The sequence below is a fragment of the Girardinichthys multiradiatus genome, chromosome 7, assembly GCF_021462225.1.
Source record: "Girardinichthys multiradiatus isolate DD_20200921_A chromosome 7, DD_fGirMul_XY1, whole genome shotgun sequence".
In the NCBI taxonomy this organism is placed as follows: Eukaryota; Metazoa; Chordata; class Actinopteri; order Cyprinodontiformes; family Goodeidae; genus Girardinichthys; species Girardinichthys multiradiatus.
In genome coordinates, this window is record NC_061800.1 from 43,034,169 (window position 1) to 43,093,126 (window position 58,958).

The 58,958-nt window shown below is 41.0% G+C and overlaps 2 protein-coding genes across 2 annotated transcripts; both read right to left on the reverse strand.

Moving 5' to 3' along the window:
- Positions 1-458: 458 nt before the first annotated feature.
- Positions 459-14,552, reverse strand: LOC124870893 (heat shock 70 kDa protein 12A-like). The gene is made up of 5 exons (XM_047369717.1): positions 14,511-14,552; positions 12,392-12,604; positions 12,146-12,317; positions 1,746-1,859; positions 459-1,543 (listed from the first exon to the last, which is right to left on the reverse strand). The coding sequence occupies exons 1-5, from the start codon at positions 14,550-14,552 to the stop codon at positions 906-908; spliced, it is 1,179 nt and encodes a 392-aa protein (XP_047225673.1). The 3' UTR covers positions 459-905.
- Positions 14,553-20,639: 6,087 nt separating this feature from the next.
- On the reverse strand, positions 20,640-47,265 carry LOC124870894. The gene is made up of 5 exons (XM_047369718.1): positions 47,096-47,265; positions 43,530-43,862; positions 29,127-29,234; positions 28,204-28,512; positions 20,640-21,085 (listed from the first exon to the last, which is right to left on the reverse strand). Exons 1-5 carry the CDS (start codon positions 47,130-47,132, stop codon positions 20,718-20,720), a joined length of 1,155 nt encoding a protein of 384 aa, XP_047225674.1. The 5' UTR covers positions 47,133-47,265; the 3' UTR covers positions 20,640-20,717.
- Between the last annotated feature and the right edge of the window lie 11,693 nt (positions 47,266-58,958).

Below are 58,958 nucleotides of genomic sequence, written 5' to 3' on the forward strand. Positions count from 1 at the left end.
CCCAATGTTTTTAGACCCTAAAAACGTCCCTGAACAGAACCTTATTGGAGCTGAAAGCTTCATAATGACCTGAAGTGGTAAATATTTTATGTAGTCTTGATATGATTGTGTAAAAAGGTCATTTACATTTAAAATGTTGTAAATTTAATTCAAGTAAACTTTAGTACGCTATAGTCAGCTTTAATCATATGAATCATACATTCTCAACAACATTGCAGCTGGTGAACAAAAAGGTTAATATCAAGCCCTGCTGGTATTTATGGCCTAAATTATTCACCATATTAATTATCTTTTTAAAGTAAACTGTCATTCAAGGATGATTTCTGTCCTGATTAGGAGTTCAGTGTCTATAAATTATATAACTATATTTTATTTGTATTTCATGTGGGATTTCTAAATTAAAGCCTCATACACATCATATGTAACACATCACTGTATTAGAAATACTGGATCAGACGTTTGATGCTTTAATTTGTTTTTAATAATTAGACCAGCAGGTCTGTCAATAAAGTTATTTATACCCATAATCAGTTATTTATAAAAGAATAAACTGATTTACCACAGAGTGAATCAAAATATTTCATCTCCAGGACCATAAATCAGGAACTAAAACTACATGTTGACACATTTTAACCTCATTTACAGAGAAGATCTACAGTTTGGATCATTGTCAGAACCTTATTGTTAATTCATTAAGAATTTAAAGTTTCTTGTTTCTATCAGTTTGTTAAATTTAATGACAAATGACATATCTTAGAAATCACTATCATCATCACTATTATTAGTATTATTAGTAGTAGTTACTCTACTGGTACCAAAAAGCAAATAAAACCTTTACTCTCACCTCCTTTCCCAAATACTGCAATCAGAACCAGATCATAGTTACAAAAATAGAAAAAGAAATCTCATGAAAAACAATTCAAGCAAGCTGGACCTTTTTTCTGAGACGACACCAACTTTGGGTTTCTTCCCAGCTCTACAGCTCCTTTCAGGACGGCTTCCTGGGGTCTAAGAGGACACAGAACTTTATACTGAGGTCCAAACTGATCAGTGATGTGCTGACGTAGTATCTGGCTCTCAGCAAAGCCCCCCACTAACACAATAGACCCAATGTTGGGATCTTTCTGTAATTCTTCTCTGAGTCTCTTGGTGATGTCCTGCAGACTGTAATCAAAGAAAGATCTCAGTTTCTCTCTGGAGATTCTGATGACTCCTTCATCCCAGGAAGCTCCTTCCACCGAGTCAAAGAACGTTTTAATCTCTTTCTTTTTCTGAGCCTGTTCTCTCAGGTTATCTGAGCAGCTGATCTGAACATCTTCATCCACCTGTTTGAGACGGATAAAATCATACATCATTTTCTGAACCTCACTGGAGAAGTTTTCTTCATATTCTTTCCAGACTCCATCAGAGAAAATTTCTTCCAGGAACTGTTTGAACTTTCTGTCCACAGTTTGTCCTCCCAGACCAAAATAAAACTCCTGGTGCAGCTTCTTCAAGGTTCCTCCTTCCAGGACGTCAAGAACAGTGAAGTCAATAGTTTCATCTTTTGACAAACAGGAAGAGAATAAAACAGAATAAAAGATAAATGTCAGAAAACAACTTATTGCAGATTCAAACTCACATTCAGCAACATGAATCAAAAAGATGACATCAATCCACATTTATTGGTTCTCTTGGTGTTTGAACACAAAGATTTTAAAACTCGTATCTTGATAAACATTTGAATAACCGTGTGTAACAGTTACCTCCACAGTCCACAACAAGGTACCGTTTTCCGTCTCTGTTTTGGGTCTCCAGCAGGACTTTGGTTTCTTCTGGTTCCTTCTCAAAGTGTACTGCCACCTGACTTCCTGGTGGATCTGAACAAACACAGAAACCTCACTGAGTGATTCTATGAAAAACATTCAATGGTACAACCCCTGGTAGAAATGATGGAATCACCAGTCCTGCAGGAAGTTCATTCGGTTGTTTAATTTAGTCTAAAAACGTAGATCACAGACGTGACACAAAGTGGCAGCATTCTGGCTTTAAGAAACACTAAAAGAAATCAGGAAGAAAACTGGTCGTCAGTAAAAGTCACTATTTTAGCTCGAACACAGAGAAAAAATTATGGTTTCATTCCTAAAATCTAACACCAGGCGTGGCGCTGGTGGTTTAGGGGTTAATCGCACCTCCATATATATCGAGGCTATAGTCCTCGATTCGGACATCCTGGGTTTGAGATCCGGCGACCTCTGACGAATGTCTGCCTACTGTCAAAAAATTGAAAAATATCTTTAAAAACTAACTACTGCATCTAATCTGGTCAAAGTCGAGGCTCCAACCTGCAAAGCTGACCTGACAAAAGCAATCAGAGAAAGTTGGAGCCAGACTGATGAAGTTCAGTTTGTTGTTTAGGTATTTGAAACTGTCAACTGTCTCAATGTTTTTCTCTTGTACTGTAACTGGTGAATAAGATGGTGTTTTCCTACTGAGATCTATTATCATCTCCTTCGTCTTGCTGGTGTTTAAGCACAGATGGTTGTGCTCACATCAGTCCACAAAATCCCTGATAACCGATAACCGCTCTCTGCAGCAGGTAGGTGACTGCGTCCTCCACTCCTACGATGGATCTGTAGGCAAACTGCAGCGGGTCAAGGGTGGGATCACCACACTTTTGAGGTGAGTGAGGATAAGCCTCTTCACATGTGTTGATCTGGGAACCAGAACTAAGCAGGATGTTTTCCATAAAACAAGCACTTTTTCCAGTCTGAGACTCGGGTTGTAAATATAGCTGAGGATATTACAGAGCAGGTCAGAACATGACCTCAGCAATCTAGGGCTGGTTCTGTCCGGTCCAGCCGCCTTCCTCTGCTGTTGTCTTTTCAGCTCCATCCTCACTTGTGCCCCTTTTCCACTGGCTCGTTTCAGGCTGCTCCGCTCTACTGGGTATGGTACCAGTTGTGTTTCCATTGACCCACTGACAGCTGAAGCTCCACCTTCAGCTGTCAGTGTGGTGCTCTGTGCTGCTATTAACGTTACTCTATGACATTGTCACATTAATGTGATAAAAATTAATAAATAAATAGAAAATAAAACCGTAAAAGGCTGACAGCCTCCCCTCCCATCCTAACTCCTACATCCTCCAAATCAGGTGATGACAGACTTCACACACACACACACACACACTGCTAAGGCCCACCTTAATTATTTGAACTTCCAACCATGTGACTTCACACACCTGCTGGTTAAAAGCTTAATGACTGGTCCAGCTGGAAGTTTGCCTTCCCAATAAGAGAAACCAAGTACTACCATCTCACTCAGAAATCACATGATGATGATGTCATGAATTAAATCATCTCAAACCAGTGCATGGCTCAAGATTATGGCAATATAGAGTTCAATGAAAATCACCAAAGCAGAAAAAACAAAGTACAGCTGAAATGTGACTGAAGATATAACAACGCTATTACACAACACAGCTGAGTCCAGGTTTCATTCATTCACAGCAAAAACCAATTACTGCACTTAAACTAATTCTTAGCATCAAACCATAAAATATACATGTTATGCAAACAGCATATAAATAAGTTAAATATATTCATTTTCTGGTCACACATTTACAACAGCTTATATTACCAGCTCAGTTCATAGAAACCATATTTGACTCTTAGCTTTAGAAGTAATTTTTTCTTGCAAAGTTGTAAATCAAGTCCTGAAAGTCCAGCTTCCTCACCAGCTCGAACCGAACCGTGTAGAAAGCCTCTTCTGACCCATAATTGTCCTGAGTTCATTTTTTATTCTTCCTCACAGTCTCATCGTCAAAGGTCGGTGTTCTGTCGCTCTTCGTTGTCAGAAGCTAACATCTTCTAGGCCTCTTGTTATTTTAGCATCATTTAGCATAAAAAGGTTTCTTGTGGAGTCTCTTCGGCAGCTCCACCTTTTACAGGAGAGGATTTCAGCGTCTTTAAGATGTCAGCAGCTCCACCTTAATCCATCGGAGGGTGGAAGCAGAACAAGAGCGGAGATCCCAAAAGTTCATGACCTCCCCAGAAAGGAAGCCTCCTTTAAATCAGACATTTAATCACAGCAACCACACACCTCAATACATCCTTTCATTACTGACTTCCTGCTTCAATCTGTCTCCAAGAGAAACATCCACAGAGCCCCGATGTTTGCCGCCATGTCTAACCGTTCATGTCGTTTTCCGTTATTCTCTCTGGATGTTTCCAATCACTAAACCAGGCAACTAATGCGTTACAGTTTATTGATAAAACGTTGCAAACAAAGCAATAAATGTCTCTGGTGGACGGTGAATAAACAATCCATTCCCGTGGAATAGTTTCACCAATGTAAAGGCGTCGGGTCGGTGAATCATCGTCTTTCCTCTGGCCTTGTTTCCCCGCCGCGATGCTGGATATTTAGCCGCCCGATTCTGAAAGTCTGAAATCCCTTAGAGAAGAATTTCCTCCCGGATGGTTTCTGTAATTGATCCCCATAGTGCAGGGTCTTCAGAGATGATGGTACTTCAGGTGGCCTCAACTTGTTCTGTTTGCTCACCGGCGTCTCTGGCTTCTTCAGGTTCTTCCATAATGTTAGCTATCGTTAGCTCAGGTCAAGCTAACGTTGGCGAGCTCCAAATCCTCCTCCTCATTTCTAGCTTTTTTGAAAAAGCTACTTATTGGTGCAACATTTTTCTTTCTCTTCTTCTTTCTCTTTCTCTTCCTTTTCTCTTTGCAGCCCCGATGGGCTTTTTGTTGCTACCAAAACGATCACAATAAATTTCCCAACAGTTCCACTCAAAGATTCAACCTATCTGAACATGGATCAGCTACAAATTAAAAACACAGTTGTAATCTCAACTTGTTCTTAGAAAATCTGATCTTGGACCAGTACGGTATAAACACTTATAGTTCTCATTAGCCAATCATCACAGAGCATCGCCCCTGCTGTCAATCATTACCTGTCAGGTCTAAAAACTGACATAAAAGAGACAATCATAAGAGTTCAGTTTTATAAACAACTTTTATTTTGTTCTGATTGGATGATTACAAATTGAGGGCCAAGCCCTGTGTGGGCTGTTTTAATGCTGCCAGGGGAAAAAAATCTGCTGGCACAAAGGGCCCCTCTCTGCCCAAGGGCCCCTCTCTGCTCAAGGGCCCCTCTCTGCCCAAGGGCCCCTCTCTGTCCAAGGGCCCCTCTCTGCTCAAGGGCCCCTCTCTGTCCAAGGGCCTCTGGGCACCTGCCCAGTTGGCCCATATTGTAGATCCAGCTCTGAAACCGTCAATAAGTTTCTGAACCAAACACGCTGTTTCATGATGGTTTTGTGTGTTTTGGAGGAAATGTTTGTGCGTCTGAACAGCAGATTTTATGTGTGATCAGCTGGTTTAGGATGTTATTAAATACAGCGCTCTGCCTGCGTGTAATTCAGAAAGATGATGTGTTATTTTTCTTTTCTTTCAGCCTTCAGGCTGGTTTATGATTTGTAAATAATTAAATTATATTTCGATTTGATCCACTGCGGCCATTGTGGTCCCTTAATATTATTGTAGTCACTCTTGCATTTAATTAACTTTTCCTGCACTAAAACCTTCTCATTTCTCCTGGTCCCACAGCCAATCAGTGAGCAGCAGTCTGTTCACGTCACATGTAGACCCAACTCTGCCCCGGTCGGACCTGCTCAGGAGCAGGGACCAAAAAACTAGGTACCAGTACGGAAAAAACAGTAATGCAAAGCGAGCTGAATGAAGTTGAGTAGGTCCAAATCGAGCCAGTGGGAAAGGGGCCTTGGTTTGGTGTGAGGAAGAGGAGGTAGAGCTCAGAGGGCTGCGTATCCCATGTTGTTGGACCCGTTGGGGGGAGAACTGAAGCTATTAAAGTAGCAGTTTAATTTATTGGCCCAGTTCTGGTCACCGTCTGCTGTTCTACTTACATTCGGTCCAAAGCCAGTGATGTTTTTAAGTCCTCTCCATGCATCACAAGCCTTATTTTGTGTCAATTGTTCCTCTATTTTCTTTCTATATTTTTTGTTGCATTTCCTAATCTTCCATTGGAGTTCATGTTGTATTCTCCTTTCTTCATCTCTGTCTCCTGATTTAAAAGCCCACTTCTTCTGGTTCAGATGGGTTTTAAGCCCAGGGGTCAACCAAGGGTGGTTGTTGTAAAAACGCCTTATTTTCCGGGTCGGCACGGTACTGTCCACATAGAAATGAATATAATCTGTAATACAATCAGTCAGGCCATCAATATCATCCCCATAAGAGTCGCACAGCATATTTCAGTCAGTGGCTTGGAAGCAGTCCTGTAGTCTCTCATCAGCCTCCTCAGTCCACACCTTCACAGAGCTTTTAACAGCTTTCTCCCTTTTAACTATGGGTTTGTATTGTGGGGTCAGACGGGTTAGATTATGGTCCAATCTCCCAAGCGGGGGAGTGGGGCGGAGGTGTAAGCGTTTTTTACATTCTCATACATTAGATCCAGCGTCTTGTTGTTCCTAGTGTGACATTTCACCTACTGTGTGAATGTGGGAGAACATTTGAGGGGAGGCGTGGTTAAAGTCATAACTACATGTCCAAACTCTCTCTAGAGGTACGTCCTCATCCCAACTATAAGCAATTCTCAGTCCAGAGTTCATACTTGCTCCTGTTGGGACCCACAGCCATGGATTTCAACATTAAACTCTGGTACGGACTCTTCTGGAACTTTCAAAATAAATTGCATTAAACTGACTTCCAGCAACTTAGGAATTGGGGGTAACAGCGGACTTCCCATGATGCCACTGCGCGCATAAAACCCCCCACCTTCCCACAAGTCTCCCTCTTTCCACACGGCCTCTAGCGGGACCGGTCAGGAGAGGCCCAGCGCGCTATTGTCAGTTGCTGGCAAAAAGACATAAACTCTTCAAACTGGATCCAAGAGCGTCATAAGATCACGCGATCATACGCACAAGTTAAGTATGAGTGAAGCACTGTTTGTGAACCTGGTGATTTCATTCATAAAGAGGGGAAACTAAGGTCTAAGCATTGCTGACTTTCTCTCCGAGGCCTGCTGAAACTGTGTCGCAGAGAAATCCCCAGTAGAGAAACTGTTTCTACAAGCCGAGTCTGAAGGAAGGACAACGGCCTGCATCACCATGGTTACGGTAATGAACAGCTGGTTGACGAACAGAACGAACCTCTTTCAAGCCACAGCTCTGGAGGTCAGGTTAGCTGAAAGCTAACTGCTTGTTGACTGTGGACGTTTCTTCAAGCTTCGCCCCTTGGACAACATTCCTCACCACGGTTCATGAGGTTAGGTGTTTTGGGCAGAAAAATAATAGAAAGATTTAGATTGAAATGATCTAAATGTTTTTCATTTTATGAAGTTTTGTTTGTGTTGAACCCAGCTACCTTGGTGCTAGCAGAATATCTGCAGAACATGTGTTCAGGTTGTGTTCTGTGTTTGTGTTTTTAAAGTTAAGTCAAACTTTATTTAAAGGGTGATTTTAAACAGAATATTGATCATAACGCGCCGTCAGCACTTATGCATTTTAACCCTTTTATTAACCGAAGTATTTTCAAGGTATGTGTTTGATTCTGGTACTAAAGAGTATTTAACAGAAAGGTTGTTAGTTTCAAGCTAGTGAATAATAGTCCCTAAACATTATTTTCCTAAACTTGATAACTAAGTAAACACCATTAAGCCCCATTTCTCCAGAAAGATTTGGCTCTGTCCAAAATATTCCCTTAATAATATTTCTTCAAATATTATTTTAATAAATAAAGGCAGCTAATTAGACACCGTTGAGAATTAGTCATCCAGTAGGTTGGTTTTATTCAGAAGATCATTATTTAAAACATTATTTTATTAAAATAATATTTTATCTGATCTTGCATTGTGAATGGTTGTCTAGATGTTGCTGATTATTGTCTAAGTTGGTTCAAAGACTAACTTAACTTCATTTCCAGATTCTTCAAGATAATCCTTGGTTCTCAAACATAAACATTGCATGGTAATGTTGCATCACTCTTTTGGTCATAATTATCAATCATCTTTAATTAACTTGTTTATATTGTACATAACCTATTAGTCTTCATTATTCTTTAATTCTGCTTGGTAGTTTAGTTGGATTGTTTTAGCAAAGTAAAGAGTTTGTTGATTGAAATATGTTTGACTTTGAGTTGACTTATTTTTGTTAATAAATTCTTGTATTTTAAGAAATTGTGTGAATTTATTCCATATATGTGCAGAGTTTATGCTGTTCAATAATGTCAGAGCTCGTCTCACACCTTTCTATTCTGTCCTAATACCATCGCCTTACTGGGCTGGTATTCACAGGACAATCCTTAACAGACCCAAATATTATTTGATAAAATATTAAAATATTAATATTAAATAATATTCTCAGATTCATAATTCCAACACTGCTTCACATGTGTTTCTTTACACCACTTTTCATTCCCATGTTTTCATTCAGCCATGACTCTAAAGCATAAGATGCTACTCTCTTTATTGTCTCCGTATCGCATCAGTGCAGCCAGCTCAGCAGTTTTGTTGGAGGTGGAGCTGACATTTCCCATAATTATGGAGGGCAGGAGAAGTTTAACTTTAACTTTTCTCTGTTTTTGTCTGCTGGCTTTACCTCGTCTCCTTTTCCTTCTGATTTCGGCTGGGATCTCCGGTTTTTCTGCGTGCAGGAGGGATGGCCACGTAGTCCTAGGAGCTGGTCCTGTGTATAGGTAATGGGAGCCCGCTTGAAGTTGTGAGGGTTCTCCAGCGCATTTTCAAATAGTCCCAAAAACATGATAAATCTGAATATTACCATGGCGAGGGAAGGCCTTCCGTACGCCTGTTTGTACGGTCTTACGAATCCACTAAAGAAAAACAAGGATCTAAAACTAAAAACACATAAAAATAGGAAACATAAGAAGAAAGAAGACAGAGCTGCTGTAACTGGCGACCGTTCACACATCGCCATCTTGGAAGAAGGTTAAAAAAGTAAAACTCTTTTTGCAAATGGCATCATTCAATCCAAGTGAAGTGAAGCGCTTGGATTGAATGAAGCCATTTGCAAAAAGTAGGAGCATGTCGGCCGAGCGCAAATGGAGAAAAAGAGCAAAAACCATTTCTGAGAAAATAGTGATTTTCGTTTTATTCCAAAATGTGCAAGTTGAAGTTATGAAGTAACCACTCAGTGCTCTAAAGGCCAGTTTTAAAACGGTAAATCGTATGTTTATACTCCGCCTGTTTTCAGCATAAAACCCAGCCGGCTGTATCTGCAGGGTAAATCCCAGACCTCATTCCTATAGCGGATTAGTTTGCGTGTCGACCAATAACCAGCATGCCTGCAGGAAGCACATGGCTACTGAAAGCAGCTGCCATTTTAAAAAGAAATCCTAGTTTCCAGCTGACGTTAATCCAAGACGAGGATGATGATTTCAGAAGCTTTGACTGTAAATGCTACGACAGAAGAAAGGAGGATTTTTCACCAGGGACGCAGTAAGTATGGTGCAGCATCAGTGCCAAAATTAAGACTATTGTGAACCCAGCGGTGGCTGCTTCCTTGTTGCAGGAGGCCATACCCATTCTGAACCAGCTACTGATCTGATTAATGATGGGCTGGCGCTGGTAACGTAGCGGCTGGTGTTACGTCGGTTCGCGTTTCCCCATCAGATACGGTTTCCCCTGCATCTCCGCACCGCCCAGGCGGCAGAAAACGTGTGTCCTCGTTGCAGGCTCGGAACCGCCAAGTCCAGAGTCCATGTCGGGCAGATGGCATCCCATAATCCTGTGTGCTGTCCTCACCACCCGTGATACTTCCTTCCTCTCCTGTGCACTTCCCACACCACACTGTCCTGCTGAGACACAGGATGCTTTCCACCGTGGACCTGCAGACATCTGTAAGCAGCTGAGGAGAGAAAACGGTCCATTTTATTTCCTGAGGAAGAAGAGCTGTTGTTGTACCTTCTTCAACAGGTGGGAGGTGTTTCCAGTCCAGGAGACTTCAGAGGAGATGTGGATGTTCTTGAACTTTATGCTGTCCACAGCTCCAGCACCTACCACAGTATACATAGAGAAGAGCATGTTCAGTCTTCCTGGACCTCCTATAATCCACTGACCACCACTGTGTCAGATGTTGGACCTCAGAGACATCACCAAAAGGGAGTATTTAGGGTACTTTGTTTGGGTAGTTGTGTTTTTCTCCAGAAATCTACATTGAAATGATGAAATATTAATTCTGGTTATAGTACCGATGACCCTTTAACATAATCTGAAGAGAATGTTGTCACTTCTCATAATTTTGTAGAAATAAATGATTGAAAGTGACACAAAAGTATATACAGGATAAGCATTTTGAGGTTCTTTGACCTCTTATTTCTCTAAAACTCTGCAGTAAAATGATTATTATTTTTTTATATTAAACATGTATGTGAAGGTTGTAAATAAATAAGTCATTAATATAAATGTTCTGAAGGTTACTTTTTTGTTTTCCTCTTAATTTCTCAACCGTTGCCTGGATCGGCGTCTGGTTTGCTCTATTACCATAATGCACCTTGTTTCCACGAAGCTAATCTTTAAGACAGAGCTAACATCGGCTGGCGTGACCGCGTATTTCTGCCGGTTCACTTGACCCCCGTAGCTCCTGCGATGGCGCCTTCTCTTGTCGACTGTTTGAAAAAATGTTCTTTCTTTTAGTGTTTCTTAAAGCCAGAAAGTCGCCACTTAGAATGAATGTAGTTTTTAATCATCTCTGATCTGCTTTTGTTCGACAAAATGAAACAACTGAATGAACATCCTCAGAAACTGCTGATTCCATCATTCTTGTAGGGGTTGTAGCTTCAGGCTCAGCTGGAGGTTTTTAGGCCGGTTCATTTATCACCGTCTCTGCCTCCATAGTTTGTGATGCTGGAAATCTCTGGAGAAGTTTCCAGATCAGTGATGACCCTGTGTCAAAGCAGCTCCCTCAGACCATCTTAGAAGGTCACCAACAGCAATAAAAATGGACAGTGAGAGTCTTTTCTGTCTGAGAGACGCGTCTTTGACAGATATTAGAGTAGAACTGATGCTGAAGGTGTCATGATTCAGTGTTAGAGGTGGAGATGTTACGTCTGGTGATGAAGCCCTGAGGCCTGAGTCCAGCAAAGTGGACGTGTCCACATGAAGCCTGTTGAGGCCTGATCTTCAGGATCTTCAGGATCTTTCCAGTATCTGGAAATCATGTCTCTAAGACCTCAGTGATCCATCATCCTTCAACTGATCATCTTCTGGATGCCAAGTTTTCAGCTAATGGCTCTTTGGACCTAAAATAGGTTCTGTATCAAACTGTTATGTTTGGTATTTTATCAGAAGCAGGTTATTGATTATCACTGATGAACATTTCAAGTTTAGGGGCTTTTTCTGCTGGTCAGAGTTAAGCTTAAGAAACAAAGATAAATTCCTCTGAAATGGTCAGATAATGGAGTGAAGGAGAGTAAAAACCAGCAAAGTCTAAAACCTGGAGCAAACCTGGAGATCTACTGATCAAGACCACAGTTGGAGCTATTTGGTCTTTATAATTTTGAATATCGTTAAAGTTAGCGGTGGTTACTTTGGGTTTATTTTTTGGGTTATTTATGGGAGTTATTTGTAGGTTAATGATTATTGAAATACTTGTTTTGTTTTGTTAGCTGTTTTTGTTCGTCAGCTAGGAAGATCTCTGGGGCTATTTCCTATAAGTAAAGGAACTGGTATAGGACCAGAATGCACTGGGGTGGGCCTGTGGTTTTTTTACCAGAGCAGGAGACAAACAAAAATGGATCTTTGTTTATTGGTTGCCAAACAGGATAAATAAACCGTAAACGGCAACCTTTCAAAGTGTCGGACATCGACTTCTTTTGCCTGCGTGAAAAATGGACCCACAGTGAAGTCGAGGCTTGTTGATCTTTGATGTTGAATGTTTGGTTTAACAAACAATGGAAACGCCACTAAAACCACTTTAGTTTCTCCAATGTGAGATCAATAAAGTCAATCTTATCTTAAAATAAAGTCTGGCCTTGATGAGGAGGTTTAAATCCTTAGTTAAGGTCAGAGTTCATGATCCAACAATTAGAAAGAGAAACTGGACCAAAATGGGCTCTATGGTAGAATTTTAAGGTCAGAACCACTGCTGACCAAATTGTATGACAGACTTTATAGATCCACACAGTACCATTACAGCTGGTACCAGCATCTGTTGGTCCTGGAGATGGATCCTGTGAGTCTCTGCTGTGGTTCTGTGTGAAGAAACCATCAGATGGAAGCTTCAAACACCAGGTCAAAGCTGCTTCTGGTTCCAGAACCAACATCAGTTTGCCTTTAGTGTCTTCTGTTACAAGACCAGCCTGGAAGAGAAATGAAAAGTCTGAATCTTCTGAACATCTCAGAGCTGCTGTCCTCTTTAAAAACATGATGTTACCTGAATAGCAGCTTCTATCATGAACCCTTTAGCAAAATCATTCCAGTGGGCAGGAACAGTCAACACCCAGGTGAAGTCAGAGGCTGTGAACTTTCCACCTTCTGGATGAACGTTGATGGTTTTCAGAACATCGTCCTTCAGGAATCTCAGAACTTCTGTTAAAACCTTCAGGGCCCACAGATACTTGCCGTTGGCTGCTCTGATCCAGTCGTCCTGGAAACAGGTTTCAGTTTGTTAGTTTGTATCCAAACTCAGGTCAGTTTGTCAGGTTTACTGGTGGTAAACTACTGTCGTCTTAAAACCAGTCCAAACAGAAACTGGTATTTTTTCCTCTGAGCTTCTCTGTCTGAGTGACGGATTTAAAGATGAAGTAACAGATTTTACTGGTTTGAAAAACTAATCAGAGCTGGATTCTCTGTGTATTTTCTTTGATTTAAAATACTAAAGTCTTTAGTTGTAGATGTCTTTATGGTTCAGTTTTAGGTCAGAGGTCAAATTTATCTATGAAGCTCATTTGCAAAGGAAGTTCCTGCTTTTCCAAACTGTCGTCCACAGGGTGAAAGAAACACAGCAAAGAAGTGGGTCTTCAGCAAAGATTGAACATTTTCCAGGGTCTGAGCACCTCTGATATGGAGAGGCAGAACGTTCCATCATTTAGATGCAGCAACCAAGAATAATCCTAAAGGTTAAAGGTCATATAAACACCGGTTCCTAGTTCAGTGATGTGACCTGTCTGTTTTGATGCCAGATGCAGTCCTGATTTAATAAAATCAATTCAACAACTAAGATCCATCTCCAGGTCTCCTTTCTGTAGAGCAAATGTAGACAACCAGCTTCTTCATGCCTGAAATGCCAAGACAGGAAATAAATCCTAAAATATAGAAGCAGTGACCAAAACATTATGACCACCTCTTGTTTCTCATTTAGAGGCTGGGACTTCCAGCAGCAGCTGAGATGTTGACCTCAGAGCTCCGACCAGAACATGATGTTGCAATAAATCTTATTTCTTCATGCTTGTTTCTTGAAAACATTTATATCCCAACACCAACCAGAGGACATTGTCAGTTAGATGCTAGAGACGTGAAGGAAACGTGGAGGTTTGGTCATGTTTGACTTGATCTGGAGAGTTTATCAGCAGCCACACCTTACCAGCTGCACAGGTCCCCATCACCATGATGCTTCAATGAGATGATGAGGACATTATTTTCCTCCACAAAGTTATTACTGATGCCTGAGCTTTGCTCTTGGAGTTGTTCTCCAAACTACACTGAATGTGAAATGAGACAAACGAATGAAGATAGAAATCCTCCATGAGTTCTCATGTTCATGAAGATGTGGTCAGTAAGCAGAGATGAAACATCAACAACTAGAAGCTGTAAAAACTGCAGCAGCTCAACAGGATCAGTCCTGGTCCAGAAGCTCATATGGATAAAACCTGTTTAAAATCCTCATTTTGTCTCAGACCGTCGCTGCCTCACAATAAATAGATTAGATGGAGGTTTTTCTGATGGATCCATTGAACTGAATTGAATCTGATGAAGCAAAAAAAATAATAACCAACAGCTGAAAATAAAATGAACAGAACCAGAAACTGATTGAAATTACTAATTTTGTAAAGAACTAGGAGGAAATTAAGGATTATCTTGTCAAATCATTTTTACTTTGTATTAATTACACTAAGTTATATTTTTAGTTGATGGATTGCCATGAAATTAAACATAAAAATTAAAACAAATAAATGATAATCACCTTTCTTTTAAAGTAATTTTAAAGTGCACCTTATTGACAAACAGGTCTTTAAAGCCAGTCATACAAAAGCTGAATTTTACTGTATCTGTATTTATGTACATAATGTATCTGTACTGTTGATGTATGGAGGACCAATCCTGCTATAATTAAGAATATATACAGAAAATAATTAATGACTCAATAAAATAATCACTGGGAAAAAAAGAAGCCAGGGAGCGTTGTGGACTTGGTGGTAGATAGCACTGTTAGTCGGAATAGTTTACTGCAGCAGTCCCCAAAACCCAAACAGCGTTTTATCTGGACTGCAAAGCATTTTCTCATTTACTACGAAGACATAGACATTTTATTCCTGCCTGCTACTGCGTCTGACTTTTGAACCGGCGTGACGGGCAGCTATATGGGTCAGCGACATTCTGGTCCACACTCCAAGCCAGCTGGTGGCAGTAATGCACCACACTGCTGTATGCCAACCACCAGAAAACAACAAAGAAGAAGCAGCTATGGGGTCCTTGAACACTGGTTACTAATGACCCTTTTCCACTGGCTCTGTTTAGGTGGTGCTGCTCCGCTCCACTCGGTCTCTCTCTATTCGGTCCGGTACCAGTTGTTTCCACTGATGGCTGGAGCTATAGCGCCTGAAGCTCCGCATCCAGCTGTCAATGTACTGGTCTGTGGCGCTGTTAACATTTCTGTTAATAGCTGCTAAGTTACTAGTTGGGGAGTTTATGCTTGCTCACAGAAGAATGTGAAAAAAATCACATTTAAAGATGAATGGACAGAAGCACACATTTTCCTTTTAACTCCTGTCAGGTGTAAGGCCAGTCTGCCTTATATATTCTGAATCAATTGGACTTATAAAGAGACATTATGACACCAAACATAAGAACTTCAACCAAGCCTGGGTCTGATGGTAGGAAGGAGAAAAAATGAACTGAGGGGACAGTATGAGTGAGCTACATGGCTGCTAACAGTCTCTTACAACGCAGCAGCGAGCATACGAGAGTTCACTGGGTACAGTGGATTTTAGGAAAACACAAAAAGCCCCGACTAGGAAATGATCAATGAGGGCATGGAAGCTGTGGAGAGCAGGATAGTTATATTAAGATCTACAGACCCAGGTCGAGTTTACTGTTCAATTCAATTTAAAAATACTTTATTCATCCCAAAGGGAACTGTTGTTGTAGCTCATATTATACAGGTTTCTTCAAAGAGCTGTTTTACAACCCCTGGCAAAAATTATAAAATCACCAGTCTTGGAGGAAGTTCATTCAGTTGTTTAATTTTGTCTAAAAAAGCAGATCAACTACCATCATTCTAAGTGGCAACTATCTGGCTTTAAGAAACACTAAAAGAAATTAAGATAAAACATTGTAGTAGTCGTTAACAGTCCCTGTTTTATCTCAAACAGAGGGAAAAACTTGGGATCACTCAATTCTGAGGACAAAATTATGGAATAAACCTGGAAATTTTTATTCCTGAAACTAACAATTGCATCAGATTAGATCTGCTCATTAATCTGCAGTTAAAAGGAGTGACACACCTTGGAGAGCTGTTGCACCAAGTGGACTGACATGAATCATGGCACCAACACTAGAGATGTCAATTGAAACAAAGAGGATTATCAATCTTCTTAAAAGGAGGTAAATCATAATGCAATGTTGCAAAAATGTTGGTTGTTTACTGTCGGCTGTGTCCAAAATCTGGACCAAGTACAAACAACATGGGAAGGTTGTTAAAGGCAAGCTTACTGGTAGACATCAAAACGTCAAGACACAAAACTTAAAGAAATACGTCTTGAAAACAAAAAATGATCAACAAAACAAAAGAGGAACAAATGGGAGGAAACTGAAGTCAACGTTTGTGACCGAACTGTTAGAAACCGCCTAACGGAAATGGGATTTACATACATAAAGCTAAATGTAAGCCATCATTAACTCCTAAACAGAAGAAAACAGGGTTACAGCAGGCTAAGGAAAAGCAGTTATAGACTGTGGATAACTGGATGAAAGTCATAATCAGTGATGAATCATGAATCTGCATTGGGCAAGGTGATGATGCTGGAACCTTTGTTTGGTGCCGTTCCAATGAGATTTATAAAGACGACTGCCTCAAGAAAACATGCTAATGTCCACAGTCATTGATGGTATGGAGATGGCTGTCATTACATCTTCAATAAATGCACAAGTTGACGTTGACATCTTGGACACTTTTCTTATCTCAGAAATTGAAAGGATGTTTGAAATCATTTTTCATGATGATAATGCGTCTCGCCATAGAGGAAAAACTGTGAAAATATTCCATGAAGAAAGACACATAAGGTCAATGTCATGGCCTGTAAAAAGTCCGGATTTGAAAATCTGTGGTGGAAGTTGAAGAAAATGATCCATGATGAGGCTCCAACCTGCAAAGCTGATCTGGAAAAAGCAATCAGAGAAAGTTGGAGCCACATTGATGAAGACTGCTGATTGTCACTCATTAAGTCCATGCCTCAGAGACTGCGAGCTGATATAAGCCAGACGTGGTGCAACAAAGTACTAGTGGTGTGTTGAAGTGTTATTTTGTTTCTTTTTCCATTATTCCATCATTTTTTCCTCTACTTGAGCTAAAACAGTGACTGTTACTGACCACCACAATGTTTTGTCTTGATTTCTTTTAGTGTTTCTTAAAGCCAGAAAGTTGCCACTTTGTGTCATTTCTGTGATCTGCTTATTTAGATCAAATTAAACAACTGAATGAACTTCCTCTCAGACTGGTGATTCCATCATTTTTGCCAGGCATTGTAGATGCTGATGGCTGTGGGCAGGAAGGATCTCCTGTAGCGTCCGTCTTACAACGGATCTGAAGAAGACTCTGACTGAAAACACTGTTCTAGGACAGTCTGATGAAGAGGAGGCTCAAGGTTCTCCATAATGTTCTTCATTCTCTGAAGAATCCTTCTTTTCACATAGATCTCTCCATCATGGTTGCTGGACAGCATGTTCCTAATGTTGGGAGTCATAAAAAATCTGGTCATATTTTTCCAATTAAATTCTCTCCAGATCCTAGAGCTAATGAGCGAGCACTGTGTTATTAAACCACTCTTCCTCGGTTATTTGTTCAATCATTTCTTTTTCTAATTTTTTTTTGATATAGAGGGTAGAAGACTTTCTACTCGACATCAAGCTTTTGTATAGGACAGAGATTGCTCTGCACTTCTTCCCTTCATAAGCTTTCTGAAATACTCCAACAACTTAATGTTCAGTGATAGTTTTTACCTCCTTCTCATAATAATCCCTAACTTGCAGATATCTATATTGTTCATGTTCCTCTAATCCAAATCTATCCCTTAACTTCTCAAAACTCTTCAACTTACCCCGTTCAACCATTGTACATATTGCTGTAATTCATTTTCTCATCCATTGCTTAAACCTTTTATCTTTTATACTAGGTTCAAACCTACCATCAAATGCGAACCAACTCAAAATCTTTATCTCTTTCTCCAGTTTACAACTTTCAACAACAATATTCCATATTTTACTTGTAGTTTTGGTTATTGAATCCAATTAGTTGCCTAATTTTCTAACTAAACCTCTGAGTGCTATTAAATTCCATACCTCAGTGTCCATCATCCCTATTTCTATACTTTTCCATCTAGCAAAATATTCATCATTGCACCAACATATCAGGGGTCTGATTTGTGCAGCATAGAAATATTTCCTGAGGCTTGGCAGGGTCAGTCCTCCTCCATCTTTAAGGAGCTGCAGAGTTTTGTATCTGATCCTAGGTTTCTTTCCTCCCCATATAATCCACGATATCCACTTATACAAATCCATGAACTGACTTTGAGGAGTCATTGGCAGGGACTGAAACAAGTATAGAAATATCTGAAGAACATTCATCTTGACTACCTCTATCCTTGAACCGTGAGTCTAGAATAACAGCCGGCCATATCTCCAAGTCTTTCCTAATTTCCTGGTTGATTTTTATATGATTTGCATCAAATAACTTTTCTATTTCCTCTGTGACATTTACTCCTAAATATTTTATTGATTATAATTACTAGCCCTTCCACTGTAGTATAACATAAACACGTCCATGAACAATAGTACAAACAAACAAACAAAAACTGAACTCCCCAGCAAATGAAGGCCCGGTTCCCCATAAGCCCTGTCTCCCTGTTGGTGGGAGTGGGGGATGACCTTTTAAAAAACATCCTCAGATGGGACGGCTTCTCTGTTTGTCCCATGTCTCTCTCCGACCCGTTGCCATGGCAATGCCCTGAGGAGACCCTCCAGTGAAGATCCACTGTCGTCTGCTCTGTTATGTTGCTCACCTATCTCCAACCCTCTCTTCCTCATATCCCGTCCTGCGTCCTCTGCGTTCTTGTAGATCTTCGGCCCATCTGACCAGTGGATCCAACTCAGAGGCGTCTAAAAGCGTATTTTTTTTTTTTTTTCAGAACATTTTCAGAACTATGCCGCCATGGATTAAAATCCTGCAGCGCACCCAAGGTTCCCTGTTCAAGTCAGAGCATGTCCAGGCCCGTCTGAAGTTTGCCAGTGACCATCTGGATGATCCAGAGGAGGAATGGGAGAAGGTCATGTGGGCTAATGAGACAAAAATAGAGCTTTTTGGTCTAAACTCCTCTCGCTGTGAAGAAGGATGAGTTCAACCCCAAGAACACCATCCCTACCGTGAACCATGGAGGTGGAAACATCATTCTTTGGGGATGTTTTTCTGCAAAGTGGACAAGACGACTGCACCGTATTCAGTGGAGGATGGATGGGGCCATAGGGAGATCTTAGCCAACAACCTCCTTCCCCCAATAAGGGAATTGAAGATGGGTTGTAGCTGGGTCTTCCAGCATGACAACGACCTGAAACACAGCCAGGGCAACTAAGGAGTGGATCCATAAGAAGCAGCTCAAGGTCCTAGAGTGGCCTAGCCAGTCTCCAGAACTGAACCCAATTGAAAATCTTTGGAGGGAGCTGAAAGTCAGTATTGTCCAGCGACAGCCCCAAAACTTGAGGGATCTGGAGAAGATCTGTATGGAGGAGTGGTCCAGAATCCCTGCTGGAGTTTGCAAACCTTCTTCAAGAACTACAGGAAACATCTGATATCTATAACTGCAAACAAAGGTTTCTACACCAAATATTAAGTGTTGTTTTTCTGATGTATCAAATATTTATCTCATGCAATAAAATGCCAATTAATTATATAAAAATCACACAATGTGATTTTTGTTTTAGATTCTGTCACTCAGTTTAAGAGAACATATGATAAAAATTAAAGACTTCTAGATGCTTTGCAAGCAGGAAAACCTGCAGAATCAGCAGTGTATCAAATCCTTGTTCTGTCCTCTGTATTTTTGATTCAGGCAATGGAGGCCTACAGAATGGAGACTGCAATGACTCTACTCAGAGAAACAAGTATGTTTACATTTTTATAAACTACTGCAGAAAACTCCAGACATTTCTTAAATCTAATATGTGCAGTTATAAACATGAAACATTAATGATAATATGGTTTGTTTGTCATGCTTTACTTTTTAAAGGATAACATCGATATTAACATCAATTTTAACTGAGGCCTATGAAGGTCCCTTGCTGATGCAGTACTATGCTTTACTTTCTTCACATCGTCTTTTGAAAACTACTTTACTGTTGACACCAACTGTAATGTACAACAGCAGCTTATCCAAATAAAAGATTGAAACATTACCAGACTAAGTTCTGCATATTATGAATAGTTACACTACTTTTTGTTTGTCACAAGACCAAATAATTATAATCCATATTATATCTGAACCAGATGATCTCAGTATGTTCTGCCACTACTGCAGAGAGGAAGAGGAAGAGGAGTCCTGGGAGACACAGTGACTGGGTGAGGTATTACGATAGTAAGATTGTGGCTGTTTATTTATTTGCATTAAGGGCTGACCCAGAGTAGTCTTCAGTTCTAGAGGTGAGCATTTAAACCTTTGTAAAGAAGACGCGATGAAATTAATGTTGACTTTTGTTAGACCAGAAATGCCTTAATAAATACAGACCTATATCTAATCTAACTTTATTACTTAAAATGTTTAGAAAAACGGTTTAATCAGTTGTGTGAGTATGATGAAAATATATATATATATTACAATAAATATGGCATGTCAGACATTATTTATACAGTATTTAATAATTAATATAAACTTCCATTGAGAAGAAACATGTTGGTTAAATTCTAAGAATATTTTAATAATATTTTATTCTCAATCTTCAGGATGATGAATAATTTAGGGCATAAATGTTGATTAAAATGTCAATAAAAACAACATCAGACTGCAGCTGTAGATAGACGATCTTCTCTAAAACTAGGAGCAAAAAGCTGCTTTGGAAAGAACAGAAAGGTCAAAGTTCAGCTTTTTAAAGCTGTTGTACAGAAACCAGTTCAAAACCAGTCAGAGTGCAGCAAGAAATGAAAGAGGCGTTCATTAGGTTTGCTATATAGGGACCCACAGAGTTAAAACCTGTTTCCATGACTACAGGAGGAAAGCTGTGAAGGAGGCAGAGAGCAGCTTTAAACTATCTCAGATAATTCAGATGGAGACACAGTTTCAACCTGAGAAGACAGGTGAGTTCATAGAGGTCACAGCAGGACCCAAGGAGGAAGAAGATCTGCTGATCTTTACTTTACTTACTAGGTAACGGATTCTCCACTTGAAGTCTTCATAGAAATAATGTTTCTCAGCTTCTTCTCTTCTCATCTTGTTGTACGCTGTTTTAGCTTCATAACCAAACTTCAGGAAGTTTTCATCTTCATCCAACAGGAAGCAGGTTGGAGTCTTTGGGGAGTCCAGTCCCAGTTCTTCACCCCATCTCTTTAACTGGGTCCCACCTCCTTCCTCTCTGGGTCTGACATTGAAGGCGTAGCCACTGTATCCTGAACCAAAGTCTATGGCTATGATAAAAGAGTCAGCTCCAGCTGGTTGGAGAAGAGAAGAAAGTTAGAATCTGAACAAAGAGCCGTTACTGTTTTTACAAGAACAAGTTTTTACTGAAATAAAACCACAAAAACAAATATATGTTTCTATAAGTTTATCATTTTAACTCTGCCACTGAAAAACTAACCTGAAACAGTAAAGTTTAGTCATTTAATATTTAATTTTCCACAGATTCTACTGGTCCAGCTGCCCTGTGATGGACTGGTGACCAGTCCAGGCTGGACCCCACCTCTCACCCAATGGTTCTAGGCACCAGCCCCCTCCATGCCATCCTGAACGGATAGGTGGGTATGGACAATAGATGGATGAAAGGATGGATACTGGTACTCCTAAATATTCAATCATTTCATATAATACCAGGAAATACCTTTAGTTTCACAGCATCTATTATGAATAATGTTTCTATTCTTTATTACATCATTTTCTTCAGTATTAAAGATTATATTTGTTGGACCACTTGTTTGCTGAGTATTGGATTATCTGCCCGTTGTTGGACGTCACTGTGTCCCTCCAATGGCATCGGCCATTTTGTTCCCAGGACAGCCCGCTCCTACATATCCCATCGAGCATTGCGACTGATATGACTGGGCGTCCCCAGTCTGACGTCACAGGATGCTATATAGGAGGCGCTCATGTTTGAAAACTCGCCTTCCGCTGGAAACCGATCTGGTGATTGAAGAGCGTCACTTTAAGAGAAGAACTCTGTGAAGAGTTTCATTCATTCTCTCACGTTGGACAACGAACAATTCATAACTGAAGTCTTTGGACTAAGAAGGCCAGAGGTTTCACTTTGCCGATCGAAGACGTGAGTTAACACGTAACTGGAGACACGGAGCTTCGGAGAGACGAACCGCTACCGTGTTTCATTTTCAAGTCGACTTTGATGGTCAGATCATATTTTTCCTTTTTGTCAAGAAGACCAAAGGACAAAGACTGACCGTTCCCCTGAAGTTAATTGTGGACGCACATTAACTCAACCCCACGTTTCCTCGCTCGAATTCCCTCACTCAGAAGAAGACGACACAAGTAAAACCCATTTCTTTTTTTTATTTCTTTATTAGAAGGCCTGGACAGGGTCAGAGGTTGTAGAAGCGATCAGAATCGCTGGTTAGGATCTCATGTGTTCTGAATAATATGTGCATGTAACCTTGCTTGTTGAAACTTTGATGTATTATGTTGATATCGGGATCCGCCGTGTTCCCCAGAGCTGTTTGTGTTTACTATCTGAACGCGGGTGCGTTGCAAAACTGGACTGTTAAAACGACCTCATGGTAAAATTCTCCATTTTAACTTTGTCTTCAATCTCACTGTGCTAGCTTGCCGCCAAAAGTTATCAATCCTTTGTGGTCAGGAGTAAGGGGGGAAGTTTTATGATCAGAAGATCATAAAAGACACTCTAAGCTGCACTCCAACCCCCCACCAGTCATCACCACACCCCCCTTTCATATCCTCTCCCTTCATCTGTTGTGCCATAAACTGCTGGTTGACTCAATACATACCCACTATCGTTTGTTGATTTTGCTTATTTAGATGTGTTACCCCTGTGTTTGTAGAATTTTGCATGTTGAGTAGGTGACAATTAATAAATATTCACTTAGATAAAGAGAGAGCGTTTGGTGTTTCATTGTGTCAGTCAAAATAAGGTTCAAGTTCCACACGTTTCGGCAGAAACGGTCGATTAAACAGTGACATCTCCGGCAATAGTTATTAATTATTACGGAGTATTTAACGGTTGTAATTGTCAGAGGCGTTGAGCCACAATTACAACACCAGAAACCTCTCTGGTCTCGATTCGTAAATGAGGATTTTTTTTGGTTAAGGAATTGATTTTGTCAGATTATGATTTGTAATTATAATTATTGATCAAGATTATTCAATCAATAATCATAAACCCAACATATGGCGTCCCTTTGACGGGCCTTAAAAAGACAGACATCAAATCACTGTTGCACAGAATGAACAGTTGTGATCTCTGTTAACTAGACGTTTATTGGGAGACTTGAGTTTCGCACAGAACGTTTGTGAATTAGGGGATTTTGATTAGGTTGTGCTCAGTTCTACTGCAAAGGATAACATTAGCTTTCAGAGGTGTTTGTTGTGGATGCAAGGTGAAAGTTGGTTTAACTTGTGGAACAGTTAAAGTTAATTTCCAGTAGCCAGCCTGCTGCTGCAGCTGTAAAAACCAGCGCTGATAAGCAGCAGACCTGCCCCCAGTGGCCACTGAGCGTAATTACAGTTGTGACCAACATTCTCCCAGTCAGTCAGAGAACAACACCTACATCTGGTGGCCATTTAATAGATTACAGATTGCAGCTGGATTTTCCAAACTGCAGACCTGCACTCAGTGCCATCTGGTGGTCACTAGTGCGAATTGCATTTCCTACGTTGATATTTTTTTTAAATCACTCAATTCATTAACACAGGCAGATTATTCCATCACCTATGATCAAAAGGGCATAACTTAAAGTTGAAAGTTGAAGTTACAGATCATTCATTACCACTTTTGAAAAAATTTAAGCATTTTTGCTGGGTTTTAGTGTGTGAAGCATGTTTTGATCTGACTCATAAAACTAACTTAGTTGTCTAACAAGAAGGTAGGTGATTCATATTAGAGAGCACTAACACTTAGTTGCAGCTAAGAACAGCATTGAATGTTTAGTTTCGTTTTCCCATTTAAAAATTTTTATTTTAAACTTGGTTTCTGGGTTATTTCAAAAATTCTTTCCCTTCTTCCCCTTTTTTGCGTGTTTGCTTGATTAACCCCATTAAAGCATAGACTTGGGTAAGCCACAGTTTGAACGGTCAAACCTGTGTGCCCATTTTAAGCAAACCCATACACCTGGAAGAGACCGGTATGAATCAGACAGCTAGCTGAATAGCTTAGCCTGTTGTGTGCAGCTAATTAATTTAGCAATCGTTAATCACTGAATAGCTTAGCCTGTTGAATTGCTGCTAATTTGTTTTAGTGGTGGTTCATAAATAAACAGTTTGTGTGTTTGCATTGCGCATTTTGGGCCAAAGATGGAGGGAACATCCCAGACTGCAGCTGGAGATGTGTGTATGGTGGAGGACCCCATAGGAATGCAGGCACAAGAGGTGATTGGGTCATTGATTCTGTTGTCCCCCGAGGAGCGTAAAGGCCTCAATGATTATGGCATTGAGCAATGTGAAGCCAGGATTCAGGAGTTGCTCCAAGTCATTAAAAACCCACCGAAGGACAGACGGGTCTCAGATGTTTTAGGACAGCTCACTCTGTTGTATCAGCGAAGGTTAATGTTGGAAGTTGACCAGCGCGTTAAACTGCAGTTCGAGCTGAATGATACTTTGCAGACGGTGGATGTCCTTCGAGGGGAAATAACAGAAGTGGGAAATAGATTGGAAGCAATAGAGGGTAGCCATGCCACCCCGCCCCCCCTGGAAGAATGGGGGGACGAACCAAAACCCACCTCACAGGTTGAAACCTTTGGAGGTGAGCCACACCTGCGAAACCCTGAGAGAACCTGCAGGTCAGATCTGGAGGATGTAGAAGCTGCTCTCCAGAGATTACCTTTCCAGGCTCATGGGGTTCCCCAGACATCCACCAAGGTAAGAACAGGTGTAAGTAGTCAGAATAGGTTCAGTGGTGCGGTGCCCCACCCCACTGCAATCAGCAGCCATGAACGGTACCTAGCTGGGGACCCAGCAGGTGTAAATAGTTCACGGTTCAGATGCGAGCAGCCGTCAAACGTGACTCGCAGTACGATCCTCTACGATCCCTCACCTCCGCCACGGCGACAGGAGTGCCGCCCCTGGGATTCAGGTAGCTCCTACCGCCCTCAACCGCCGCCCAGGACCCGAGTCCGGGAAGCACAGGGCCCACAGTTATACCGGGAGCAGCCTCCACTGCCTCCTCCGAGGATGAGGCGTGATGCACCGATACCCTCTGAGTGCAACCGGAGTGAACTCTCCGATGATGACTCAGATGGGCCGGGACCAATCCCTGAGAGTGGATTGCGCACCTGCCAGCTTGAGTCCCTTGCTAAAGACATAGAGTGTTTCGACCCTAATAATGCAGAGTCAAACATTGATGATTACCTTAGGGAAGTGGAACGCTGTCTTCTAGATTTGTACTGCCCATCAGCTCGGGAGAAACTGAAGCTCATCTGGAAGACAACGTCCAGGAGCGTCCATGTTTTCATGGAGAGCCTGACACCCGCAGTCCGAGACCGTTATTCAACCCTTTGCGAAGCTTTGAGGGAAGAATATTCTGTGTACACGGACCGGGCCTCAGCCACACTTGGTGCTTTCACGAACCAGCTCCAAAATTAACAGGAGGTAACAAATTCCTCCTAACTGTGACATGCAGCTTCATCAAGTGGGTTGGATGCTTGTCAGAAAAGGTTGACACCATCATCCCAGCTGCTGCTCTTTGGCTGAACCAGATGAAGTCCTACATCGAACTCTCCTCCCCAAGAACAGAGCTTGTCTCAATGTCCGGGAAAGGAGAGACTAGTGCGTAGGACTAGTTAAATAGGTGCATGTTTCATTAACTCACACTAACATGCACTAATCACTAACAACTTTCTTCAACAGAAACCGTTAAACATATAACTACCTTCTAGGACACAGTCTTAAACTGTAAGTTGAAACGATAATTTTCCATAACACTGCATGCACAGCAGACCTCACAAAAGTGTTTAAGAATGATGTAATGGACATACCCATGCTGCCTGAGATTTTATGCAAAATCGTGTTAAAGGAGGTTGGTTCATCTGTAGACAGTCCCACCGAGGCACAGATACCCATTGACCTAGTTCTGCTGAACTTAGTAGAAAAATCCTAAGTCCACCACGACAGACACCTTGCAACCTCCACAAACACACCTGGCTTATAGCCTAAATACTGCAATTCGTTTATTCTTTTCTCCCTCTTTCCACATCTAGATAGTTTAGAGACAGGAGTCCTATTAAAACCCATCATCATCCGGAAGAGCCAATGGTTTAAGCCTAAACCTGTTTTAACCATTCGTTTTTTTTAAGATTACACACCGCATACCAGCAGGTTAAGCGTTTACAGGTCAGGATTGATTCCCTCACATTCATTCCCTCACGGTTCATAGCACCGCCTTTGCCAACGACACAGCCAGGGTCCAGTGCCTAATAGAAGTTGGATGAATAAGCTATGAACCATGATTTTGTTTTGTTCCTTTTATTTTTATATATACATATATATGTACGATATCTGTTATTGTTTCACTTTGTCTCAGGATTACCAAAGCTGATGACCAAAGAATGTAATGATAATGTGAATGTATTGTCCTGTATTTTTCTCATTGAACAATGTAGAAAGTGATGAGTTTAGTCAGAGTTAGTCCTGCCCAGGCTAACCTCTATCCTGCCCAGTCGTAGGTTTTGAGTAACACAGAGACAGTTTTGTTTTGTTCTGCTTCGCCACGGATCACTGATTGCTCAGCAAAGGACAGAATGGTCCCAGTAGCTTCAAAGACTGTGATTCATCTCACCCTTTGAACCTAGGGGGGAATGTTGGCCACTTGTTTGCTGAATATTGGATTATCTGCCCGTTGTTGGACGTCACTGTGCCCCTCCAATGGCATCAGCCATTTTGTACCCAGGACAGCCCGCTCCTACATATCCCATCGAGCATTGCGACTGATATGACTGGGCGTCCCCAGTCTGACGTCACAGGATTCTATATAGGAGGCGCTCATGTTTGAAAACTTGCCTTCCGCTGGAAACCGATCTGGTGATTGAAGAGCGTCACTTTAAGAGAAGAACTCTGTGAAGAGTTTCATTCATTCTCTCTCGTTGGACAACAAACCATTCATAACTGAAGGTTGTGGACTAAGAAGGCCAGAGATTTCACTTTGCCGATCGAAGACGTGAGTTAACACGTAACTGGAGACACGGAGCTTCGGAGAGACGAACCGCTATCGTGTTTCATTTTCAAGTCGACTTTGATGGTCAGATCATATTTTTCCTTTTTGTCAAGAAGACCAAAGGACAAAGACTGACCGTTCCCCTGAAGTTAATTGTGGACGCACAATTAACTCAACCCCACGTTTCCTCGCTCGAATTCCCTCACGCGGAAGAAGACGACACAAGTAAAACCCATTTCTTTTTTTTATTTCTTTATTAGAAGGCCTGGGCAGGGTCAGAGGTTGTAGAAGCGATCAGAATCGCTGGTTAGGATCTCATGTGTTCTGAATAATATGTGCATGTAACCTTGCTTGTTGAAACTTTGATGTGTTATGTAATATCGGGACCCGCCGTGTTCCTAGAGCTGTTTGTGTTTACTATCTGAACGCGGGTGCGTTGCAAGACTGGACTGTTAAAACGACCTCATGGTAAAATTCTCCATTTTACCTTTGTCTTCAATCTCACTGTGCTAGCTTGCCGCCAAAAGTTATCAATCCTTTGTGGTCAGGAGTAAAGGGGGAAGTTTTATGATCAGAAGATCATAAAAGACACTCTAAGCTGCACTCCAACCCCCCACCAGTCATCACCACACCCCCCTTTCATATCCTCTCCCTTCATCTGTTTTGCCATAAACTGCTGGTTGACTCAATACATACCCACTACCGTTTGTTGATTTTGCTTATTTAGATGTGTTACCCCTGTGTTTGTAGAATTTTGCATGTTGAGTAGGTGAAAATTAATAAATATTCACATAAAGAGAGAGTGTTTGGTGTTTTATTGTGTGCGAAAGTGATTCGTCAGTCAAAATAAGGTTCAAGTTCCACACGTTTCAGCAGAAACGGTCGATTAAACAGTGACATCTCCAGCAATAGTTATTAATTATTACGGAGTAGTTAACGGTTGTAATTGTCAGAGGCGTTGAGCCACAATTACACCACCAGAAATATCTCTGGTCTCGATTCATAAATGAGGATTTATGGTTAAGAAATTGATTTTGTCAGATTATGATTTGTAATTATAATTATTGATCAAGATTAATCAATAAATAATCATACTCCCAACATATTTCTGTAGCATGTTTCCTCATTCTAACCTTCATATTAATAACTCAGAATAAAGACCAACTCTCCCGGTTTTATTAAAGATATCATGAATAAAATGTGACTTTTATTTACAGTACTGACCTTTGACATTGAGCAGCACTTGTTTCTTAGTCAGGATTTCATCTGAGCTCCTCTTGTAGACGATGCAGGTGTAGATGTCTGTGTCTCTGTCTGTGGGGTTCTTCAGGGTCAAACTGAAGTCTCCAGATTTTAGTTTTTTCTTCATCTTTGTTCTGTTTCTATACAGCCTGTGTTCAACCCTGTCATTACTGTGGACCATCCTACCAGAGCTGTTTCTCCACTTTACTCTGACTCCTTCAGGTAGACGGACTGTAGTTTTAAAGGGCAGCAGAACAGACTCCACTCCTGGATCCACCTCCACCTTGTAGACTGAGAAACAAACAGATCAGCTGCACTGACAGCAGTAGAACTGATGATGTTGATGTTCACAGTAATGGTCCTCAGTAATATTCCAGGAGAAGACCACCTCTTCACAACGTGTCACTCAGGGTTTTGTGACCATGCAGATGCAGAATGCAGCTGACAGAGCTGCATGTGATCAAAACTTCATTTCAACACAGAAGAAAAGACTCACTATCATCCAGATGTTTATCTGTTTTATGTAATACTACAGTAGTACTGTAGCATTACTGTAGTACTGTTGTAGTACTACTGTAGTAGTGCTGTAGTACTACAGTAGTACTCCAGTACTTTCCATTCTAAACTTGGACATTCTTTGTATTCTTATTCACCATAAAGGTATATTGGGGTTAATCTGGGTTCAGTTTCTGATCATAGAAACACAGAAAACTGAGCATGTTAGGGGATCCATCCCATAATAGTAAAATGATTACTATGAAACCATGGCAACCCTGAAGCTTCCTCCATCTTTCTGCTTCAGCTCATGGTTCAGTGTCTGAAATGGTCTCAATGTGTCGAATGAAAACTGTTAAAACCTCAGCATGTCAGACATCAGCATTGATACGGTTGTAAAAAGAACTTACCTGAAATGAAATAAAGTCTGAAATGAAATAAAAGGCCTCCAGAAACAGCAAGAAGAACCAGCAGAACCAGTAGAACCAGGAGAACTTTGGCCCAAGTTGGAAATATTTCTATGGAAAAACATAAAGACCAGTTAGATCTTAGACATGAATGTTGTTTTATATGGTCTTAATATAAACGTGGGAAAGCATTGTTCTGTGGGGGTTTTGCTTTTTGTGTCTCCTTCATGAAATAACTTTAAATTAAGTTTTAAATGGTAAAAAATAAAGTATTCAAGTGGAATTTACATAATTAGAAAACCACATTTTGTCCAAATAGTTGCATTTTAAGAATTCAATTCTGGTTTTTATATAATGTTGACTGACAACAAATATGTTTCAAGTCAGTTTGCAAGAAAAAAATCCAGTTTATATAAAGAAAGGTTACATAAGGTCAGATACTTTATTGTCCAATAATTGTACATAAAATGAAAATATTTTTTTAGCATCTAGCAAGAAAAGACCAGAGAAATAAATCCTATATTGCACAAAGAAAAAATAAAAAGTTAAGAATGTAACCCTAAATATACACAATGTAGTCGTATTCGTTGTCTTCTGCTTATCTGGGACCAGGTCACGGGGGCAGCAGTCTCTCATCACCATAACGGACTGGTGTAGCATCCGCAATACTGCTGCAGCTGCACCGATCCGTTTGTCAATGTCAATTTAACCCTTACCTTAGGGAGCAGTGGGTAGCCATCGTGCGGCACCCCTGGAGCATTCTGGGGCTAAGGGTCTTGCTCAGGGACCCAGAGTGGCAGGCTGTGGGATTCAAACCAGGGTATTTGTGCCCTGCTCTCTAAACACTAGACCCCCATTCCCCCCATAGAGTCATATTTAATGAAATAAAATGACAAGAATATAAGACATGTGGGAGACTTCCAGTTTGACGAGTGAGGCGATGGCAGCATAGGAGAGTGGCTCCCAGCATTTGGTGAAGAATATTGTCCACAATAACCTGAATATTAAACTAATGAAAGTATAATTGATAACAAGAGTGTGGGCCTTGAGAATGCCTTAAATATAAGCTAAAAGAGTCGATGCAGTCGGAGTTTACCGAGAGAGCGAAGTTAGCCAGACGCCCCGCGCTAGCAAAGAAACGGAGGACAAGGACTCAGACCACAGTCAGGAGCAGATAAAAGGACTTGGATGCAGGACCTGGCCTTATCCTGAAAGAAATAAGAGAGTTCAGGAATGACAATAGTCAGCAAATGAAAGAGATTCGCGAAGAAATAAATAAAACAAGTACGAGAATAGAGGAGGCTGAAAATTGGCTCGGCCGAAAATATAATTCAAGTGTCAGAAGAAGCGGTTTCTGAGCTCCTGAAGCTACAGATTCACTTGGACACGAAGCTTCCAAGCTTCCTCTGGCAGGAGGCTGCGGTCCATCCGGACCAAAACCTCACGCCACAAGAACAGTTTTTTCCCATCTGCCACCAGCCTGGTTAACAAAGCCCGGAAACCACACTGACACTCTCCCTTTCCCCCACACCCCCCCTTTTTTTGCTGACAGGACACTTGTAACCTGTAACTCTATGCGTTACATTAACGCTCAGCTTGGACTCCTGCTTTACTTGCACAATGATCACCTGCACTGTTGTATTGCTCTTGCATCTTATACTGCTCTATATTTACTCTCACTCACTTAAAACTGTGCACTTATATTTATATTATATTGTAGATATGTTTGTACTGTTTAATTTGTACTGTATTGCACCGACTACGCCAAAACAAATTCCTTGTATGTCCAAAAACGTACTTGGCAATAAAGCTTTTCTGATTCTGATTCTGATTCTGAAGCTGATGGATTTAGAGAGTCGCTCAAGAAGAGATAATGTCAGAATCCACGGTGTTAAAGAAGGCACAGAGGAGGTTCTCCATCAATGATAGTTTTTGTTGAGCGTGTGCTGCGGGAGGGCTTGGCTCTCCAAGGCTCTTTTGAATTACGAGAGCACCATGCCCTGGCACCAAGCTGCCAACGGAAGCCCCACCGAGGTCCATTGTGGTTAAATTGGCAAGCTGCAGGATGAAGGAGGAACTACTGAAATTGGCCTGGCAAAAGCGGGGATTTCTACTCCACGGGAAAAATGTTAACCTTGATCATGATTACGCACCAGAGCTGCTGAAAAAACGAAAGGAATACGCTGAAATTAAGTCGGTACTGAGGGAGAGGAGAATCCGATTTCAAACCCCGTTCCTGGCCCGGCTAAAAGTGTTTTACCCGGAGGGGACAGTGATGTACGGATCAGCTGAAGAAGCGACAGGAGACGTGGTAAACAGGGGTTTTCTGGTGCCAGTTATTAAACAACCAGAGTCCCTGCTGGAGCAGATTTAGAGGTTCACATGGCGTACGAGCGGAAGAGCGGGGAACCGTGGAGGAGCAGGCAAAGTAGTGAGCTATGTGGAAAAGTTGCAAGCCTTCAGACGTCAGGACCCAGTATAAACGCAGGGGGTTGGTAATCCCAGAGAAGGAGCGGTGAGGTCTCTGTTATTGTTTTCTTTTTTTCCTCTCTTGACGAGGCGTTCTTGGGGCAAACAGCTAGTAGAGAGGAAAAGATAGACTGCAGACAAATTCTACATGTTTAAGCTCTATTTTATAGGCTAAGACTGAGAGGTTACTGTAACGTCAGGAAGTTGGTCTCCTGTCTTAAGTCGCCGAAAGAAAGACAAGTACAAAGGTCTACAGATGACTGAGGGCCCTCATACTCTTGTTTGTGAGGGATGTTTCTCCTTCAAGGCCTCCTATCATCAGGGCTTAATAAAGGTCGAGATAGAGACCCCACTTTTGGAAGTCTTCTTATTTGTTGTTACTGTGTTTTGGTGTTGTTTTTTATTATTGTTTTGCTGCCGTTCACTGCAGCTTTTGGGATGTTAATTGAAATACGTTCGGTTATTAGTAATCATACAGGTCGAGGTGGGAAGATTTTCTCTCTCAATACAGGTCAATAAATGCAAGCAGTTAAAATAGCAACTTATAACATAAATGGCTTAGGCAATCCTATCAAAAGAAGTAATATCTTTACCAAAATAAAAAAAGAGAAAGTTGAGGTTGCGTTCTTGCAAGGTAAGTTTATTTATATAGTGCTTTTCAGCAACGAGACACTCAAAGCGCTGTACATACAATCACAAAGCAAATAAACACAGATACAGACACAGAAAAACAAATCAAATGATAAAATCAAACAATAGAGGTCATTTAAAAAAGTTAAATAAAATAAAGAGAATAGAATGATGGACAAGAAAATGAAAGGAAAGTTGGACTGAAAATTTAACTAATCATGCCTAAATGGCCCAGTCAAAGGCCACTCTAAACAAATAAGTTTTTAATCTTGATTTAAAGCAACTTAGGGTTTCAGCGCTTTTACAGTTTTCTGGGAGTTTATTCCAGATTAGTGGAGCATAAGAACTAAAAGCTGCTTCTCCATGCTTGGTTCTGGTTCTGGTTCTGCAGAGTAGATTTGAGCCAGAAGACCTGAGAGGTCTGGGTGGTTGATCCACTGACAACAAGTCTGTAATGTATTTTGATGCTAAGCCATTCAGTGATTTATAGACTAACAGAAGTATTTTAAAGTCTATTCTCTGAGCTACAGGGAGCCAGTGTAGGGACTTTAGAACCGGGCCGATGTGCTCCACTTTCTTAGTTCTAGTGAGGACGCGGGCAGCAGCGTTCTGGATCAACTGCAGCTGTCTGATCCACTTTTTAGGCAGACCTGTGAAGACACCGTTGCAGTAATCAATTCTACCAAAGATGAATGCATGAATTAGTTTTTCAAGGTCCTGCTGATACATTAGTCCTTTAATCCTGGAGATGTTCTTTAGGTGATTGAAGGCCGACCTAATTACTGTCTTTATGTTCCTCTGAAGGTTCAGGTCTGAGTCCATCACTACGCCCAGGTTTCGAGCCTGATTGGTGGTTTCTAGCTCTATTAACTGAAGCTGCTAACTTTTAAACGGTCTTCCTTTGGTCCAAAGATTATTACTTCAGTTTTGTTTTGATTCAGCTGAAGAAAATTTAGGCCCATCCATGCATTGATTTCTTCTAAGCATTTACCCAGCGCTTGAATGGGTTCATGGTCACCTGGTGACATCGTAACGCAAGAAACCCATCTCTCAGATACAGAGCATGCTAAATTAAAAATATTAGGCTTTAGGTATCTTTTCTCATCATCATATACAACGGGGCATAGGAGAGGGGTGGAAATAGTAATCTCCAGAAAAATTAGCTTTGAACCCGTCTTAGAACAGAAAGACAAAGCAGATTCCGCGTGAACTCCGCGTTGACATTCGGCAACAAGCGGCAACGCTTCGCCGTGTCATCAAATAGGAGGAGCTTCCATCTGCTACTTGCTGGTTTCAACTGAACATGCTGGACATGGATTTCACGGATAATTACGGTGTTTTACCTGTGGAGAGCTGAAAAACGCCGTCAACGTCCCTGGGTTCACCAGATTCTTCAGGGACGGGAACAGTTCGGAGATTACCACCACCTACTCCAGGAGCTGCGTCTGGATGACGGTCGATTTCAGCGGTAATTCCGTCTATCCAGGACCCAGTTCGAAGATCTGCTGTCCCGCGTTGGGAGACGAATCGGCCTCCGGGACGCCAACTACCGGCACTGTATCCCCGCTGCTGAACGCCTGTCCATCTGTCTTCAGTGAGTAAATAAATCTTAGCTCAGTAAAAAAACTGCCGATTTTTAATGTCCACATCTCCTAAATATAAGATATTTGTGCCTAAACATAACCAGGTCCTTTCTGTACTTGTCTCGGTAAAGTAATTAGTTGAATCATACAACTCTGGCTTGCCGCACACCGCCACTATGATCTGGTCCTCCATCTTTACTGACAACCGCTTCTTCTCTGCTGCGGTCTTTCACCCTAGGTCACAGCCACATCCAGTCCCTGATTGGTTGACGCGACGCCAATTTAAGAAAAAGTTCAGATTTTTCAACTCGTCCATCACTCTCGCTCCGCTCCCGCTTCGCTTGGCGCGCCTTCCGCGCCGCGTCCTCCGTGTCCTTTGCACCACGCCGCTCCTGAACGCGCCTCTACATAGGGATAACATGTAAATCGGCCGCTCCTTTCGCAGAAACCACGTTCGGTGTGAACGCACCATAAATCAGTGGATTATGCAGAACAAGGACATTAGAGGAATTTATATGAAAGGAGAACAAAAGATTTCCTTGTTTGCAGATGATATATTGATACAATTGTCTAGTCCAGAACAATCTCTTCTACTATTATTTTCAATTCTGGATCAATATGGATGTTTCTCAGGATACAAATTAAATGTTTCAAAAACACAGATTCTTGGTTTAAATTATAATCCCCCAAAGAATTTGAAGGAAAAGTACAAACTGAACTGGGAGGCTGAATTCATGAGGTATTTGGGGGTCATAATACCAAAAGACTTGGCAAAATTGTACTCACTTAATGTCTTCCCCCTGAACAACAAATTAGAGAAGACATAAGAAAGATGGGACTGAGTGCCATTTCTAAACTTTGGTTCCCATATTGAATCTGTTAAAATGATGATTCTGCCGAGGTTACTATATCTTTTTCAATCCCTTCCAATAGATATACCTGATCAACAGCTCCATGAGTGGGAAAAACTCATATCGAGGTATATTTGGAAGGGATGAAGACCAAGAATTAAATTTTGCAATTTACAGTTGGCAAAGAATGAGGGCGGTCTAACGTTCCTTGCTTCAGAGATTATTATTATTATTATATAATAATCTCTTGCTTCAAAGATTACTATACAGCTACGCAGCTCAGATCATCAGCTTGTTGGTGCAATCCAGAGTATAGGGCTAGATGGATGGAGATAGAGGGGGCTATAATGTCAGAGTTTCCAATTCAAGCAGCTTTAGGGGATAAGGGAAGGATGTATAAGTTAACTAGTCTGGGAAACCCATGGATTGATCTATCAACTAGGACATAAAAAAGGGTAATAAATACAAATCATTTGACTGAGGTGATAAAATGATCGAGATGGTGCTTATTTGATCCAGACTTTAGGGCTAAAAATATGAATGCTAGATTTAAAAGTTGGAAAACTCGAGGTTTAACAGCGTATTGTACTTTTTTGTGTAAAGGGTCGGTGAACAGTTTTCAAAGCCTTGAGGGACAGTTTGGTTTAATTAATGCTGATTTCTATAGATTCTTACAGGTTTGTCACCGTATTGAGCAAATCAGGAAAGAGATTAAATAAGAACACTGGGATAGTGATATATTGAAACTATTTATGGATGCATACGCTTCAAATTCAGGAAAAAAACGTATTGCAAGTGTCACCCTTTTTAACCGAGTAGTCAAAAAAAAATCTTATGATAATAAAATATCAAAAGTATCAAACAGTGTCATCTTCAAAAATCAAAATGTCAAAATCTACTCAGTTTGGGTTCAATTAGATTCGTAAGGAGATGGCAGAGGTAAACCACTAAGTGAAAGATTATTCCAACCAAAATGAGACACTGACAACCATTTAAAACTTTTGAACAATTGCTATAAAAAAGAACATTGGCACAAACACTTTAAATTCACTTTGTTCACTTTTCATTTCAGTAACACCGTCCCTCTCTGTGTCCACAGGTACACTAAATAATACTGTCTGTTTCAGCTGAGTGAACTGTTCCTCACTTTTTGGTTTGTATTTCGGTTGAGTTTTTAATAATTCTGATGCATCAGTTTTTGTTCGTGGTATCAGATCTGACCCAAAAAGTAGCAACAAAAAATTGTCTGAGATCTAAAAAAAACCAAAAAAGTAGAAATCCGTGGAACAAATTGGGAATCCCCCCCTTTTTTATTTTTTTGTTTTGTCCTATCACCCTTCAGGGAACCAGGAGGCCTTCACATTGGAGACGTCCTACGTCAACATCTCAGGTGGTTCCTAATCCGGTCCGTGGAAGGAACAGCTCAGGCTGTAGCAGCAGATTCTCAATTGTACAAAGCAATCACTTCAATTGAAACATAAATCATGTAATCACCCTAAATTAAATTGGTTTTATTACTTTCGTACAGAAAACATAAAAATCAATACATAAAACAAAATAAAATGATCAGTCTCAAGGTGTTGTCTTTCATTGTCTATACAGTCATGGCCAATAATCAATATTTATACCTCAACACAAATACAATCCAGGAGACCTGTGAAATGTGTGGAAATATATTATGTGTGTGCATCATTACTATGTTCAAAACCAGTGTGGGAAATAAAATGTGTAACATGTGTTCGTATAAGACATTGTGTGGCCTGCAGAAGTATTTGTCTCAGGGGTAAAAGTGGTGAAAGTGGAAAATTACTGAGAACTGCATGTGTGTGAAAATTAGAGATAGTACAACTGACTGAGTTACTCCCTGCTTATATCAGTAGATACGGGATGCAGCTGTGGGACAATACCTGTCTAAATATGGTCAACCGGAAAAGTGTGTACGTGACTATGTGTAGAAAATATTGTAAACAAGGGCGCTGCCCATTTTCATGTGTGTTTTAATAAAAGAAATGAGCCCAGTGAGAGAGAGTAGAAGAAATCTCGGTGTGTCCTGACCTCATGAGCTCTCTCTTCTCCCTGGTCCAGGTATTTGAATGACATACAGCTGTCTCCGTGTGATTTATTCTAATGTGTTGTGAATTCCTCTAGGTTACGGTGAATAAAACGAACGCGCAGAAGACCCCGTTAAAGGGATACTTCAACAATTGCTAATTCTACATTACGACCTTATGAGAGGTCAACACCACCCACATGATGCAGATAGCTTAAACCTCACACCAAGTGAATTTAGAAGAGCACACGTGGTGCGTTAGTTTACTTCTCACTGATCTAATGCTTTTAATAAATCATGAGCAGCAAATAAAATCATATTTCCTACAAAACATCATATCCTGACTGGTTTTACATCTCGAAAAAGAAGTATTTCATTCACAGATTCACAAGTCTCACCATTCTTCAACAAAAATGCATTGAATCTCCTCAGCTCAACAGGTTACAGGACTGAAAGCCCACATCTTGTGTCTCTCGCTCCGTGCAGACAGACCGTTAAAGAAAAATACATCAACTACTGTGTAGGTGTGGTGCCTTCACAGTGCATGGGAAAATTCAATACTCAACAAAAAACGTGACTTTTGAAAGCAAATAAAAACTATATATACTGGTCCTTCTCAAAATATTAGCATATTGTGATAAAGTTCATTATTTTCCATAATGTTATGATGAAAATTTAACATTCATATATTTTAGATTCATTGCACACTAACTGAAATATTTCAGGTCTTTTATTGTCTTAATACGGATGATTTTGGCATACAGCTCATGAAAACCCAAAATTCCTATCTCACAAAATTAGCATATCATTAAAAGGGTCTCTAAACGAGCTATGAACCTAATCATCTGAATCAACGAGTTAACTCTAAACACCTGCAAAAGATTCCTGAGGCCTCTAAAACTCCCAGCCTGGTTCATCACTCAAAACCCCAATCATGGGTAAGACTGCCGACCTGACTGCTGTCCAGAAGGCCACTATTGACACCCTCAAGCAAGAGGGTAAGACACAGAAAGAAATTTCTGAACGAATACGCTGTTCCCAGAGTGCTGTATCAAGGCACCTCAGTGGGAAGTCTGTGGGAAGGAAAAAGTGTGGCAGAAAACGCTGCACAACGAGAAGAGGTGACCGGAACCTGAAGAAGATTGTGGAGAAGGGCCGATTCCAGACCTTGGGGGACCTGCGGAAGCAGTGGACTGAGTCTGGAGTAGAAACATCCAGAGCCACCGTGCACAGGCGTGTGCAGGAAATGGGCTACAGGTGCCGCATTCCCCAGACCTGGGCTACAGAGAAGCAGCACTGGACTGTTGCTCAGTGGTCCAAAGTACTTTTTTCGGATGAAAGCAAATTCCGCATGTCATTCGGAAATCAAGGTGCCAGAGTCTGGAGGAAGACTGGGGAGAAGGAAATGCCAAAATGCCAGAAGTCCAGTGTCAAGTACCCACAGTCAGTGATGGTCTGGGGTGCCGTGTCAGCTGCTGGTGTTGGTCCACTGTGTTTTATCAAGGGCAGGGTCAATGCAGCTAGCTATCAGGAGATTTTGGAGCACTTCATGCTTCCATCTGCTGAAAAGCTTTATGGAGATGAAGATTTCATTTTTCAGCACGACCTGGCACCAGCTCACAGTGCCAAAACCACTGGTAAATGGTTTACTGACCATGGTATCACTGTGCTCAATTGGCCTGCCAACTCTCCTGACCTGAACCCCATAGAGAATCTGTGGGATATTGTGAAGAGAACGTTGAGAGACTCAAGACCCAACACTCTGGATGAGCTAAAGGCCGCTATCGAAGCATCCTGGGCCTCCATAAGACCTCAGCAGTGCCACAGGCTGATTGCCTCCATGCCACGCCGCATTGAAGCAGTCATTTCTGCCAAAGGATTCCCGACCAAGTATTGAGTGCATAACTGTACATGATTATTTGAAGGTTGACGTTTTTTGTATTAAAAACACTTTTCTTTTATTGGTCGGATGAAATATGCTAATTTTGTGAGATAGGAATTTTGGGTTTTCATGAACTGTATGCCAAAATCATCCGTATTAAGACAATAAAAGACCTGAAATATTTCAGTTAGTGTGCAATGAATCTAAAATATAGGAATGTTAAATTTTCACCATGACATTATGGAAAATAATGAACTTTATCACAATATGCTAATATTTTGAGAAGGACCTGTATATATATATATATATGACAGGAAAATAACCATGGGTTACACAAGGCTATGTAGGGGTTTACAACAGATGAAAGGGAGTTCTACGCAGGTAAAACAGAAATGGGAGATGGAGGGAAATCTAGTAATAGAAAAAGAAGATTGGAAACATCTTTGTGAGATTCAATGGAAAATATGAAACTCGACAGTATGGAGAGAGTTTTGTTGGAAAACTGGAAATTAGACATTTCATCACTCCAGTCCAAAAGGGTCACCACACCAGTTCGTCGATATGCTGGAGACAGTGTGGATGTCTCAAAGCGAATCATTTTCACATATTCTGGTCTTGTCCAATATTACTCCCATTCTGGAAAGAGGTTTGTGAGATTCTGTGAAAAGTATTCCAAATTTCCTTTTGAATTTGTATCTTTATATCTAGGAGCTCTACCATTAAGAAATGTCTCTTCCAGTGATTTTGAGTGCTGCATGTAGGAAAGCCATAACAAGGAAATGTTGAAACGAGAGAGACCTTCAGTGGAGGAATGGTTGGACATCATTTATGATATTTTTAAGATGGAAAGAATCACTTATGCCATAAGACTACAAAAGGGTATATTCTCGAAAAGATGGGAAAGATGGATTAGTTTTGTTACACCACTTCGACCATCTTTTGTCTAGTTTTAGATTCTTGTATCCATTCATATCCGTATGTTCTCTTTTTGTTCCCAGCGTTCCTGTTCTAGAAAGTTCTGCTCGTATTTAAACATTGGACAAGCTTAAGGTGACAAGCTTACAGATGACATTAAGATTTAGGATTTCAGCACAACCAGTTTGCCTTTAGCTTTGTCCGAATCCAAACGTTGGGTTTTTCAAAAACCTCACAACAAATAATTACAGTAATTAAACTTGGATAAACTTTTACCCCTTTAAGACTTACAGATAGGAGGACAAATACAGGTCATTCTCAAAATATTAGCATATTGTGATAAAGTTCATTATTTTCCATAATGTCATGATGAAAATTTAACATTCATATATTTTAGATTCATTGCACACTAACTGAAATATTTCAGGTCTTTTATTGTCTTAATACAGATGATTTTGGCATACAGCTCATGAAAACCCAAAATTCCTATCTCACAAAATTAGCATATTTCATCCGACCAATAAAAGAAAAGTGTTTTTTATACAAAAAACGTCAACCTTCAAATAATCATGTAGTTATGCACTCAATACTTGGTCGGGAATCCTTTGGCAGAAATGACTGCTTCAATGCGGCGTGGCATGGAGGCAATCAGCCTGTGGCACTGCTGAGGTCTTATGGAGGCCCAGGATGCTTCAATAGCGGCCTTTAGCTCATCCAGAGTGTTGGGTCTTGAGTCTCTCAACGTTCTCTTCACAATATCCCACAGATTCTCTATGGGGTTCAGGTCAGGAGAGCTGGCAGGCCAATTGAGCACAGTGATACCATGGTCAGTAAACCATTTACCAGTGGTTTTGGCACTGTGAGCAGGTGCCAGGTCGTGCTGAAAAATGAAATCTTCATCTCCATAAAGCTTTTCAGCAGATGGAAGCATGAAGTGCTCCAAAATCTCCTGATAGCTAGCTGCATTGACCCTGCCCTTGATAAAACACAGTGGACCAACACCAGCAGCTGACACGGCACCCCAGACCATCACTGACTGTGGGTACTTGACACTGGACTTCTGGCATTTTGGCATTTCCTTCTCCCCAGTCTTCCTCCAGACTCTGGCACCTTGATTTCCGAAAGACATGCAGAATTTGCTTTCATCCGAAAAAAGTACTTTGGACCACTGAGCAACAGTCCAGTGCTGCTTCTCTGTAGCCCAGGTCAGGCGCTTCTGCCGCTGTTTCTGGTTCAAAAGTGGCTTGACCTGGGGAATGCGGCACCTGTAGCCCATTTCCTGCACACGCCTGTGCACGGTGGCTCTGGATGCTTCTACTCCAGACTCAGTCCACTGCTTCCGCAGGTCCCCCAAGGTCTGGAATCGGCCCTTCTCCACAATCTTCCTCAGGGTCCGGTCACCTCTTCTCGTTGTGCAGGTTTTTCTGCGACACTTTTTCCTTCCCACAGACTTCCCACTGAGGTGCCTTGATACAGCACTCTGGGAACAGCCTATTCGTTCAGAAATTTCTTTCTGTGTCTTACCCTCTTGCTTGAGGGTGTCAATAGTGGCCTTCTGGACAGCAGTCAGGTCGGCAGTCTTACCCATGATTGGGGTTTTGAGTGATGAACCAGGCTGGGAGTTTTAAAGGCCTCAGGAATCTTTTACAGGTGTTTAGAGTTAACTCATTGATTCAGATGATTAGGTTCATAGCTCGTTTAGAGACCCTTTTAATGATATGCTAATTTTGTGAGATAGGAATTTTGGGTTTTAATGAGCTGTATGCCAAAATCATCCGTATTAAGACAATAAAAGACCTGAAATATTTCAGTTAGTGTGCAATGAATCTAAAATATATGAATGTTAAATTTTCATCATAACATTATGGAAAATAATGAACTTTATCACAATATGCTAATATTTTGAGAAGGACCTGTATAGTTTCAATAAGAATACATGAACCACTGCCTTCTGATCAGATTAAAAATAATGTTCAATATTTAAGACTTGGTTGTAGGTGCATCAAATTATACGTTTGATTTACTTGATGGCATGAAAAACAATTGCACAGATTATTTATGCATAAATTGGTTAATTGTGACAGGCATAAATATGAATAAATTTTTCAACTTTCACTGCTTGACGGCGCCAAAGGGTGACGAGATGCCACTGCTAGACAGAATAACCTTTTCTGATGACAGTGATTCCCTTTATAACTAATCTATCTGTATCCGACATTCTAACTTGAATGTCAATAATATTTGTCTACTTTACATGTAGTAATACTGGAATTAACCATTATAATTATGTGTTGTCAAAAAGAGGGAAAAAAAGGAAAAATGCTGATTTCTCTACCCAAGTCCAAGTACAAATAGTTGTACTGGGATTTATTTTCAGGCTTTGCAGGTCACAATACTCAACAGTTAATGATTTTTCTGGAAAGTTTAATAAAGAGTCGTCCCATTATATTTCCTGATGATATGAGCGATAACCCTAAACATATAATTTTCTCCTAGGTAAAAAAATGGTAGGTTTTAGTTTCTTTGAGCTCATTATATGTTTTGGGCTTTGATTCATAGTTGTGTTTGGACAACGAATGAACGTTTTGGAGTGAACCAAGTTCTGTTTTTTCTGTAATGTCGGTGTTGACCGTATTTGTTCAGATGCTCACAAGTTGAAACAATTATCTGGGTTTTAGTTTCAGAGGGTGAAAATGTAATTTGTTATGAATTTTCTTAAGGTGAAATTGGATCTAAATTCTCTTTGAGGTGGGAACAGAACCCAGTAGAACCTCTCATTCTGCCATAGCATTCCTCTGAGGAACCGTGTCAAAAATCCAAACTTGTACTGTTGAACATTTAACCTGTTAACAGAACTTTCACATCTTTACAAACTCTATAAATACATCTGCACATATTGTTCTATTTTTTATTCTTTTTTTCATGTTGTTGCTTCAGTTTTAAGAAACTAATAGAATAGAATAGAATAATCTTTATTTTTGTCATTGCATTTGTACATTCTAATGAAATTTGTCCTCTGCATTTAACCCATCCCCTTAGGCAGCAGTGGGCTGCCATTGTGCGGCGCCTGGGGAGCATTCAGGTCCTACTGATGGTCCTCCTGTTCTCTTAGTCCTGGACACAGAGGCTTTTCTCTGCTGTTTTCATTACCAACCTATCATGATGACACCACCACAGTTATCACCTGCATTATGTTTCCTCACATTCAGCATCTGCTGACTTTGCTCTGTGGTTTTATGTGACGTATCGATTCATGGCTCAGTTGCTCTCAGTCCGTTCCACTTTGTTATAACACCACTAACAGTAGACAGCAGCATATTTACTAGTGAGGATATTCCATGACTAGACTTATGGTCCAGGTTGCATCCCATCATGATGCCTTGCTGTAATTCACTGAAGCTAAAAGCAGCCGCCACAGTTTCTTCCCCCAGGCTGTCTCTCTGATCAACATCTAACAGTCAGATTGATACCATGAATATTTGCACAATTCAACAACGTCTTTCTTTTTTTGTAAAAACACGGAATATTTACAAAAATGTTTTTATTTCTCTTTTGTGTTTCTGAAAAAAAGTTCTCATTAAGAGCAAAGTGGAACCGAATCCAAATTCCTTGTTTGAACAAACCTGGCAAATAAAGCTGATTCTGAGCTTCTGAGAGCGACCCATTCTATCACTGCACCCTGCATCTCTACCTGCTGGATTTATACACCTGTGGTCATGGAGGTGATTGAAACACCTGAATTCAATAATCTGGAGGAGGGACCTGGAATACTGGAAAATGTTTTATATTCTTCTAGTTGGATTTTCATTTATTGTTCTGAGACAAACTGAACAAAGAAGGAAGAACTGAGCTTCACAGACAGGAGAGAAAATGTTCTCTATGTATGATGATAACACCTGGATTCAATAATTGGTGGGCATGATGACCCATTACTTTTGCCCATATAGTGTAGTGTGTGTGTGTGTGTGTGTGTGTGTGTGTGTGTGTGTGTGTGTGTGTGTGTGTGTGTGTACCAAGGTAACTGACCTCTGACATTCAGCTGAACGTCCGACAGCATTTCCTGATCGATGCTGCAGATGTAGATTCCGCTGTCAGAAAGTTGTGGTTCTTTCAGAGTGAGGCTGAAGTCACCAAAGTCTTGAGCATCGACTATCAATGATGTTCTTCCTCTGAAAAGCTGATTTTGTGCAAGTTTGTCGTCTTCTTCTCGTCGTAGATGGACAATATTGGGATCAAGATCAAAGCGGCTCCATTTCACTGTGACAAGTTCTACTAATTCTTTGCTGTACTGGCAGGGCAGCACCACAGATTGGGCCCCCGTATAAACCTCCACTGTCACAGTCAAAGAATCCTGAGAGGCTGGATGGACAAACAAACAAAAGTTTTAATTCAGTGTATTAAATTTTATACCGTAAATTTCAGAATATAAGCCGCTACTTTTTTTCCCACACTTTGAACACTGCGGCCTATACAACCTACTGAATGTTTTTTTTTTCATGCCGCCAAAAACATTTTGCCTGTTAACAATGGACCAATCAAATTGATGAGTAGTTCAAAGAGGTCCAATGAACTTGTGCGATAAATCCAGAGCACTTTCACAATTCAATTACCGGTATTGTAAATCAGTCATTTATCTTCACCCTCATCAACATGGAAAATCACCAGCGGGTTTCTAAAGGCTGGACTGCTGCGTGATGAAGGGGACCGGATGCGCTCAGGTGAGTGACAACGAAGAGGCTGAAGTGAGTGACGAGATACTGAGGCTGATCAATTCAGACACTGAAGAACAGGACTTTAATGGTTTCAGGGCGCAGGAAGAAGATGAAGAAGGCGATCAATGACTTTTGACCTGGTAGTCTGCTGTGTAAATCAGTTAGGAGATATTGGAATGTTGTTCTTGCTCTGTTCAGTAAAAAAGCATTAGCAACGTAATTTGTGTGTTACTGATAACGTACGTATATTTAAAGGTAGCCATGTTACAGGCACTGTTAAAAAAAAAGCATTTGCAATATGCATTTGTTGATGTTACAATATGGATTAAATTAAAAGTTAAAAATCCTCATGCCTAATATCTTTCTGTGTAAATATCTCATATTACAAAGTGGGACACCATCCAGTGTGGCCTGTACAAGAACATTGGTTTTCTTTCTAAAATTAGAGCTTTTAATCAGGTGCGCTCTGTAGTCCGGAATTTACGGTACATTTAAATCTAAGACATTTATCTTTTGACCCTTTAATCGCCTAAAAATCCAACAGGTTCACGGTTCTCTATGTTCCTACTTATGTTTTCAGTCTTATGAGGGAATAGGAAAAGGTCCAGAGAGTGATTGAAATCCAGAAAATCGTTCACAATTTCCTCAAATATGCAACTGTTAGTCAACTCTAACAGAACATTTCCTTTCCATCCCAGCTTACTGGAGATGTTGTAGTGGTGTTAACATCTTCAGGCTTGGATATTGTTTGTTGGATTCCTTCAAACTAGCCAGGCTTGACACTCTTCTTTTTTATAAAGCTTATAACCAGAGTGGCTTAAGTTATCCTAAAGTAATTATGCTCCTATAGACTAGGCAGCATTAGGGCATTCTCATCATGTTTCCTGTCTGCTAATTTCTCCTACTACTCAGCAATATTTATAAATTGTCTACAGTTTGTTGCTATTACATTGAGTTCTCTCCTTATAAACCACTCTAGTCAAGTATTTCTATGTTTATTTAGTGTTTCCTTCTTTGATTGAAGTTGTTCCTTATCGCTGTCGGCACAGGCTTATTCGACATAATGGGGCCAATAACGGCCCAAGAAAACTACCCTTCACTCTTCCAGTCAGTACACTCTGTACAACACATGAGTATAGGGACTTACTGACCAACGTGAAGAAGTTATTTTAACACGCTTGTCAAGATCAATGAGACTGAGCAGCTCAGGGAGGTCCTGCCCTCCACTGGAAATTGAACAGCTGCAAAGACTCATTTCTATAATCTTTTTGTAGCCTGACTAACAGGCACCTTGCATGTTACTTAACTGCTTGACTGTAGGTGGGCTTCCTACCTAGAACATCACTTCAGGGTTTTATGTCCTGCATGCTGCTTTTTTAGCTCTTCTCTCATATTGTATTCTACCTTTAGAAGATGTGCAAATCTATTGTAGAGTCTGAGGTTTTCGAGATTTATTGAGTTTCATTTTGAAATTAAATAAAAGGATATTCAATCAGACTTAAAGACAGTTATTATCCACAAGCTATTATACTACTGAACTTTGGACAATAATACTGCACTAAACTACATTTGTGACACTTTATTAGCTTATTGCTGCTGTACGGTGTGTAGTTTTTTATTGCACACCATTAGTGCTTTAGTTTTTATGGTGAGTTGAACGATTCTTCTTATCCTGAGCAATTTATTGCTTTATTGACTGCGTGTTAACCTGCATATGACAAATAAACCATACCAATGCCTTATCTGTTTGTTTTGTGAGCAGTTTGTCATGTGGCTGCTGTTCCAAAATGCACAGCTTTCTGAAGGTGATTCACAACTTTTGCGAGCGAACCCAAAAGTATTGCGTGGAAAAGCAAAAGAAAAAAACTCCCCCATGTCCTCTTGTGGGCTCCGTAGTTTTAAAAACTCTTAATGATGTTTTAATACTGTTCAATAAATACGACAGCAAGAAAAACAAACCAATATTTAATATAAGGTCAATTTTGATTATCTTAATCTATTTTTTATTTTGGCGGAGCAGTTCTGCTGATCCTGTGGCTCCTGGATGGGGTGCAGGGGGAACAGTGACCCGATCCAGAGGCTGCAGGTCCAGCAGAACTGGAGGAAAACCTCAGAGGAATGCATTCAGCCATGGACTGTGAGGAAAGTCATCCACTCCTAACGGCGGATCCTCCTGTGGGCTCAGTGCGAACCACAGCTGGCCTCTGCTCTGAAGTTGTACTTCCAGGCTGAGCTGAGCTCCAGCCACAAACTGGAGTCCAACTGGAGGTAGTTCATCCAGATTATAGGAAACAAATCTGGGAATATTCTCACCACACTCATTAATTTCAAACAAGAGCCGCTTGGATTCTTCAATCCGTTCAGAGGAGACATTGTTTGACACCAACAAAACCATTTAATCATGGGCCAATGTTCCCATTTTGATGACAGTAAAGTTCAAAGTTCATCCTCAGCGATTACTTTGCCATCAGTAGTTTTATTCACGCAGGTCTCAGATTTTGTTTGTGTACATCCAGCTCCTCCAACACACACAGATACACCTGAAGCCACTGAAGACATTTATTTTGACATCATATGTTGTTAAGTTTCTACAAGAACATAATGCTACAAGGGAGCCAAATATGTCTCTGCTTAATGCAGGTAGTACCAAGATACTCTTCATTTACCACACATTATTTATGCTTAATTTGAGATCATTATTCACAAAACACTGAAGATAGTCACAGATTATTCTGATTGAAAACAAGGTTCTACGTTTAAAAGTATTGCTGAGTACCGGTATGCAAATGTACCTAGAAATTACTTCACTGACTGTGAGGAAGAGGAGAAAAGAACATCAGCTGAATAAACTTTAGCTTGGAGAGAGGAAGAAGATCTTACCGTAGAGGAGGAAGACAACCACAGCAAACAGCTCCATCTTCCTATATTTACAAACACCAAATCCTGACAAAAGATTTCTTCATAATTCACTGAAACTGTTTCTCTGGACAAACTGAAAGCAGACTAAAGTTTAACTCTGCTATTAATCTAAGGTCTCCCAGTAGAACCAGTTTTCAATGTTCCGGGTTGGATCAGAGCCGCTGTTGGAATGTCAGCAACCAAGTCTGGACAGGAATGACAAATTAAATGATGGTGAGATCAACTAGTGAAAATCTATGAGCAACACAGATGTTGTTCTATAGATAAACTGATTTAAACTGAATTAATTTCATTTCTACTTCAAGTGCATTAAGCTCTCAGCTCCTGATATCCTGATTTATATTTCTTCCTACACGGTATGAAAATGAATGCATTTTCCCCTCAGGTAAGGTTCTGGTTTGATTCCCAGTGAGTTCTCTGGAAACACAAAGAACAATAAACACCAGAAACCGGATCAGCAGGTCCAGCACACCCACACACTGATGTTTCCTTCTTATCGTTGCCAAACTATGACAACTTGATGCCAAACCCTGACCTTAAATCACCTCTACAGGTTCTCACTGAAACCAGCCTTTAACCAGGATTATTTATTAGATGTGATCCGACAGGAAAGCATGTTTCTAGAATAAGATTGTTTTAAATCCAAGGAAATAAGAAAACTCCTTTTAACAGGATGACCTCCTTTTTACACTAAAACATGGCTGTAGAAAGTAAGTCCTCACCAAGGACCTTTTATTCAACAGAGAACATAGAACCTACATCAGTAGATGCAGCAGAGGGTTACATGTTTATTTATCTGTTCTTCATCTTCATCATCTGTCTGAAGGGCCTTCTCTTTTAGACACCACCCTCTAGTGGTGAAAGATGGTATCTAAGGTTACAGAACAACACCTGATCCTGATTTTGGCTCCTAGGAACCATCTTTCTGGTCAGATGTTGATGAAGGTGAAGGAGGTCTTCATCTCAGAATCAGAATCAGCTTTATTACATGGTTTGTGCACACAACAAACAAGAAATTTGACACTTTGCTCCGAAGATTTTTTTTTTTATAATTTAAAAATGAAAAATACCTATTTAAATGTACATATAAACACAGTTGACTTTACAATCGAATATAATGTGAGCTCAGTCCAAGTATGCGTGGTGTGGTTCTGGGACTTTCAAGTGTTCATCAGAGAAACAGTCTGGGGAAAGAAACTGTCTCTGTAGCACCGACCTGAAGGTGAAAACCTGAACAGTTTGTGTGCAGGGTGTGTGGGGTCTGCAGAGATTTTAGCTGACCTTTCTTGACCCTAAACCTGTATAAGTCCTGGATAGAGGGATGGTCAGCTCTGATGATTCTGTTCATTGCAGTCTGGACCTGTCCTGTTTAGTGGATGAACCAAACCACACTGAGATGGATGAAGACAGGACAGACTGAATGATGTAGAAGATGACCAGGAGCTACTGGGGAAGGTTGGACTTCTTGAGTTGCCTCAGGAAGTTCAGTCTCTGATGGACCTTCTTCTGAACATTGTCTATGTGTGAGGACCATCTGAGGATTCAAGACATGGTGGTTCCTAGGAACAGGAAGTGGTCCATAGTAGATACAGTGTTGTTTAGGATGGTGAGGGAGGTATGTAGGGAGTGATCGCTGAACTTCCACTAACATCTCTACAGTCTTGAGTGGATTAAGTTCTAGATGGTTCTGACCACACCAGTGTACCAGCTGATCCACCTCCTGTTTGTATGCAGACTCACCACTGTCCTGGATCAGTCCAATAACAATGGTGTCACCTGGAAACTTCAGTAGTTTCACAGACGGGTACAGTGAGGTGCAGTCAGCGGGTAAAAGGAGAAGAGGAGTGGGAGGAGAACACACCCTGGGGGTGACAGTGATAGTGGGTTTCTAGGGTTCTGGGATGACGGTGGAGCGTTTGAAGCAACAGGTGTAGCTCATAGAGAGCTGCTGCTCCGCTGGTCAGGATTTCAGTGAAACTGGCGATGATGAATGATGGTGAAAAGATGCCAAGAGAGGATTGTCTGATGTCTGAAGTTCCTTTTCGCTGTAAAAGACCACCGCATGGTGGCAGAAAGCACCACAAAAACACGCAGAAAACGAGAGAGCAAAGCTCAGAGGCTGCGATCAGCGGCACCATCTTGGATGATAAAAAGTATTCAGTCAACAGCAGCATAACAGGAGTTATTGGAGAAAAAATGAGACATTGAGCCTCTGCAGGCTGTATTATAAGGATGTTTGTTTCAGAGTCTGGGTCGTGTTTATTTTTTACTAATCACATACTTCTACTGGACCGGAGCGCTTTGATTGGTCAATACATACAATATCTGTCTAGAACTATAATCTATCAGGAATAATGTGAGGGAGATTATGTTTTATTTCAGAATTAAAAGCTTCTTAAAAGCTATTTTTATTTTTCAGTCCGAATAATTAGATGTTAACTTTAGACCGCTGCTTGTTGTTCTCAGACTTCCTGGTTGTCTGTTTACGAGGCAGCGTGTGTCCATCAGCCTCCATGTGTGAGACAGTGATCGAGGGTCACATCATTCAAACTTACAGTTGGGCCCAAAAATATTTGGACAGTGATACAATCTTCATGGTTTGGGCTCTGCATGCCACCACATTAGATTTGAAATGAAACAACTACAACAGAATTGAAGTGCAAACTTTAAGGTTTAAATTCAAGGGGTTGAACAAAAACTATAAACCAAACCCTAAGTAAAATGTTACTTTTCAATAATTTGTTGAGAATCCTTTGCAGACAATGACTGCCTGAAGTCTGGAACCCATGGATATCACCAAGGATCATTGTCCATCCGTCCAATCAACTTTGCTGCATTTGGCTGAATCTGAGCAGACAGTACATCCTTATATACAGGTCCTTCTCAAAATATTAGCATATTGTGATAAAGTTCATTATTTTCCATAATGTCATGATGAAAATTTAACATTCATATATTTTAGATTCATTGCACACTAACTGAAATATTTCAGGTCTTTTATTGTCTTAATACGGATGATTTTGGCATACAGCTCATGAAAACCCAAAATGCCTATCTCACAAAATTAGCATATTTCATCCGACCAATAAAAGAAAAGTGTTTTTAATACAAAAAACGTCAACCTTCAAATAATCATGTACAGTTATGCACTCAATACTTGGTCGGGAATCCTTTGCAGAAATGACTGCTTCAATGCGGCGTGGCATGGAGGCAATCAGCCTGTGGCACTGCTGAGGTCTTATGGAGGCCCAAGGATGCTTCGATAGCGGCCTTTAGCTCATCCAGAGTGTTGGGTCTTGAGTCTCTCAACGTTCTCTTCACAATATCCCACAGATTCTCTATGGGGTTCAGGTCAGGAGAGTTGGCAGGCCAATTGAGCACAGTGATACCATGGTCAGTAAACCATTTACCAGTGGTTTTGGCACTGTGAGCAGGTACCAGGTCGTGCTGAAAAATGAAATCTTCATCTCCATAAAGTTTTTCAGCAGATTGAAGCATGAAGTGCTCCAAAATCTCCTGATAGCTAGCTGCATTGACCCTGCCCCTGATAAAACACAGTGGACCAACACCAGCAGCTGACATGGCACCCCAGACCATCACTGACTGTGGGTACTTGACACTGGACTTCTGGCATTTTGGCATTTCCTTATCCCCAGTCTTCCTCCAGACTCTGGCACCTTGATTTTCGAATTACATGCAGAATTTGCTTTCATCCGAAAAAAGTACTTTGGACCACTGAGCAACAGTCCAGTGCTGCTTCTCTGTAGCCCAGGTCAGGCGCTTCTGCCGCTGTTTCTGGTTCAAAAGTGGCTTGACCTGGGGAATGCGGCACCTGTAGCCCATTTCCTGCACACGCCTGTGCACGGTGGCTCTGGATGTTTCTACTCCAGACTCAGTCCACTGCTTCCGCAGGTCCCCCAAGGTCTGGAATCGGCCCTTCTCCACAATCTTCCTCAGGGTCCGGTCACCTCTTCTCGTTGTTCAGCGTTTTCTGCCACACTTTTTCCTTCCCACAGACTTCCCACTGAGGTGCCTTGATACAGCACTCTGGGAACAGCCTATTCGTTCAGAAATTTATTTCTGTGTCTTACCCTCTTGCTTGAGGGTGTCAATAGTGGCCTTCTGGACAGCAGTCAGGTCGGCAGTCTTATCCATGATTGGGGTTTTGAGTGATGAACTAGGCTGGGAGTTTTAAAGGCCTCAGGAATCTTTTGCAGGTGTTTAGAGTTAACTCGTTGATTCAGATGATTAGTTTCATAGCTCGTTTAGAGACCCTTTTAATGATATGCTAATTTTGTGAGATAGGAATTTTGGGTTTTCATGAGCTGTATGCCAAAATCATCCGTATTAAGACAATAAAATACCTGAAATATTTCAGTTAGTGTGCAATGAATCTAAAATATATAAATGTTAAATTTTCATCATGACATTATGGAAGATAATGAACTTCATCACAATATGCTAATATTTTGAGAAGGACCTGTACTTCAGAATTCATCCAGCTGCTCCGGTCTTTTGTCACATCATCAATAAACATATGTGACCCAGTACCATTTGAAGCCATGCATGCCCATGCCATCACACTGCCTCCACCATGTTTTGCAGAAGATGTGCTGTGCTTTGGGTCTGATGTTCCTATTCTTCTCCAAACTTTCTTCTCACATCATTCTGGTACAGGTTGATCTTAGGTCAAGGTCAAAACATTAAATCCTAGCTTTGCTTTTCAGTCAACAGTAAATACTGTTGATTAAATACATGTTTAACAGAGTTTAATGTGACTGACTGGATGAACGACAGTTAAAGTGTTGCTGCTACTGTGGTAAAAAACTTAAATCAATTGAAGCTAGAGAGATAATGATAAAATCTGCAAACAATGGATTACTTTTTATCTTCAAATTGCATTTAAGGTGACAGAAATGTATTTTAATTATTTCATTAAACTGGCTTGAATAAGAGCAATTGGATGAAACTGGGTTAAAATCGGATTAAATATTGTAAATGAATCGGATCAAACTCTGGTCTCATTAAATTTCAACCTTTCTTATTTTCTTTGTAGGAAGCGTAAGTTTGTAACGTTTAAATATTTCACAAAACTTACTTTTATTTTAACCAGGGGAAAAAAATACTGAGCCGAGGCCCCTTAGCCAGCGCGGAGCCACCGAGGGTAGCTCCCCGTAGCAGTCCTCCAGCAGAGCCCGCGCAGCCGGGGCCTCAGGCCGGCTGGGTGACGGTATGTAGAAAGCAGAGTCCTAGATCCCAGCCCACAGGTCACCACCAACCCGTCTGCGTTTCTAACAGATTTTCCCCGCTCAGCGACACACCCGCTGAGAAGCCAACTCTGGTAATTGGCAGCTCCATAGTTAGAATCGTGACACTAGAGACACCAGCGACCATAGTCAAATGTCTGCCAGGGGCCAGAACGGGCGACATCAAATCATACCTGAAACTGCTGGCTAAGGATCAGCGTAAACACAGTAAGATTGTTATTCACGCTGGTGGTAATGACACCCGGTTACGTCAATCGGAGGTCACCAAAGTTAGTGTTGCTTCGGTGTGTAAGTTTGTCAAAACAATGTCGGACTCTGTAATTTACTCTGGTCCCCTCCCCGATCTGACCAGTGACGACATGTTTAGCTGCATGCTGTCATTCAACCGCTGGCTGTCTAGGCGGTGTCCAGAAAACAATGTGGGAGGAAGCCAGAGTACCCGGTGAGAACCCACACATGCACAGGGAGAACATGCAAACTCCATGGAGAAAGACCCTCGGCCAGGAATTGAACACAGGACCTTCTTGCTGCAAGGCAACAGTGCTACCAACTGCGCCACCGTGCAGCCCTAAAAAATAATCTAAAAGGAGGAAATTAGGAAAATATCTTAAAAATAAACACAACTCAGACTAAAAAGAAAAATAAAACAATTAAATGTGGCTTACTGAACATAAGATCTCTCTCTTCAAAGACTTTGCTAGTCAGTTACCTGATTTGTGACAATCAGATTGATTTATTTTGCCTCACAGAAACCTGGCTGCAGCAAGAGGATTATGTTACTATAAATGAGTCAACTCCTACTAATTATTTAAATTTTCACATTCCTCAAATTACTGAGCGAGGAGGAGGAGTAGCAACCATCTTTCAGTCGGATTTATTGAAGACTGGTAGCCAGTCTTCATTGATTGCACATTGCACCAGTAAGAGCAGAGTGTGAAGGTTCAATTAGCAGAGTAAGAGCACAGTTTTGCTCAAAATATTGAAATGCACACAACATTATGGGTGACATACCAGAGTTCAAAAGAGGACAAATTGTTGGTGCACGTCTTGCTGGCGCATCTGTGACCAAGACAGCAAGTCTTTGTGAAGTATCAAGAGCCACGGTATCCAGGGTAATGTCAGCATACCACCAAGAAGGACGAACCACATCCAACAGGATTAACTGTGGATGCAAGAGGAAGCTGTCTGAAAGGGATGTTCGGGTGCTAACCCGGATTGTATCCAAAAAACATAAAACCACGGCAGAATTAAATGTGCACCTCAACTCTCCTGTTTCCACCAGAACTGTCCGTCGGGAGCTCCACAGGGTCAATATACCCGACCGGGCTGTTATAGCCAAACCTTTGGTCACTCATGCCAATGCCAAACGTCGGTTTCAATGGTGCAAGGAGTGCAATCTTGGGCTGTGGACAATGTGAAACATGTATTGTTCTCTGATGAGTCCACCTTTACTGTTTTCCCCACATCCGGGAGAGTTACGGTGTGGAGAAGCCCCAAAGAAGCGTACCACCCAGACTGTTGCATGCCCAGAGTGAAGCATGGTGGTGGATCAGTGATGGTTTGGGCTGCCATATCATGGCATTCCCTTGGCCCAATACTTGTGCTAGATGGGCGCATCACTGCCAAGGACTACCGAACCATTCTTGAGGACCATGTGGATCCGATGGTTCAAACATTGTATCCTGAAGGCGGTGCCGTGTATCAGGATGACAATGCACCAATACACACAGCAAGACTGGTGAAAGATTGGTTTGATGAACATGAAAGTGAAGTTGAACATCTCCCATGGCCTGCACAGTCACCAGATCTAAATATTATTATAAATATATATTTATTTATATATATATATATATATATATATATATATATATATATATATATATATATATATATATATATATATATATATAAAATGTGTGTGTGTGTGTTTGTGTGTTAATTGTTACTCTCATCTGTGGCCCCTCAAGACCTCTCTCTCTCAGCAAAGTCCAAACTCAAACTAATTAAAATGTAAATAGGCTGTCTGTATAAGGCAGAAATTAGAATCACTTGAGAATGTAGAATATGTATATATATATTTCAATTGTTAAAGAACTGCCATATATAAAACAATGATAAACCATTTTCTGATGCATAACTTCATCTTCAGTTTCCGTCTTTTTGAACGCACCAATCTCCTTGGCAACTGTTCTGCTTTGGAGGTAAGCACGCATGCGCTCTCGTGTAGCATATGTGAAATCTCTGGTCGTAAACGGTGTTTTCAAGCTGTACTGTGTTGTTGTAATTCAGCAAAATAACATGAAACACAACTAGTTTCTCTCCCTTTGCTTTTAACTGGGGTATTTAGCAGCGAGCAGACAGACATTAAAACGTAGCGGTGCTCGTTTTAAAAGCTGGTCGTTCACAAAAACTTCGAGCTCCGAGGGGAGAAGCAAAGCAAGAGCATTGAGGCTCCATCAAAGCAGAACAGTTCAGAAACTATTGGAATGAGGGGAAAATAACTATATTTATAAACAGATTAAGTCGTGTTTTAGACTGCCTGTTGATAGCGGATCTGATCTTTGTTTGCTCGTGGATTTTTGCTGCCATAACTGGTTCTGGATGACAGCTTCATAGCAGACAGCCGTTCTTCCCTCTTCCCGGTACTTTGTACCGGCGCAGAATCTTTTAGTGGTACGCAGTACCGGACCGTACCAGCTCACTTTCACCCCTGGTTGTACGTTTCCACAAGTTTATTAAAACAGTCTGAATTCAGAGAGGAGACATCACACTTACACGGCTACCTGGAAACGTCTGTGTGTTGTCTCCCTGGGGGCTGCGTTACATTACATTTTATACCCTACGCTGCTATGCAGTACACATACACAATCATTGTCTGTGGATGTCTCCCCAGCAACAGTATCAAAGAAACAGAGATACATTTCATCATTTTATTAAAGAATTGTTTCTCACACGTCTTCAGAAATCTTCAGTGAGAGGAGTACCATGCCTCCCTAATACACTGCCAGCTTCTCACGATACAAACAGAAAACACCTGCAAGCTTTAACCTTGAATAATAAACACTCATTGTGTGATCACATTAGAAGCTACTGTTTAAGGATTTTTCTAACTCTCAAAAGCATAACTAAAAACTCCTAATAATAATCAATCTATAAGCAGCAAAGTCCCAAATATATCTTAGTTTTAGCTACTAATAATAAGGCATTTATATTTCCACAATTCCCCCTTTTGATCTCCACTAGGAGATCACTCCACATAGGCTGCAGCCAGCTCCAGCCCCCTCCAGCCTCTTCTAAGTGGAGGATGTCTTCTCAGTCCTATTAATTAACTGTGTTTCCTCATTAAAAACAATGTCTGGGTTCAATCACTACAATTCTTATGGCCCCTGAACAGTAAGCACAACAATAGATGAATATAATAAAAGAGTAAAATTGCAATAACATATAAAATATAACTTTTGTTAAGTAAAAACCATAAATTGAAAATGTTATTTTATTTTATTGTATTTTTTTGTTTTCTCTCGTGGGTCTTGCTGTTCGTTTTTCCCTTATACAGGTGACATCTTGTGTGCTGGTGTCTGTTGGTCTTCTTTCTTCAACAACTAAGGTAGACTGCCTAGTTGTCTGACAGCTCAGGGGATTATTCTGCCCCTTGTGATGAAGCTGTGTTTCCTCCAATCTCCTCCAGGGGTCTCTCTGGTTCCGGTGCCTCCTGGCTCCAATGAAACCACGTGTCTCCTTTGCCCTTCAGCCTCACTGCGTGGGATGTCCTCTCGGTCACCTGGTATGGTCCTGTGAACTTTGGCTCCAACCACTTTCGCTTGATGACTTTCAACCACACCCACTCGACCTGGGGTGTTGTTGGTTCTCCTGTAGATCTCTCAGCTCCCAGAACCTTGTTGTAGGGTTCCACCACCGTCTGTAGCTGAGAAAAATAGTCTTTGTGTGACAGATTCTGTATATCAGCTGTAGATGTCAGAACTGCTCCTCGTGGTCCCGGAAAACTCCTTCCGGTTTCCAGCTCGTATGGAGTGTATCCTGTGGTTGAGTTCACTGAACACCTGATTGACATCAAAGCAAGAGGTAATGCATCAACCCATGATAATTTAGTCTGTGGACAGATTTTAGCCAATTTGTTTTTCAGGTTTTGATTCATTCTTTCAACTTCTCCTTGGGACTGAGGGTGATACACCGAGCCAAACCTGTGTTTCAGCCCCAAACTGGACTCCACCTGTTGCAGCTCCTGGTTCTTAAAATGGTTCCATTGTCAGTCCTTATCTTTTCAGGAAACCCATGTCTGGGAATGTAATGATTAATGAGACATTTAACCACAGTTTTACTATCTTCCTTTTTTGCTGGCCATGCTTCTGGCCATCCTGTGAAAGCATCCACACACACAAGCAGATATCTGAAACCTCTGACTGCACCATGTCTGTGTAGTCAATAATTATTTCCTTTCCTGGTCTTGTGATTAAAGGACATTTTCCCTGCAACGGTGTCAAAGTTTTCTTTGGGTTGAATTGTCCACACACTGTACAGCATTTCACAAAGTGTTTCACCATGTCTGTCATAAAAGGATGCCACCACTCCTTCAGATTCTCCAGCATCTGTCTACTTCCAACGTGTCCTACTCCATGTGCCTCAGAAAAAAGTTCCTGTTTAAGTCCAGGAGGGAACACCAACCTACCATCTGGTCCTCTCCAACATCCTGACTGCTCTGTTGCTCCTCTTATCCTCCACATGTTCTTCTCCTCAGGGGCTGCTCTGCTTTGCAGCTCCACTACTCTCTCTAAGGTCAACTGTTCTCTCATTTCCTCCTCTTCAGCCACCATCATCATCTGAGCAATATAACCTGCTGTTATCTTGGCAAGATGGTCAGAAGCCCGATTCCCTCTTGCTACTTCTGAATCACTGCTGTCATGTCCTTTACATTTGATCACTGCTACTTTTGCTGGTAACAACTAGGGATGGAGGATAAATCTGCACGGCAGATATTATCGGCCGATATATCTAATTTCTTTTTATATCGGCATCGGTCCGATGAGTGAAAATGTTCCCCGATGTCATATCATTTGGTTTGTGTGACTGCGGGATTCCAAACAGTCCCTGAACGCAGCTGGAGACGCTCCAATTCACACATGCGGACGTTAAAGTTCAATGGCAGGTCAACGCTAAAGCCAACATGTCAGCAGTCTGGAAGTATTTTACGGTATCCCAAGAAGACAGCCAAATAGCAATATGCAATTCGTGCATTGGTGAAGTTATGCGGGGTGGTGAGCACGCGAGGTCTTTCAATACCACAAATTTAAGAACACATTTGAAAAATAAACACCCATCGGTGTACAATGAATACCAGCAACAAGCTAATGTAAGCAAGCCCGGAGCTACCAATAAACAGGGAACTATTGCACAAGCACTGAAGAAAACAAAGAAATTCAGCAAAGATTCAGCGAAAGCCATATCTATAACAAAGAGGATAACCGAAATGATTGCGCTGGACGACCAGCCTTTCTCTATAGTAGAGAACACAGGGTTTCATCGGCTCATGGAACACATTGAGCCCCGCTACAGCATACCGAATTGCCATTTTTTTTCCGACACTGGACTACCTGAACTATACAAGGTTGTTGCTGCACGCATTCGTGAGCACACTTAAGTTCATACCTAAAACTGAAGGTGGATGTTGACAGTTACATCAAATAGGTTTACAGTCAGATAAGCTGAGCTTCTATTTTTTTTTTTATGGCTGTTTGTTGTTACAGGGGCTTTGTAAATGTTCCTGCTACATCTTTGCCTAAACATTTTAAGGCCAGTGCAATGTGATTGTACAATTTAAAGGCAAATTTGCATTTTCAATAAAAAAAAAAAATCAGAATTTTTCCTATTATTATTAGTATGAATATTAAAAATTTCCATTCATTTTAATATCGGCAAATATCGGATATCGGCCACAGCAGCAATACAATTATCGTACATCGGTATCGGTAGGAAAATATAATGTTGGACCCTCCCTAGTAACAACAAGGCTTCTGTTAGCTCTTTCATTTCTGCTTCATGTTTTATAGGTTTTCCTCCAGCTGTCAAAAATCCTGCTCTCAACCACTGACAGAGTTCCAGATGAACGGCTCCTGCTGAGTAAGCTGAGTCTGTGGACACATTCACTTCCTGCCCCTCTGTCAGTCTGAGTGCAGCTATTACTGCCATACCTTCTGCTCTCTGTGCTGATTGGGGTCCTTCCAACCTTCTTGCTTCCACTGTTACCAGTCCTGATTCTATCTGTTCAACCACAGCATAAGCAGCCTTCAGTCCTTCAGCATCATGCCTGAAACAACAACCATCTGTGAATAGCTGTCTCACCTGAGGTCCCTCAAGGGGGCTGGCTTCTAAATCTGGTCTTACCTTTTCTGTCCTGCTAACCAGCTCTTCACATTGATGTGGTTCCTCCTGTGTTATTCCATCCGCCATGTTGATTCCCTCATGAGTGTAGGTTATGTTGGTGCCTCCAGGATTTTGCTGAGCCTGTGTTGTCTCAGAGCTGTCATGGTGAAACTTTGAGA

Coding starts and splice junctions, on each gene's coding strand:
- LOC124870893 (XM_047369717.1), bottom strand. CDS start 14,552: ATGTCGCTGACCCATATAGCTGCCCGTCACGCCGGTTCAAAA. Junction 12,318..12,391: donor TGATAGAAGCTGCTATTCAG/GTAACATCATGT, acceptor TTTCTCTTCCAG/GCTGGTCTTGTAACAGAAGA. Junction 1,544..1,745: donor CCTTGTTGTGGACTGTGGAG/GTAACTGTTACA, acceptor GTTTGTCAAAAG/ATGAAACTATTGACTTCACT.
- LOC124870894 (XM_047369718.1), bottom strand. CDS start 47,132: ATGGAGCTGTTTGCTGTGGTTGTCTTCCTCCTCTACG. Junction 29,235..43,529: donor CGTTCAGCTGAATGTCAGAG/GTCAGTTACCTT, acceptor GTTTTTCCATAG/AAATATTTCCAACTTGGGCC. Junction 21,086..28,203: donor AGTGCTGCTCAATGTCAAAG/GTCAGTACTGTA, acceptor TTCTCCAACCAG/CTGGAGCTGACTCTTTTATC.